Source organism: Castor canadensis, chromosome 5 (assembly GCF_047511655.1).
Source record: "Castor canadensis chromosome 5, mCasCan1.hap1v2, whole genome shotgun sequence".
Classification (NCBI taxonomy): Eukaryota; Metazoa; Chordata; class Mammalia; order Rodentia; family Castoridae; genus Castor; species Castor canadensis.
The window spans coordinates 70,269,556-70,341,644 of record NC_133390.1 but is presented as its reverse complement, the minus strand read 5'-3'; the positions used below and the strand labels follow the sequence as shown (position 1 = coordinate 70,341,644).

The 72,089-nt window shown below is 38.9% G+C and overlaps 1 protein-coding gene across 5 annotated transcripts; it reads right to left on the bottom strand.

Annotated features, from left to right (window-relative positions):
• Positions 1 to 21,934: 21,934 nt before the first annotated feature.
• On the bottom strand, positions 21,935 to 65,129 carry Parp15 (poly(ADP-ribose) polymerase family member 15). 5 transcript variants are annotated; one of them, XM_074073276.1, is made up of 15 exons: positions 64,858 to 65,128; positions 60,915 to 61,028; positions 56,658 to 56,759; positions 48,004 to 48,302; positions 44,106 to 44,342; positions 43,331 to 43,552; positions 40,286 to 40,361; positions 39,890 to 39,967; positions 36,476 to 36,625; positions 35,397 to 35,459; positions 34,684 to 34,851; positions 30,817 to 31,023; positions 30,145 to 30,278; positions 24,764 to 24,938; positions 21,935 to 24,461 (listed from the first exon to the last, which is right to left on the bottom strand). In XM_074073276.1, the coding sequence occupies exons 1-15, from the start codon at positions 65,039 to 65,041 to the stop codon at positions 24,172 to 24,174; spliced, it is 2,499 nt and encodes an 832-aa protein (XP_073929377.1). In that variant the 5' UTR covers positions 65,042 to 65,128; the 3' UTR covers positions 21,935 to 24,171. The 5 variants fall into 5 exon arrangements, with proteins under 5 accessions (XP_073929377.1, XP_073929379.1, XP_073929380.1 ...); XM_074073278.1 differs by lacking the exon at positions 64,858 to 65,128 and adding an exon at positions 64,354 to 64,519; XM_074073279.1 differs by lacking the exon at positions 64,858 to 65,128 and adding an exon at positions 64,119 to 64,335.
• Between the last annotated feature and the right edge of the window lie 6,960 nt (positions 65,130 to 72,089).

The window sequence follows — 72,089 nt, the reverse complement described above, 5'->3', positions numbered from 1 at the left end:
CGGGAAAGCTTGTAAAAGTGGCAGAGGGAGGAAAACTCCACAGGAGAGGGGGAAAGACCCACTTCCCATGTGAGCTGTAAACAAACACGCCAGCCTGAGAAAGTGGGTGCAGTGTCACCTCCCCCAGGGTGCTTGGAAAGGGGAAAGCTTGTAGCAGCGGCTCGCGCACAGGAGAACTCTGAGTAAACAAAGCCTGTGGGGCCAGGAGAGTGTTAAGCTCACTCCTGAGATCTGCATAAATAACGCCTCCAGCAACAGCAGGCTGACAGCAGTGGGCAGGCAACCCACAGCCGCAGATAGCCATTCACAGAACTGTCTCCAGACTCTTTTTTTTCCTCTCTCCCTACCTTTGATGAGACAACAATTGAACTACACCTCCATGCTGAAAAACTTACTGAAACTGTATTGCATTTGAACTTGGACACTTTGTGGGGTTTTTTTTGTTTTGTGCAGTTTTGTTTTATTTTATTTTTCCCCTTTCATGAGACAACTACAGAACAACATATGAGGCAAGATCTCCAGGATTGGAGGCTGCGGGACGAACACCAAAATTATTAAGACTGAAACTTTATTGCATTTGAACTTGGAGATTTATATATATATATATATATATATATATATAATTTATATATTATATAAATTATATATATATAAATTATATATTATATAAATTATATATATATATTATTTATTTATTTATTTATTTTTAATTAATTAATTAATTGATTTTATTTTTTATTTTCAATCCTCTCTCTGTCTCTCTAATGCCTTTTCAGCTTACAGTTGATTAGTACACTGTCTCTCCCTGTTTATTATCTTTGAAACTTTTTTTGTTTGTTCTTTGTTTTGTTTTCTTCTACTTGTTTATTTGCTTTTCCCTTTTCCTTTAACTTCTTTGCTTTCCATCTCCTCTCACCCTTCCATTCTAAATATCACTAGGGCTATTGTTACAAGCCAGAAAATACTTAATTGCACACAGTACAGGGACAATAACAACACCAAGGGCAATGATGGGAAGACAGAAAAAACAGGGAAACCAGTTTCCCTACAGCAAAAAGTTAGTACAGGAACTAGAGGGAAATGAAGAAAACAGATACTCAGACTCATAATCCAACAAAATGAAGATAAACTATGCCAAAGAACCCAATGAAGCCCACAAAAATAATCTAAAAGAAGAAATACTACAGATATTCAATGAGAATTTTATAGAGATGATACTGGATATGGTCAACTAAAATGTACAGTAGACACTCAAGAAATTCCAAGACAACAAAAATAGAGAATTTGAAAAAGCAAAAGAAAACATAAAAGAAGCCATAGAAGTACTGTATAAACACTAAAGTGAAACAAAGAATACAATTAATAAAAAGATAAATGAACTCAGAACAAAAATAGACAAATTAAAGAGGAAATGACCCAGGATATGGAAAACCTCAGAAAAAAGAACGAAACAAAATTGCAAAAGAAAATGGAAGGCCAATCCAGCAGAATAGAACAAACAGAAGACAGAATCTCAGAACTCGAAGATGAAGTGGTAATTAAAGGAAAAATTGAAGAACTATCAGTTAAACAACTGAAGACCTGTGAAAAGAAAATACAAGAACTCACTGACTCCATCAAAAGACTGAACCTGAGAATCCTGGGCATCAAAGAAGGAGAAGAGGTGCAAGCAAAGGGAATTCATAATATATTCAACAAGATAATAACAGAAAATTTCCCAAATCTAGACAAAGCTATTCCCATAGAGATCCAAGAGGCCTCCAGAACACCAAACAGACCAGATCAAAATAGAACTACCCCATGACATATCATCATTAAAACAACAAGTTCAGAAACTAGGGAAAGAATATTGAAGGCTGTAAGAGAGAAAAAACAAGTAACATACAAAGGTAAACCCATCAAAATCACAGCAGACTTCTCAACAGAAACATTAAAAGCAAGAAGATCTTGGGGAGAGATCTTCTGGGCACTGAATGAAAATAACTTCAACCCCAGGATACTCTACCCAGCAAAACTATCATTCAAAATATATGGAGCAATAAAAATCTTCCATGATAAGCAGAAACTAAAACAATATGTGACCACAAAGTCACCAAAAAAAGATTCTTCAAGGGATTCTGCACACAGAAAGTGAAACCCAACATAACCATGAAAGGACAGGCAGCACCAAACCACAGGAAAAGAAAAAGCAAGACAGTAGAGAGTAACCTCAACTTAGGTACACACGATCAAACCTTCAAACAACTAAGACAACTAAATGACAGGAATCACGACATACCTATCAATACTAACACTTAATGTTAATGGACTTAATTCCCCCATCAAAAAGGCCCTATTTGATGAAATGGATTAAAAAGGAAGATCTAAGAATTTGTTGCTTACAGGAGACCCATCTCACTGACAGAAATAAGCATAGGCTTAGGATGAAAAGCTGGAAGATTTACCAAGCCAGTGGTCCCCCAAAACAGGCAGGAGTAGCAATACTTATCTCTGACAAAGTAGACTTCAAACCTACATTGATCAAATGAGATAAAGAAGGACATTCCATACCAATAAAAGGGGAAATAGACCAAAAGGAAATAATAATCATCAACCTATATGCACCCAATGTCAAAGCACCCAATTTCATCAAACATACCCTGAAAGACCTAAAAGCATATATTAACTCCAACACAGTGGTTGTAGGAGACTTCAACACCCCATTATCATCAAAGGGGACCAGGAACTAGAGAAAAGGTTAGATCAAGAAGAATTAACCTAGAAGGTAACACACATGCACAGGAAATTAATGTGAGTCAACTCCCTGTATAGCTATCCTTATCTCAACTAGCAAAAACCCTTGTTCCTTCCTATTATGGCTTATATTCTTCCTTCAACAAAATTAGAGATAAGGGCAAAATAATTTCTGCTGGGTATCGAGGGGGTGGGGGGGAGAGGGAGGGTGAAGAGTGGGTGGTAAGGGAGGGGTTGGGGGCAGGGGGGAAAAATAACCCAAGCATTGTATGCACATATGAATAAAAAAAAATAAAAAAAGAGAGATATAGCCATGCACCATTGGCTCATACCTTTTAATCTTAGTTTCTCAGGAGGCAGAGATCAGGAGGATCGCAGTTCAAAGCCAGCCCAGGAAAATGATTTGAGAGACCCTATCTTGAAAAACCCTTCACAAAAAACTAGGCCTGTGGAGTGGCTCAAGGTGAAGACCCCAAGTTCAAGCCCTAGTACAGAAAAAAGAGAGAAAGCGATGAAATAAAGAAGACAACATAAGCTATGAAAGAGACATTTAACAAAGATATGGAAAACCTCACAAAAAATAATAAAACAGAAACCCTGGAAATAAAAATTTCCTTAAATCAAATTTTAAAATGCAGGGGAAAGCCACTTTAGCAGAAGAAGTGGAAGACAGAATCTCAGGACTTGAAGACAAAATACATATTAAAGAAAACAACAGAAGAACTCTTAGACAAAAGACTCAAGAGCTGCAAAAGGAATACACATGAACTCAGTGACTCCATCAAAACACCTAACCTGCAAATTATAAGCATTGAAAAAGGAGAAGAGATGCAAGCCAAAGGGATACATAATATATTGAACAAAATAATAACAGAAAATTTCCCAAATCTCAAGAAAGTTGTCCTTTCAAGTACAGGAAGCCTCCAGGATACCAAAAAAGACTTGACCAAAATAGAACCTATCTATGGCATATTGTCATTAAAACAACTAGCAAAGAAAACAGAGAATAAATACTGAAGACTGTAAGAGAGAAAAAACAAATAACATATGAAGGTAAACCCATCAAAATCACAGCAGACTTTAAAACAGAAACCTTAAAAGCAAGAATAACATAGAGTGAGGTATTTCAAGCACTAAAAGAGAACAATTTGAGTCATAGGATACTCTACCCAGCAAAATATCATTCAATATTGATGGGTAAATAAAAGTCTTCTGTGATAAGCAGAAACTAAAACAATATATGACCACAAAGCCACCACTACAGAAGATTCTGAAAGGAATCCTATACACAGAAGACAAAAACAAGCATAACCACAAAAGGACAGGAAGTAAACCTCATGAGAAGAACAGATAAGTACTTAGAGAATAGCATTGAGTCAGCTGCACACACTCAAATCCTTAAACAACAAAAACAACCAAATGGCAGGAGTCACCACATACTTCCCAATATTAACACTGAATGTTAATGGACTCAACTCCCCCATTAAAAGACACTGTTTGGCAAACTGGATTAAAAGACCCAACAACCTGTTGTTTATAAGAAACCCAACTTATTGACAGAAACAAAGTCTGGCTTAGGGTGAGAGGCTGGAAGGATTTTACCAAGCTAATGGCTCCCAAAAACAGGCAGGAGTAACAATACTTATATCAGATAAAGTGGACTTCAAACTTAAATTAGTCAAAAGAGACAAAGAAGATCACTTCATACTAACAAAAGGAGCAATACCTTAAGAGGACATAACAATTATCAACTTATATGCAGCCAATGTCAGTGAATCCAACTTCATTAACATATCCTAAAGGACTTAAAACCACCTATAGATCCCAACATAGTGATAGTGTGAGACTTTAATACTCCTCTATCACCAATAGAGAGGACAGCCAAACAAAAAAATCAACAAAGAAATCCTAAGACTAAATGACACCATAGATCTAATGGAACTGACAAATGTCTACATAGTATTCCTTTATGGGACAGCATAATATACACTCTTCTCAGCAACCCATGGAACTTTCTCTAAAATTGACCATATTTTAGAGCACATAGCAAGTCTCAACAAATGTAAGAAAATTGAAATACCTCTGCATACTATCTGATCACAATGCAAAAAGACTAGACCTCAACAACAAAAGCGGCAGCTAAAAGTATGCAAACAATTGGAGACTGAACAACACATTGCTCAATGATCAGTGAGTCACAGAAGAAATAAGGGAGGAAATCAAAAAGTTCTTGGAATTTAAAGAAAATGAAAATAAAACTATCAGAACCTATGGGATGCAACAAGGCACTCCTAAGAGGAAAATGTATAGCCATGAGTGCATTTATTAAAAACACAGAAAGATCTAAAATAAATGACCTAATGCTACATCTCAAACTCAAGCTAAACCCAAAACAAACAGATGGAGAGAAATAATAAAAATAAGGGCCCAAATCAACAAAATAGAGACCAAAACACCATACAAAGAATCAATGAAACAAAAAGCTTGTACTTTGAAAAACTAAACAGGATTGGCAAATGACTGGCAAATCTGACTCAAATGAGGAGGGAAAAGACCCCAAAACAGAATATCAGACCTTGAAGACAAAATAGATGAATAGAACATTCTGACAATGATTTCAAAAATAAGAAAGTATGAATGGTACATATAAGATCTCTGGGGGACTGGGCATTGTGGCTCATTTTTTTGGTCAGTACTAGGGTTTGAACTTAGGGCTTCATCTTGCTAGGCGGGTGCTCTACAAGAAGAGAAAAATAAAATAAGCATGAAAATATTGTAAATAATAAATCTCAAGAGAAGAGTGTCCTCTGACTAATTTTGCTTTGAAGCATGCTTCTACACTATATTTCCTTGGAAGATCTTTTCTGTCTTGTTACCTTAAGCCTGCATTTGTCATTTCCAGTGCAGTGTATTTCTTGTAGGCAACATATAGTTGGTTCTTGTTTTTTAATCCAACCTGCCAGTCTGTGTTTTTCATTGGATAATTGAGACCATTAATATTCAAAGTTATTATTGAAAAGTATATACTTATTCCTGTCATTTTATTCATTATAATGTTTGATTCTTGCCTAATTCTCAAGAGAAAAGTAGATAAGCAAATGAGTCAAAGAAGGTCACTTAACATTATAAAGAAGATATAATAATTGTAACTGCTTATGTGTGGAATATTAGTATACCTGATTTCATAAAACAAACACTCCTGGACATAAAGCACAGATAGACTCCATCACAATTATTGTGATGAAAATTTAATACCTAATTTTCATCAATAGATACATGTTCAGATAAAATATCAACACAAACTTCAAAATTAAACTGCACCATAGATCAAATGGGATTAACATACATGTAGAGAATAGTCTACACAACAACTTCAGGATACATATTATTCTCAGCAGCTCATGTAACTACCTACAAACTTGATAATATTTTAGGGCATAAAGAAAGCCTTCACAAATATAAAAAATGAAATAATTTTGTATAGTTTATAAGATCACAATTTAATAAAACTAGCTATATTATCAAAAGAAACTACAGAATACATACAAATACATGCACTCCCTCCAAAATAAGGGAGAAATAAAAAATTACTATAGGCAAATGAAAATGAACAAACAATTTATTAGAATTTGTGGGATCCAGCAAAGTCAGTGTTAACAGAAAAGTTGTACTACTAGTGCTTACATTAAAAAAAACAGACATATCTTTTTTTTTTTTTTCCCCAGTGGTAAACAAGTTGGTCTTTTTTTTTTTTTTTTTCATTTTTCTTTTATTATTCATATGTGCATACAAGGCTTGGTTCATTTCTCCCCACTGCCCCCACCCCCTCCCTTACCACCCACTCTGCCCCCTCCCTCTCCCCCCCCTCAATACCCAGCAGAAACTATTTTGCCCTTATCTCTAATTTTGTTGTAGAGAGAGTATAAGCAATAATAGGAAGGAACAAGGGGTTTTGCTGGTTGAGATAAGGATAGCTATACAGGGCATTGACTCACATTGATTTCCTGTGAGTGTGTGTTACCTTCTAGGTTAATTCTTTTTTATCTAACCTTTTCTCTAGTACCTGGTCCCCTTTTCCTATTGGCCTCAGTTGCTTTTAAGGTATCTGCTTTAGTTTCTCTGCATTAAGGGCAACAAATGCTAGCTAGTTTTTTAGGTGTCTTACCTATCCTCACCCCTCCCTTGTGTGCTCTCGCTTTTATCATGTGCTCATAGTCCAATCCCCTTGTTGTGTTTGCCCTTGATCTAATGTCCACATATGAGGGAGAACATACGATTTTTGGTCTTTTGGGCCAGGCTAACCTCACTCAGAATGATGTTCTCCAATTCCATCCATTTACCAGCGAATGATAACATTTCGTTCTTCTTCATGGCTGCATAAAATTCCATTGAAAACAGACATATCTTAAATAAACTTTCTAAAACCTCAAGGTCTTAGAAAAACAAAAACAAATAAAACCCTAAATAAACAGATGAAAGAAATAATAAAAATTAGGAAGGAAGTCAATAAAAATGATATGAAAAAAATAATATAAAGAATCAAAGGAACAAAGTGTTGCTTCTTTAAAAAGGTAACAAGATTGAAAAACTCTTAACAAAACCAACCAAAAGAAAGTAGAAGACACAAATTAATAAAATTAGAGATGAAAAAGGGGATATCACAATGAATAACAATAAAATTCAGAGGATCATTAGTAAATTTTTTGAAAACATATTCTAAACAACTGCAAAATCTGGGAGAAATGAATGAATATGTAGATACATACAACCTACCAAAATTGAAGCATAAACAGCTTATACAGATCTAAACAGAGCAATGAAATTGAAGCAGTACTAAAGAGTCTCCCAACAAAGAAAAGCCCAGGACTGGAAGAATTCACAGCCAAATTCTACCAGATCTTTATAAAAAAACTTGTACCAATACTTCTCAAACTATTTAATAAAATAAAAAGGAAGTAACACTACTAGCCTCACTTCTATAAAGTAAGTACTTTCATATCCTGCATTTTCTTCCTTATTCCATTCAGCTCTTTATTTGTATTCTCTTAGAATTTATCCAAGCATTTACTCATGACATTCATTACTTCTGTTAATGATTCTTAGATGCATTCTTTGGAATTATTTGAAATTTAATCCACCTCATTATCATTGGTGTCCATTACAGGGGAGTTACTGACTTTTGGAAAAATCATGTTTCTGGGTTTTATTTTTCATATTTCTTGCTTTTCTGTGTTGAGAATTGCTCAAATGAGGCCAAGTCATTAATCAGTCATTAATGTAGTCTTTCAGTGGAAGTGTTTTCCATGTTCACACAGGACTTAGTAATGGCATGGTTAAGGTGGAGTTTCTCACCACTGGACATGGGTGGGGTAGCTCAGTAGACAAACTTGCTCCCATGTACTCAAGGCACGATGCCTGGTCCACAGTACAACGAGGGGAAAACTAGTTAAGTCCCTTGAAGTTACTAGTGTGTGGGTTGAAGGTTAAGCTGATTTAAGGTATGTTGCCTGCTTTTGGGCTCAGTTCACCTTAGAAGCTTCCTTTCCATGTTAACTGGAAGCCACTGATGGTCACAAGGACCTTTGTAGTCTGTGTCACAGGCTAGTTCCAACTTGCTACATGCACCCCAAGTTTGTGCACTCATGGGCAGCAAGCATACAAGCTTAAAGGTGTCCCCCAAATGCATGGAATAGTGGGGAGAAAAAAAAACAACATCGAGTTATGCGCTGGTCATGGAGAACAGAGGAACTCAGACACTCATATACAGGTCTTAGTGTTTTCAGACCATGCCCAGCATTTCACCACTCAGTGGGAGGCAAGAGACTAGGGAAAGTCTCATGATCCCCAGGTCTTACAGAGATCTCAGCTCCACCAGGCAGCAAACACCCACAACTGGCAGACAGCTCCTGGAGGCTGAGTACGCCACTTTTGCAGTGATCTTCAACAGGACTGGTTCTCATCAGGGAGGATGGGGCACTGACCACCACACCCTTCACTAACTTTAGTTCCCTGATGCTTAAACTTCTCAGTGAGTCCATAGAAGCCCCTATCCTTCTCCATGACCACTTTTTGTGGCCATCTTCCATCCAGACCATGTGGCAGGCTGTCCCAAGACTCCTCAACCATGATTGTTTCTTGGTTTTCAAGTTCCCAGAAAAGCTCAGTCTCACACCCTGCCTATAAGCAACCACCTGTGACTGGCCTGGCAGCTTCTGGAACGCAAACCCTCTACCAGCCACAGGGTCTGTGCTGTTTCTTTTGCTGTGATCTTCAGGCAATGGAACTTCCTCTTGCCAGGATTAGTGGGGCCACTTATCACTGTGCCCTTTACTGCCTTAACTTCCAGCTGTTTAAGCCTCTAAGTGGGTCCATGTCAGACCCTATTCTTCTCAATAACTGCCTTTCCATGGCTGTCTTCCTCCAAAACACTGTTTCAGCTGTGCCAAGACTTCCAGAGTCTTGATTGTCACTTGTCTTCTAGTCCTCCAAGTAGCTCAGTCTTGAGTAGTAGACCTTCTCTAAAGACGGTGCCTCATTATAACTCTCCAACATATGGGGAGTGAAAAATGATCTTTCTTGTCCAATGACAGCATGTTATGCAGGGAAATTCACTATGCAACCAAATCCTCGTACTAGGTTTAAGGCTTTTGGGAGGCCTAGGCTAGACTTGCAGATAGGTCTGCTAGTCTTCACATTGGCTGCTTATTTTGCAGTGGAGGCTTCAGATTCCCCTCTCCCCCAGCAAACTAGGCATGGATCTGCAGACTATTTCCTAATTTTTCTGTTACCTTTCTTTTCCTCCATGATTTTCAGCTTCCTGTCCTCTTTCACAGTTCTTGGTGCTTTTCTCTGTCTCTCTTGCAAATATATCTTCTCTTTTGTTAACTTGATTCTTTTCATTCAGAGTCAAATAGAGAAAGCTTCTACTCTGGCATGTTGCCCCACTCTTCGATTTGTCCATTCTTGCTCTTATTTTCTGAACTATTGCAGTCTTATTCAGAAAGGCTTTGCTTATTCCTGTATTTCGAAGTGTTTCCACTATGTTTTCCTCTAGTCGTTTCAGTGTCAGGTCTTAAATTAGGGTCTTTGATCCATTTTGATTGGCTTTTTGAACAGTATGAGAGAAAGGATCTTGTTCCAATCGTCTACATGTGGCTATCTAGTTTTCCCAGAACCGCTTGTTAGCGATTGTATTTTTTCCAAGGTATGACTTTGGTGCCTTTGTCAAGGATCAGATGGTAATACCTGCTTGGGCTTATTTCTGGATTTTCTGTTCTATTCCATTGGTCTGAGTGGGAGTTTTTGTTCTTGTACTATGTTGTTTTTGTTATTTTGACTCTGTAGTAGTTTGAACTCCAGTATTGTGATACAGCCAGCATTGCTTTTTGCTCAGGATTGCTTTAGTTCTTTGGGGTTCTTTGTGTTTCCATATGAATTTTAGGATTTTTTTTTTCTATTTCTGCAAAGAATTTCTTTGGAATTTTGATAAATAGTATATTTAATTTATGTATCCCTTTCTGTAGTATGGCCATTTTTAACAATATTTATTGTGTCATTATTGTTCCTGGACATTACTGTTCCTCAAAACTATGCTATTTCAGTCTAAATTAATATACAAAAATGAGACAAGGGAAGGAGATTGGGACACAATATATTCTGTGGAGTTTTATCCCTCTATATATACTGTTTCTTTGTCACCAAAACAATAAAAGTTGTAATTAAATGACAAAAAGCAATATTTATTCTGACAATCCATGAACATGAGAGGTATTTCCATCTTCTAGTGTCTCCTACAAGTTCTTTCTTTATGTTTTATTGTTATGATCTTAGAGATCTTTAACATCTTTGGTTAAATTTATGCCTAGGTAGTTTATTTTTTGAGGCTCTTGTGAATGAGATTGATTTCTGCACTTTTTTTTTTTAGCATGTTCCTTGTTGGTGTATAAAAAAGCTACTGATATTTATATGTTGATTTTGTGTCCTGCTACTTTGCTGAAAGTTTGTATCAGATCTAAGAATCTTCAAGTAGAGTCTTTAGGGTCTTTTAAGTATAGGATTATGTCATCTACAAACAGGGATAGTTTAATTTCATCTTTTCCTATTTTTATCACTTTTGTTTATTGCTCTTGCCCCATGGCTCTGGCCATGGGTTTGAGCACTATATTGAAGAGTGGTGAGAATGGACATCTTTGTCTCATTCTTGATTTTAAAGGAAATGTTTTAGTTTTTACCAATTTAGTATAATGTTGGTATAGGTTTGTCACATATAGCCTTTATTGTGTTGAGGTATGAAAGTTCTGCTCTTAGTTTCTTCAGGCCTTTTGTCATGAAGGAATGTGATATTTTGTCAAAGGCCTTTTTTGCATATATTCAGATGAATGGGTGAGTCTCATCTTTACTCTGTTTATATGCTCTTACATTTATTGATTTGTGCAGATGTCACCATCCTTACATTTGTGGAAAGAAGCCAACTTGATTATAATGTTAGATCTTTTTTTAATGTTTTGTTGAATTTGATCTGCAAATATTTTATTGAAGATTTTTGTATCATTTTCATCAATGTAATTGAGCCTATAGTTTTTGTGTGTCTTTATTCAGTTTTGGTATCAGGGTAATTCTGGCTGCATAGAATAATTATGGAAATGTTTCTTCTCTTTGTATTTTGTGGAATAGTTTGTGGAGGACTGGTGTTAGTACTTTTTCTTCATTTTGGTTAGTTTGGCTGAAGACTTGTCATATTTATTCTGTCAAAGGACCAACTTGTTCACTGATGCTTTACATTGTTCCTTTAGTTTTTATTTCATTAATTTCACCTATCATCTTTGTTTTTTATTTCTTTATACTAATTTGGGGACTGGCTTGTTCTTGTTTTTCTAAGATCTTGAGTTGCATCATGAGGTTATCCACTTGAGATGACTCTGATTTTTTATAGCCTTTGTAGCTGTAAACATCCCTCTTAGAACAGCTTTCTCAGTATCCTATATGTTCTTGGATGTTGTGTTTTCATTTTCATGTGATTTTAGAATTTTTGTGGAATTTTGTTGTTGCCATCGTTTTGGTTTGAACTCAGGGCTTGGCACTTGCTAGGCAGGCATTCTATCAGTTGAGTCATGCCCCCAGCACTTTTTTTGCTTTAGTTGTTTTTCTAACAGGGTTTTATGTGTTTTGCCTGGAAATGGCCTCAGGATACAATCCTTCTACTTCCTCATAGCTGGTATTTTAGACATGAGCCACACTGTTCAGCTCATTTATTGAGATGAGGGTCTTGTTAACTTTTTGTGGAGCTTGCTTCATACTCATGACCCTCCTGATCTCCACTTCCCAAGTAACTGGGATAACATGTGTGAACCACTGTGACTGTCCTTAGAATTTTTTGATTCCCCCCTTATTTTTTTGATGACCCAGTGTCACTCAAAAGTGTATTGTTCAATCTCTTGTTGGATTGTTCACTTTATGAACATAATGTGACTGTCTTTGTGTTGTCCAATTAATTTTGATTTGAAGATTGTTTTATCACATGTTAGTATGGCTACTCCTACGTGTTTTCAGGTTCCGTTTGTTTGGACTACCATATAAAGGATGACTTTCCATCCTTTCACTTTAAACCCTTCAAGTGTTTTGTCTTTGCCAGTGAGTTACATTTCTTTTAGGCAATAAATGGTGGTGTCTTGTTTTTTATTTAATCCACAAATCTCTGTCTTTTGACTGGATAATGGAAACCAATAGCATTCTGAGTTATTATTGACCAACTGATCTTTCTGTCTGTGGGCAGGCAGGTTCCCACTCACTTCACAGACCCCTACCCCCTATTTGTGCTCCCAGTGGCAGCAAGTTTCCAACCTTATGGTGTCTCCTGAATGCATCAGAGACTGGAGGAAGCAAACAGAGCACTGTGTCTTATGCTTGATGGGGAGAGTCAACACTCTGCCTGCAGACCCCACCCACCAATTTATCACACTGTGGGAGAGAGTAGACTTAAGGGAATTTGATTGATCCATCAGAACTGGACTCAGAGCACTCAACCCACCAGAAAGCAAACCAAATGGAACAGAGATACAGCCCTCAAGGCATCCATGGGCTCAAACTGTGTCTTCAGAGAGCTTCAGGGTCACATACCTTGCCACAGTGAGTGAGGTCACTGACTGCCCAAGTTCTCTGATGCTTAAGGTTCTCAGCAAATCCATCTTGACAGGTTCCATCTTTTGTGGCTGTCTTCAGCAAGACACTGTTGCAGGGAGTCTCCAGGCTCCCTGATCTGTGATTGTTTCTTGTTTTCTGGTCCCCAGAGTAGCTCAGTCTCAAACGATAGGGTACTTCTCAAAATGGTGCCTGGTTCCAGAGCTCTAAGATATGAGAAGTGACAAAGTGGCTTCTTTCTCCAATGTTAGCCTACCACTCAGGAGGTTCAGAATTATATCAGGTCTCTGCACTAATTTAAAGTTTTTAAAAACTATGAGTTTGGGGTGGCAGAATGGCTCAAGCGGTAGAGTGCCTGCCTAGCAAGTACAAGGCCTTGAGTTCAGTACCTGGTACTACCAAAAAAAAACCAAAAAACAAAAAACCAAAAACTGTGGGGTTATTGTGTGGCTAGTACTGCCAGTCTGTTCCTCCAAGGTAATCTGGCTTACTTTGTTGTAGCTTTGGCTTCTCCTGCCCCCTGGGAAGCTGAGGGTGGAGCTACATACTGTTTCCTACATTTCCCTATCTCCTTTATGTTTGCCCATGACTTTTTAGCTGCCCTTTCACCTCTTCTGTGATTCCCAATTGTTACCATGTCTCTTTTCATTCACAAAGTCAAATTAAGGAAGCATGTATTCTGCTATTGCTATTTTACTCCAAAAAGTTCTTCATATATGCAGGATATTGCTCTGCATCAATCAATATCAATTATGTATGTTACAGGCATAATAACTTGGGTTTTATTCCCTTACTGTACTTTTTATGAGTAGAAATTATTGATTTTAATGTCAATTATCAATAAGGCTACAGTGTATACTTATTGTATCTTAAGAAAGCTATGTTTAGCTAGATGCTGGTGGCTCACTCCTATAATCCTAGCTACTTGGGAGGCTGAGAAAGGGAGAGTTTCAGTTTGAAGCCAGCCCAGGCAAATAGTTTAAGAGACACCATCTCCAAAATAATAGGAGCAAAATGGACCAAGGTGTAGCTCAAGTGGTACAGTGTCTGCTTTGCAAACATGAAGACCTGAGTTCAAACTCCTGCCATACCCACAAACTTATACATAGTAGGCAAGTGCTATACCACTTAGATATCCCCTTCCCCGCCCACCCTGGCCAACTCATTCTTTTTAGTGATATTGCAGTTTGAACTCAGGGCTTCATGCTTGCAAAGCAGGTATTCTACCACTTGAACCACTCCTCCAGTCCATTTTGCTCTGATTATTTTGGAGACAGGGTCTCATGAACTATTTGTCCAGACTGATCTCAAACCATAATCCTCCTGATCTCAGCCTCTCATGTAGCTAGGATTACAAATGTGAGCCACTGGCAACTGGCTCAGCTCCTTCTTATAGCAGAGCATGTTTACTATAATTTTTCTCCCATCCTTTCAATAATTTGCTTTTCATACCCCATGGAAGATTATTCCTGTGCACATATAATAGTTTTGGAAAGCTTTAAACATGTCAAAAATGAGACAGATATGAAAAAAACATCATCCTTTTCACAAGACAGCAAAATTCTGGGCAGAATCTGAAAGAACTGAGATCTGTAAGCAGAGCACCTGAGTCCCTCAGTTCTCCACCAAAAGAGCAGTGTTCAGTGCAACTATTTGTTACTCCCACTACTAGGTACTTTTTAAAGAGGGACATCCTGAGGGTTGCATGTGTATTGTCCCAGGAAGCACAAACGGGGGACCTATGTAGCAAGTGTGAACTTACATGGTCTATAGATCAAAAAGCACTATGTGATCAACAGTGCCTTCCAGTACAGAAAGAACAGAGGCAGCCTCTAAGGTCAAAACAGCATAGAACTGGACAAGTGGCCCTTGACCAGTCCTACCCTCAACCCACATATAACAACTTCTCATACAAAAGGAAACACAAGAGACTTCAGCTCCTTCTCCTATATCTGAATGGTGCTGGGGACCAGGCCTGGTGCTTTGGATATATGGGAAAAAGTCTATCTATGGAGCTATTCCCCAATCCAATGGTGAGAAGCTACACTGCAAACTTCCTGCTACACAGTGCTGCCTAAACACTGAGAATACTTCAACTGCAGAACTCTGGTGATTAAAACCTCCAACCAATGAATTTGGCCCCAGATAAATAAATCTCAATGCAGAAACAAAAGAAACATGAAAACAATGCAACATGACACCGCCAAAGATAAACACTCCACAATAACAGACACTAAGGATAGTGAAGAGGAAGAAAGCCCTGACAAAGAACTCAAAATGTGATAAGAATGCTCAATGAATTGAAGAGGTTATGTATAAAAAGAAAAATAAATTCAAAGAAATGAGAGAAGACATATATAAAAAGACAAATGAATTCAAAGAGAATACAAACAAATGGCTGAATTTAAAAAAAAAACAGTATAGGATATGAAAGAGGAAATCAAAAATGATGCAGAAACCCTGAGAAAGAATCAGGCTGAAAGTCTGGAAATAAAAAGCTCAAAAAGTCACATAAAAAACTCAGAGGAAATTGTCTCAGTGAAGTGGATCAAATTGAAGACAGAATATCAGGAATTGAAAATAAGGTAGATGTATTAAAATAGATGAAGGAAAAGGGTGGAAAATATGAATGAAAGAGGCAAGAACTCTGCAACTCCATTAAAAGACAAAATCTATGAATCATAGACATTGAAGAAGGAGAAGAGATGTATGCTCAAGGCATAGGAAACATATTTTTTAAAAATGATAGCAGAAATCTTCCCAAATTTTGAGAAAGAGATGCCCATCCAGGTACATGAAACTTCTAGGACTCCAAACCAGACACAACCAAAACAGAACCTCTCCACATCATATTATAGTTAAAACATGAAGTACAGAGATCAAGGAAAGAATATTGAAATCTACAAGTGAGAAACACCAAATCATCTATAAAGGCAAACCCATCATAATAACGTATTTCTCAACAGAAACCTTAAAAGCAAGGAGGACATTTTGAATGAGGTATTTCAAGCACTGAAAGAAAATAAGTACAACATAAATTATGCTTTACCCAGTAAAACAATTATTCATAATTGAAGGAAAAATAAAAATCTTCCACTATAAAAAAAACTAAAGCTATTTATGACTACTAAACCAGTATTGCAGAAAATACTCAAAGGAATCCCACACACAGAAGAATGACCATGAAAATAGGAGAAAAAATACTTTACCAGATGAGTACATAAGCAAATAAAGAATAGAAAAGACTTAAACACTACAAAAATAATGAGATAGCAGAATTAACACGTATCTTTCAATATTAATGCTAAATGTTAATGGTCTCAATTCTCCAATCACAAGACATAGAGCAGTGTATTGGATCAAAAAGCAAGACATGATTATTTGTTGCCTGTAAGAAATGCATCTCACTGACAAAAAATAAACAAAGGGTAAAAGGGTAGAAAATAATCTTCTAAGAAAATGCATCCGAAAAGGAGGTAGGACTAGCTATACTTATATCCATTGAAGTAGACTTCAAGCCAAAATTAGAAGAGACAAAGAAGGTCACTTCAGATTAATGAAGGGAACAGCCAATCAAGAGGAAATAACAATTATTAACATATATGAACCAGATATTAGCACACCCAACTTTATTTTAAAAAAAAAAACTAGATTTAAAAACACAGATAGCCAGGTACAAGTGGCTCATGCCTGTAATCTTAGCTACTTGGAGGCTGAGATCAGGAGGATCATGGTTCAAAGCCAGCCAGGGAAAATAGTTTGTAAGACCGCAATCTCCAAAATAACCAGAGCAAAAAATGGACTGAAGGTATGGCTCATGTGGTAGAACAACTGCTTTGCAAGCGCCTACTTCACAAGCACAAAGCCCTAAGTCTTACAAAAAAATGCACAATAATATTGGAAGACTTCAGTATCTCACTTTCATCAACAGATAGGATAAAAAAAGTCAACAGAGAATGACACTCTACACCAAATGGTCTTTACAGACATCTACAGCATTTTTCATCCAGCAGCTGCACAATATGCTTTCTTCTCAGTAGCCCGTGGAACTTTCCCCAAAATAAATGGTACCTTAGCAAATATTAAAAAATTGAAAAAACTCCCCATATCCTAAAAGACAATAATGGAACAAAACTAGAACTTAACAGAAAAAAAAACCTAGAGAAAATATGCAAAAACATGGAGCTAAACAACACATTGTTCAATAAACAGTGGAACATAGAAGAAATAAAGGAGGAAATATGAAAGTTTCTAGAATCTAATGAAAATGAAAGCACAATGTACCAAAATCATTGGGATATAGCAAAGTAAATGCTAAAAGGAAAGTTTATAGCTATGAATGCATTAAGTATTTATTTGAGAGAGATCTCAAATAAATATCGTAATGATGCACATCAAGCTCCTAGAAAAACGAGAACATACCAAACCCAAAATTAGCAGATGGAAGAAACAATTAAAATTAGGTCAGAAACTAATAAAATAGAGACCAAAACTATGCAAAGAACCAATGAAACAAAAAGTTGATTCTTTGGAAGCATTAGTAAAATTGATAAACCTTTAGTTAATCTCACTAAAAGGAGAAGGGGAATTACCCAAATTAATAACATTAGAGATGAAAAGGGGGTTATTGCAACAAATATCATTGAAATTTAGAAGATCATGAAGGAATACTTTGAAAACTTATATTTAAACAATCTGGAAAATCTAGGAGAAATAGATAAATTTCTAGATGCATTTGATGTAACAAATTGAACCAAGAGGATATAAACCTCTTAAATAGAATTATAACAAGCAATGAGATTGAAACAGTGAGAGTCTCTTAGCAAAGAAAAGCCTACGACCTGATGGATTTACTGCTGAATTCTACCAGACCTTTAAAGAAGAATTAACACCAAGATTCTTCAAAGTTTTCCATGAAATAAAAAGGGAAAGAACACCACCAAACTCATTCTATGAAGCCAGTATTACACTCATCTCAAAAGTAGACAAGGACACAACAACAAAAAAAGAGAAGTATAGACCAATCTCTTTAAGTAATAAAGACATAAAAATTCTCAGTAAAATACTTGTGAACCAAATTCAAAGCACATTAAAAAGATTATACACTACAATCCACTTGGCTTCATCCTAGCGATGCAAGGATGGTTCAACATACGTAAATCAATAAATGAAATACAGCACATAAACAGAATCAAGGACAAGAGTCCATGATCATCTCAATTGATGCAGAAAAAGCCTTTGACAAAATTCAACGTCCTTTCATGATGAAAGTTCTGAAGAAACTAGAAATAGAAGGAACATAGCTCAACATAATAAAGGCTATAAATGACAAAACTATAGCCAACCTTACGCTAACTAGGAGAAAAACTGAAACTATTTTCTCTAAAGTCAGGAACAAGACAAGAGTGTATATTCTCCTGATCCTTATTTAAACAGTAATAAAATTCCTAGTCAGAGCAATAAAGCAAGAGAAAGAAATAAAATGGATTCAAATATGGAAGGAAGAAGTCAAATTATCCATATTCATAGATGAGGTGGTTCTGTACCTAACAAACCCCAAAGCTTTCACCTAGATCCAATAAATACTTTTGGCAATGTAGCAGAACATAAAATTAACACATCAAAATCAGTAGCTTTTTTACATATCAGTAATGAACAGGCTGAGAAAGCAATCAGGAAAACAATTCCATTCATAGTGGCTTCTAAAAAATAAAATATCTAGGTATAAACTTAACCAAAGAGGTAAAAGACCTCTATAATGAAAACTATAAAACTTTGAAGAAAGAAATTTTAAAAAGACACCAGAAGAGGGAAAAGCTCCCATGTTTATGAATTGACAGACAAAATTAATATCATGAAAATGGCTATATTACCAAATGCAATCTATAGATTCAATGCAATGCCCATCAAAACCTCAATGTCATTCTTCACAGAAATAGAAAATAAATCCTAGAATAAAAGACCCTGAATATCAAAAGCAATTTTGAGCAAAAAGAACAATGCTTGGAGGTATCACAATATGACTTCAAATTATACTATAGAGCCAAAGTAACAAAAACAGCACAGTACTGGCAGAAGACAGACATGTAGACTGATGAAACAGAATAGAAGACCAAAAATGTTAAAAAAAAAACTGTGGGGAGTGGATTATGAGAAGCTTATGAGAACTTGTCATAAGTGCAGTTGTGTTCAACAACAGGCTGAGTTTGGCATGGCCCCAGCCACAGAACAGAGTGATACAGAATGCAGCTCAGCTGTTTTTCTTAAGTTGTTTACATTCAGAGAAGTAGGAACACAGGTTTCTCTTGTTACAATGTCATGCCCCTCCCAGAGAACTGTTGCTCCACCTCCTTGTTTACTACTGGGTATAAAAGACTTGCTGAAGGAGGATGCAAGGCTGTTTGATTGGCTGCCACTGACACTGGCTGGTGTGTCTCCACCAGAGCAGCTTTCTGCACTGAGAACTATATACATAAGCTTTAGAAAAGCTAAGCAAAAGAAAAGCTAAAGAGAACATGGGACAGTGTAAGTCTAAGGACTGAGACTTTAAGAGTTATGCTAATGCAGTTTTTAGATGCAGCTGCTGTTGTTTGTCTGCAAATCTGTGGGCAAAGTCTTTAAGAGAGATTAAAGGGAACATGGAAGAGTGCAAGTCTGAGCACCAAGACTTTAAGAGAGATTAAAGAAAACATGGGACAGAGCAAGTCTAAGGAAAGAGACTTTAAAGAATGCAAAAAAAGCAAGGTTTTAAAAAAAAGACCTTAGAGACAAGGTTTTAAAGAATTGTAAAGGAGTAAGGCCTTAAAAAATGAAGATAGAGAAAAGAAGCAGAGTAAAGAGAAGTAAAGGAGCAATGAGGCTGTTGTGCGTCACCATCTGAGCATCCAATACACCTGATCCTAACTTTCTGCATGTCTGCATGTCCTTTGTCCTTTCTGCATCTCCCATCGCTCCCAGTTAAGGTTCAGTACTAGGAAAACTAGTTATCTAATCCAGAAGACTGAAACTAGACCATTATCTCTCATTTTGTACAAAAATCAACCCTAAATGGATTGAAGACCTTAATGTAAGATCTGAAACATTGAAACTACTACAGGAAAAAATAGGGAAGAATCTGGAAGATACAGGCCTACATTACTTTCTGAATAGAACACCAATTGCCAATGAAATAAGAGCAAGAAGTAACAAGTGGGACTGAATTGAAGTAAAAAGTTTCTACAAGTCAAAAAAAAAACCAGTTACCAGAATCAAGAGACAACCCACAGAATGGGAGAAAGTCAACAGGTAAGGGATTAATATCCAGAATATACAAAGAGCTCAAAAAACTAAACAGCATAAGAGCAAATTATCCATTTAATAAATGAGCAAATGAAATGAACAGATAATTCTCAGAAGAAGAAATACAAATGGCTAATAAATCATGAAGCAATGTTCAAAATCCTTAGTGGTAAAGGAAATACTAATAAAGACTCTACCAAGATTCATCTCACCCCAGACAGATTGGCAATCATCAAAGGAAACAAACAGCAAATGGTAGTTAGGATGCAGGAAAAAGGAACCCTAGACTTAAAATGATGGTGGTGATGATGGTGGTGATGGTGACAATACATGAATACATACAGGGAACTGTCTAGGGAAATCAGCAGAGGTGGAAGAGGGAAAGAAAAGGATATTAAGGGTGAAGAGGATGAAGTAAGCTGGATGCATAATGAAGACGACATAAACTCACCAAACACAGTTTGGAAGTGGGGAGAAAATGGTGAGGGGGAATGGAAATACAATGGAGTATAGTGGAGGGGGTGATCGTGTTCAAGGTATACTATGCTCATGTATGAAATCATCACAATGAAATCCCCTCATATTAATGTACTAGAAATCAAAAATAAAATGAATTTTTAAAGTTATGGTTCTGCCAATGATATACTCATTGCTTCTATGACTGAGCTTGTTATTAATGACAGAAGAGAATATATAATGAAAAAAGACTTTATTCTCCCTTTTAAGCCAACAGGCACAGAGCCAAATGCTAAAAATTTGCTTTTTTTTAAATCTCAATTTATTTGATCATGGTCTATATTTCCCAATAGAAATGTAACTTCATGAGGATTTTTATGTGATTCACTGCTACATTCACAGAGCTTTGATCAGTGCTCAATACATCACAGATGCTCATTAAATATTTGAGTAAGCAGATGAAAAGGATACTTTGTTGGAAATACTCCATTAAGTGCATTGGAGCCGAGTATGTTGTGGCCAAAGGGATTATTGCTTGCTGTGTGTGAATAATTAGTGAATCGTATAATCAATTTAGTGAGCAAGATCAGCATGGAATAGAATGGAAAAGAACAAATAACCTCAAAATTCTTCAAATATTCAAAACCACCTACATAATTTCCATTGATTACAATAGTAAAAGTAAGCATGATTTCCTGAAAATTTTCAGGAAAATATTATTTTGGTCTAAGTACATTTATCATAAGGCTTTTTAAAAATTTTGCCTATGTACTGGAACTGATATAAAATGTACTTAGTGTAGCTGCAGGTCAGAAAAATGAATGCTCTTCTAAGAGAAAGCCTTCGGTTAGAGGTAATGGTCTGACATGCAGAGACCTGGGAAGAAAGTTAAAACGTTGGTGAAAATGGATATCTAGTATAAATGGGTGATGGGAGATAATTTCCTGATTTCGCAGAGATGGAAGTGATTATGAGACAGCAGGAAGTCCTGGCTGTCTTCAATAAGGCATAGTGAGTATGAGAACAAGACAGGGAAGGGAAGGCTGTTGCTTACCACACCAGCTGGTTCCCACTTCACACTGCATCTCACCAATGAGTATGCCTAAGTGGTAAATGAATGCATTGATCCTCCAGAGGCCAAAGGAGTTAAAGAATACAAGCTCAACCAGGGGCCTAATGTCACAGTGTCAAGGTGGCAGTCAGCAGGGCTGTCATTTCCATTTGGTCAGTAGACACAATGGCCCCAGTCTGTGATGCTTTTAGGGGTTCACAAAAATATTTTCATTTCTTTTAAAATAAAAAAATATTATCCACCCTATATTGCATTCAAGTTGGTAAAAATGCCATTGCAAGGTACAGTTTTATTGTTCATGCACTAAGTGGCCTACAAAGTCAGAAGTGCCTAGGGCCAATGAACATCCTGGGGGACCCTGGTGTCAGGGCCATCAGAATCATTTGAGGTGCTTACTGAAGTGCAGATTCGTGGGCACCACTTCAGTGCTGAAGATTCTGCTTCCCTTGGGATGGGCCACAGCTGGCAACTTCAGTAAACGCTTCAGGAAAGTCAAATGCTGAAAAGGTTTAAAGATCTCTGTCTCTGTAGTAAGCCATGAGGACCTATCACAGGCTTAAAATGGGATTGCTTTGAGCAGGGACACTTGCTGGGGTCAGTATTCCTTCCAGACTGACTGAGCCACACTGGATCAGGCTCTTCCTATAATTTCCAACCTCATATCAGTATTCTACATGTCTCTTGAGTATGCCATGTTTAGTTGTGGCTTTTTCTCAGTTGTGGCCACTATTTACTATTAAACTCTCCTGTTTTTGCCCTTTAGAAGGAAGATGTTTTTACCAAGTGACATATGTGAAGTAATTTTACTAAAAAAGGAGGAAAATGACATATTTGACATTTATTTAGACTGAGGATAATTGTAATATTTACTGACTATATCACTTTTCTTCAGTATACACACCCTGCTATTCGGACTTGCTCTGAGTTAACAAACCACTGGAGAACAGAAGCAAATAATAACAAGGCTCTCATTTTCATTCCAGTTTCTTACATCACTATTAATGCTGAGTTCAGATGGCCAATGGCTAGCAAGCCACTTGTAAGTCATAAGTCTTTGCCAATCCACTTGTAAACAAACAGCAGTAGCAGGAGAAGTTTCAAGACCTCTGTGTCAGTGAAGCAGCAAAGTGGTCCCCTTGCTCTCCTCCACTTGAAGGTACGGTGCCCTAATCCTCCTAGCACCCTCTAGTGACAGAATGTGTCATCTGTGCTTGTTCAACAGCAGCATCAATTCTGGCTTCTTAGCCTACAGAATTCCTAGTGAGGAGAGGCATGGAAACCAAAGCCGAAGGAAAAAACAAAAACAAATAAGGAAATGTGGAGAGTTTTACAGATCATCTGAGGTGATACCAATTTGGAGACCATGTTCTGTAGGGGAACAGCAAAGGGCTTGACATCACAGGCATGAAGACTCAGTTGTTGGCTATGAGGGGTCCCTGCCTAGGTGACCTCAGGCAAGGAAGCTTCCTGCATTCTGAGCATTTCTCCTCAGCCTTAAAATGTAGCTATAGTTCCTGCCTATAGCTGCCTATAGGAGTGTTTGGGAATAAAATAATGCATGTAAAAGCACCTTTTTATGACCTGGCACAATCTAGGTGCTCAATAAAATGGTGTTTGAACATGAACTTTAGCTGAGGAATTAAAAAAAAGAACAACTTTGCCATCCAATACATACTGAATTAGCATATTAGTAACATGATCACTTAGTTCCTTTGCTTTTTTTATACACAAGACTTTAAAATCATCAAAAGTTTGGGTGTCAAGGGAAAAACATTATTTAATAACCACAGAGTTCATTAATTTTAACACAGTAGAAGGATTTCCATTGAAGATGTAGCAGGCATCATCCCAGTGTTTTCACAGAGATGCATGAAGACTAATGAATAGACATAAGGAGGCAAATTTGGGTTCAACATTAGAAAGAACCCTCTGGCAATTAGAGCCAGGGCTTCTGTGCTGCATGGTTCCATGGGACAATTCACCCAGACCACAAGCTGCACTTTAGGAGATGATTTGTGCAAGGGGCAAGTGCACTGTAGTCCCAGAGTCTTGGCTGGAGCTGTCCAGCCCACACACATGGGCAGTTTGTGAAGAATGAAGCTCATTGTATGGAATCTGTTCAAGCCCTACCCACATTGTGATACTGAGCTCCCCACAGTACTTTGGCACCCTGACGTGATTCCAGCTATTCCCTTCCACAAGTGGCAGCTGGTATTGCATGGCTGTGCTTTCTCTTCTTCCTGAAAATAGAAAACCGTTCTTTCCTCACAGATTTGATGGCCACATTTGTGGACACACAGTTCTAACTGTGGTGTCTGATTTAAATAATTAAATTTATTAGCTCTCAAGATTGGTTCATTTTTACTATGAAAGAGAAACTCAGGTACCTGATTTCAGCGACAAAGAAGGATCTTTTGATCTTAGAAAAAGCTATTAAGAAAGAAAAATGGTTGTCTTACAAATGAACACATCTTTTGGGAAGGAACCCCAAAATGTTAGCATCTAAAAGTAATAAGGTACTCTGGGTAGGCTTGGTAGTCATAGAATATCACAAATAATGTTGGATTAGCTTCATTATCTACAACGCTGTCATAGAGGACAGTAGGATTTTGAGGGTCCTTTGCAGGAGGCACAATGTACGACCGGTGTCCTCTTGTAAAACATCCAGTGAGCACACGTACGTAATACATATGCTTTTTCCCATTTACATCTGGTCTGGAGTATGTGTCATTGGCAGAATAATTGGCGTTTACAGCAAAATAGGTTCCCTTTCCATAACACACAGCTGTGGAGAGAAAAAAAAAACATTTTAATAAATTTCTGTGTAGTGTAACATTTGATAGGTTGACCCAATATACCAAACAATGTAAAAAGCATGTTCAGTTTAAACATTTTGTGTGTGTTTGTTTCATTTTTAAGAAGCAAATATTCCACTTCTGAGGGCCAGTCAGTGAATCCTGCCTGAAACTTGGGCTACCCACTGGCCGCCTAGTGTAGGAGAAACAGTGCATCCACACTGTCCCTAGCCAGCTTGGGTTCTCAGGGCTGACACTTCATTCACAGCAGCCAGATTACTCCCTTCCTTACCGTTCTTTCCAGCGTAGCTGCGGTTGAAGCCATTTTTATTGACATGTGGCACTGAGCCAGCATCTGTCCCATGGAAGAGTTGCTTCTCATTCATTTTGTGGCCATTCTTGGCATCCATGGTTTTTTTCTTTGCTTGGTAGCAGTTCCAGAGATCTGGATTCTGGATCCTTTCAATCTACAGATTAATAAAGAAAAATATTCTTTTAGGGCCTAGAACACTTGCAGAAGTACAGGAAACAACATGATTGCTGATTTTTGTTAAAAAAAAAAATAAAAACCTACACACAATAGCTAATTCCATAGGTTTGATTATAGCTTTCTCTATTTAGAAATCTTTTCATATCCAGTGTTTCATAAACACAGGCATTGGGGCAAATGTTGATTTAATTTTTTTAGCATCTTTCATGCAGAACACGAGAGTCCAGGATCCTAAGTAGTCATTATGTGAAGTCTGCTGAGACTGCTCCTCTTCAGTAACTACACCTGATGCTGTCTATCTCTCCCTATCACTTTACCTCTTGCCACCCCGATCCTCCTAGGATACTGCTTGAGCTGCCCATGTTTTAAGAGTGAAAGAGGTACTATAAAGTAATTAATAGAACACTAGTCTGTGGCCCAGTTGGACAAGTGGAGGTATGAATTCTGATTTGAGGGCATCTGGCTATAGACCAAATTGGTCAGGCCTGGATGAAGCTCACTGCTCTCCAGAGCAGTGGTGAAAACTGCCTGGGATCTGGATTATAGATCAGTTTTCAAATTTCTCTAATAACCAAACCAATGTAGAAATTTCACAGATCTGTTCTGAGAGGAATGAAGAGTGGATAAAACTGATTGGGTACCTCACATTAAAGGTAAAAGGTTCCATGCTATCAGAATCTTTTTCCATTCTATAGATGTCTAGGGTCTAACACTATTACCTGTCTTCATGGGGTTCTTTCTGTTGCTGCTGTTTAATTTTGAATTTTTTATTTTTTATTTAGACAAAGATGTAGTTCATAGTCTCAACATTATCACATATTTGGTGATCTTATTTATGACATTTACATTATTTTTTCCTCTTATGCTTTACTTACAGTTTTTAGTCTTTCAACTACAAAAATTTTCTTTGCATTTACCTCAAATTTTGTTTACTTAACTCAATTTTTTTTAAATTAAAGTTTTTTTTTTTTTCTGCCAGGCACTCGTGCCTGTAATCCTAGCTTCTCAGGAGGCAGAGATCTGGAGGATCACAGTTTGAGCCCAGGCAAATAGTTTGAGAGACCCTATCTTGAAAAAAACTGATCACCAAAAAGGGCTGGTAGGCCTGGAGTTCAAATCCCAGTACTGCAAAAAAAAAAAAGTTTTTTCTTAGAATTTGGAAACTGTTCTCAATTTAGTCTTATAATTCTAAAATTTAAGAAGGCTGTTTCTTGCATTTTTAAAATTTAAAACACACACACACAATATTTTTTACAGGGCTATGGGTGTAGTTCAGTGATAGGGTACATGCTTAGCATGTGTGAGGTCCTGGGTTCAATTCTCAGCCCCACAATAAAGATTATTTCAAGTAAACTTTGAACATAGTAATGTCATTCTAATCCTAATTGGATCAAAATCGAACACCAAAATACTTTGCAAATAAATCTTACACTTTGTTTAGTAGATTATGATTAGCAACAAGGTTTTGGCTTTGGTAGGTTACTTATATCAGATCAACCTTCTCACCAACAACGACTAGACAAGCTGGGGAAAAAAAAAGTCTGTTTGAAGGCAACTAGGATTTGATAAGTTAAGATTCCAGAGAGAAGTAAAGTATAAAATCAAACAATAAATTTGGAAGATAGTGGAATAACTTCCTTAAAGTACCTAACGAAAATAACTTCCAATTAAGATTTATATAGCCAGCCAAAATACCTTCCAAAGAATGAAGGTGAAAATATAAAGACATTTTTATTCAAACACTGGAGTGAATTCTCCACTCTTAGATCTGCATTAGAAGAAGTACTAAATCCAGACAGAAAATGATTCCAGAAGGAAATGCAGTGTGAAGTACAGTAGTAGGAAAGTAAAAAAATTTTTAAAGTAGTACAAAGTATAGAAGGAGGATAAATAGGGCTTAAAGCTTTCAAAGAACATTGCATTATCTAGGAAATGATAAATATACTGATTTACATTAGAGGTCAATAAGTCAAAAGTAAACATTATCATTTCTAGAGTAATCGAGAGAAGAATTATAGTAGAATATTTAACTAACAATCTAGAAGGGGGATAAAGTAGGATAATAGAAATACTTAATACAAAAGATGGAAGGAAAAGAGAAAAAGATCAAATAACAGAAGTGAGAAGTAGAAAACAAAGATTAATACAGAATATTTAAACCCAGACACATCTTTTTAAAAGATTAAAAAAACCCTCAAGTATATGGGACTACTAAGAGACACATCTTTTTTTTTTTTTATTCATATGTGCATACAAGGCTTGGGTCATTTCTCCCCTCTGCCCCCACTCCCTCCCTTACCACCCACTCCGCCCCCTCCCTCTCCCCCCTACCCCCTCGATACCCGGCAGAAACTATTTTGCTCTTATCTCTAATTTTGTTGTAGAGAGAGTATAAGCCATAATAGGAAGGAACAAGGGTTTTTGCTGGTTGAGATAAGGATAGCTATACAGGGAGTTGACTCACATTGATTTCCTGTGCGTGGGTGTTACCTTCTAGGTTAATTCTTTTTGATCTCACCTTTTCTCTAGTTCCTGGTCCCCTTTTCCTATTGGCCTCAGTTGCTTTTAAGGTATCTGCTTTAGTTTCTCTGCGTTAAGGGCAACAAATGCTAACTAATTTTTTAGGTGTCTTACCTATCCTCACCCCTCCCTTGTGTGCTAAAGCTTTTATCATGTACTCAAAGTCCAATACCCTTGTTGTGTTTGCCCTTGATCTAATGTCCACATATGAGGGAGAACATACAATTTTTGGTCTTTTGGGCCAGGCTAACCTCACTCAGAATGATGTTCTCCAATTCCATCCATTTACCAGCGAATGATAACATTTCGTTCTTCTTCGTGGCTGCATAAAATTCCATTGTGTATAGATACCACATTTTCTTAATCCATTCGTCAGTAGTGGGGCATCTTGGCTGTTTCCATAACTTGGCTATTGTGAATAGTGCTGCAATAAACATGGGTGTGCAGGTGCCTCTGGAGTAACCTGTGTCACAGTCTTTTGGGTATATCCCCAAGAGTGGTATTGCTGGATCAAATGGTAGATCGATGTCTAGCTTTTTAAGTAGCCTCCAAATTTTTTTCCAGAGTGGTTGTACTAGTTTACATCCCCACCAACAGTGTAAGAGGGTTCTTTTTTCCCCCGCATCCTCGCCAACACCTGTTGGTGGTGGTGTTGCTAATGATGGCTATTCTAACAGGGGTGAGGTGGAATCTTAGTGTGGTTTTAATTTGCATTTTCTTTATTGCTAGAGATGGTGAGCATTTTTTCATGTTTTTTGGCCATTTGAATTTCTTCTTTTGAGAAAGTTCTGTTTAGTTCACTTGCCCATTTCTTTATTGGTTCATTAGTTTTGGGAGAATTTAGTTTTTTAAGTTCCCTATATATTCTGGTTATCAGTCCTTTGTCTGATGTATAGCTGACAAATATTTTCTCCCACTCTGTGGGTGTTTAAGAGACACATCTTAAATATATAGTTATAGAAGATGAAAAAGAATGGGAAAAGACACACCATGCTCACAACAACTGAAGAAAGCTGGCGTTGCTTTTTTATTATGATATTATATTATATTATTATATTATATTATAAAATACTGGTAATAATAATTTCTGTATCAGAATTTTAAAACAATTTTATTTTAGTCTATGCTCGAACAAGTAAATTACTCTTACTAGGAACAAAAATTATAGAAAAAGAGACATACATATAGAATATGTATAGATAATAAAGATATAAGACATACATATTGAATATAAGATAGTAGAATTATCAGTTCTATAGTGCTTCTTCATAGAATTGTCTTCCCTCAATCAGGCATTAGTTTTGCTCAACTTATTTGCATTAAAGGATGTTTTTTAAAATGACATACGTTTGCTAATGAATGTATGGTGAAAATGATGTTAAGAATATTCCTCAGTACTTGATACACAGGAGCAATCTTTCATAAGTCAATCTCAGTATTGTAAAGAGCTGAGAGTCTCCTGAGCAAATGCTTTGCTTTTTTTATCATGGACATTATGAGTCTTGAAACTGAGTGTTTATTTCATTGCTTTGTCTATTAAGAAGCTCAGAGACACACGTACAACTGTTGAAGCCTTCAGATTATATCTGCTCGTTAACTGGTATCACTTCTCTATTATTGAATTCTCCTTACTTTCTTTTTCTCTCTACGCAATTTTCTTTATCCATTCACTTCATCTAAACATACATTATATATCTTTGTAGGAATCATTTTGAATCATATGTGATTAACTACAGGGAAAAACAGAGTGGTAGCTGTGCAAATAAAGAGTAAGGGCAAAAAGAAAACGAGGCCATATTGGCAGGCTTGTTGTTATGGATGGAGGGAAGGCACACAAAGATCTCAGTAAATGGTGGGGGGAAAGTCAGAAACGCATACAGCATGGAAAAGAGAATTAGAATATTTTTGGCCACTGTTAGCATGTTCTAGAAACTCAAATCAAAGATCCACATTGGTGATATTGATTTGGGAACTACCATAATTGAAATAACAGCTGAAGTCAAAAAAAGGTAAAAAACCAAAACAACAACAACAACCACAAAAAAACATTCCTTAGTGAGGCACATAGACAGAATACAAAAGTGTAAGTATTGCATGTGAAATAAGAATTTTGGGTTTAGAGGAGAAACAGATGCCAGTGATAATATAAGGAAATTAGTTTTAAAAAGATAAAAAATGTAAGTGTATTTCCATAGAAGCCAAGAAAGAACATAATTTCAAAGGGAACTCTTAATAATGTTTAAGTATGGAAAATACCAAAGTAATTGAGATGGACAAGGGAAGAGCCATTGAGCTTCCAAGACAGTAAGCACTTGTGGCCTGTGCACATGGGACCAGAGACCAGAATCCAGATTAAGGGGTCTCCATGTGTCTCTTTGTGGTGTTTGCTAGTTATCAAATCTAAGTTTGAAACCATGTCTTTGAATTTTATTAGACCACTTTACAAAGTAAATAATGTATCTCTTTAATATTCTAATGTCATATTTCTATCTTTTATTATACTATACTAATTGACACAAGAATCTTAATGTTTCAAAATTATGGTGATGCAAGTACAATTTAAAATCTAAAATCTAATTACATAGAAGTTCAAATCCTGATTTTAAAAGTGTAACAACAGACTGAAACTGAATTTGGAAACGCCATGTCAGCAGCAGGCTTACCTTCTTTATATGACAGCGTGAGCAGGTCTCATTAAACTTTCTGGCCACAGTGTTGTATTCTGGATCACCAGGGTGCAGCTGGACCACACACAAATCCTGTTGCTTCATGTCACTCCAGTGTGCAGGGATTTCAACTGCAATGTAGACATTTGAGGGCTCCCCACACATTTCAGGGATGATTTGAAAAACTAAATAGCATCTGGGTTCTGGTGTTACAATCTCCTAATTCTTTGTGTTCAAGAAGTTCCTTATCTTTTTAGGGGAATGTTTTTCAAATCATGAACCATAGACAATCCACATCAGAACCAACTGGAATGCTTATTGAAAAAAAAAAAAAGACTAGGGCATGTAGCTCAGTTGTAGATCATGCAGGTATAAGGCCCTGCATTTAGCTTCCAGTACCCCTAGAAAAGAAAAGCCCCAGATCTGTCCAATCAGGATTTCCAGAGGTAGAAACTGTGTGCCTAGATCTTAAGTTTTGACTGTGCTAAAATGTGAGAACTCCTGGCTCTCATCTGCATTTTCCGTCAGCCTCTGCTCTGCCAGAATTTAATAAGCTTCAGTGAGAGATGACCTGAAAGTCCAAAGAGGCTAAAGAGAAAGGGACGGTTACCTATTTCTCATGAAAGAGCAATGTTAGGAATAAGCATTTCATAAAAATAAGCAACTCACGTTTAATGCTAGACATCACAGATGGCTGGGGAGACACCTGAAACTTTTCTCTTTTTTTCATGCTGGCACAAAACATGGTCAGTACTTGTGGCAGAATGATAACAACTTTAACTTTTTTAACAGACTGGACTGACCCTTTTTGGCTAAATTCTTTAATGGCATCAATTATGGCTTCAGCAATCTTCTCTGCGCCTTGTCTGGCATTTCCTGCAAAAGCAAATAATAAAAATGATTGGAGAAAAGAAAAAAGATCCAACTGGAAAAGTCTCAGGAATAAATTAGGGATTCCTCCTGTAAATAAATAACAGTCCCCTATTCTTTCCTCAAATGTAAACTTTCTAACAATTAATCAGCACACTGCAGTGGGGAGTTTTTGTTCCAGGATGTCCACAACCAACATTGCAGCACAGGACCCTGGAACCTAACTTCTGGTTTATGACATTCACGTTGTCCTGTACAGCTGATTCCACCTCTCTGTGTTCCATCCCTCCTTTTATAGAGTGCAGGTAACTTTTCTTCTTGACTCACTAGTCTCCTCAAAAGATACGTAAAAAGAAGAAGATGCTAAAGTATGTTGAAACAAGAATCTTGGGGGAAAAAAGGGTTTGGCTCCATTATCACTTGATTTTATGCATGTATATCCATATTTTCCAGATATATTTGGGGACCTGATTTAAACTAAGGTAATTTTGTAAGACACCCAGTACTGTAAGTTACTTCCTATAATCTATAATTCTTTGTTATCTTAACCCTTCAGCAAGTTTCTCTTCCATACGCAGTGAGATTTTAACTTACTCCAAGGCCCAAGATAACCAATGACCAGATCCACTTTCAGCTCCAGCATGCTTCATATCATATTTCTCAAGCCTTGGAAGCCACTGCCTAGGTATGATCACAAAAAGATCTTTTCCAAAAGTCAGGGGAGTGGTCCCACACGAACTGCAGCTGCCAAAGTCACATGGTAGGGAATATAAAAGTCCCCTGGCCAACCTGGTTTGATAGACTATATTCCCACTTGGATTATTGTGTTGATTGTGTTCACCTCTATTGCAATAAATGAAAGTAGACTTCTTTGACTTGGCTACATAGACAATTGTGGGAATGTAGACAATCACCATATAAAGTTAATCAAGAGAGTTTGTTCAGTTTTTTTCTTAATTAGATGATCAAAGAAAGAGGGAAATTCTCCTTTGCAAGGCTGTAGTTTTCCCATGGTATTTGGAAGAGTTTAAATGGAAGCATTCAGATACATGGATCCACTTTCAACAAATATCTGCGATGTCCCATCTTGGGCTGGATACTCACCTATCCACAAAGGATGTGATGTATGGGAATGAACATGTGTTCAATAGGTCAAGTATGGAAAATCTAGGGAAAGACTATTCCATATAGAATAATGAAGCAGGCACAATATGTTCAGCCTGGCATAGACAGGGGATCAGACCATATTTTGAGAAAGAGAAATATGGAGGCGTTGAGGAGCACCATAGTGGGGAATCCAAGTCTAGTTGAGAAGTAATAGAAATTTAGGCAAAAAGACAAATGTTAAAGAAAGAAGACCAAAATGGAGAGTCAGCTATAGAGACTCAGGAGACATTTAGGAAGTAAAGTCAAAGAACCTAGTGACCAACAGGGTTTATCCTTGACTCTTCCCTCCCCCTTTTTCATGACTTATATACCTCATTATATCATGTGTGTGCTATGTCACAGTCGTTAATGTGCATGCCTAAATCTTCCCATGAGGCTAGGATGTGGACTGAATTTGTTTCTAGGTCATCTTTTCTTTTTCTTTTTTCTTTTGGGGGGATGAAGCAGTGCTGGGGTTTGGACTCAGGGCATTAGGCTGCAAGGTAGGTGCTCTACCACCTGTGCCATGCCACCAGCTGTACCTCATCTTTTTGTTGCCCACGCCTAAGCATGTAAATATTTAATAATGCTAAGTAATGAGCTAACAAACACAAAAGTGATAGACAGGATAGAGCCAAGGGTTCCAGATGGAAAGTGATGCTTTCTAGATGTTTGGGGGTATAAGAGAAAAGGAAGTTATGGAGGGGGTAGTGAATGGGAGTTTGGTGTTTGGGTTGAGCTTGAGTTATTTGTAGGTATTGTTGATCTTAAGTTCCCTCCCTATCTGCAAATGAAGAGAGGTTTTCTTTATTGTCACATGCTGCCTTATTCACTGTCCCAATTCAACTCACTACTAAGAGATGGTCTAAAGACCTGCTAAGATGGTAATGAAGATAGCTAAAGTAACAAACAAGGAGAATCTGATAATTCTGATTTCTTTGTGCAGACCAGCAGTACACCCAGGTTTGTGGAAAATAAAACAGACTGGGCAGTAACCCAGAAATACTGAAATAAGTGTACATATTTATACAAAATGAAAACTGTCTCCTTTCCTTGCTTCTTCTTTTGACTCTGCCCAGGAACTACCTTAGGACAATAAATGCTACCCCTGGGTTGCTGCTTTCTTGGACCAAAGAAGTTTAAGGAGGAAACACAAGATTAGATTTCATAGAAAAAGACAGATGGAATCAGAGACTGAGAAGCCATTGGTGGGTGTCCACAAAAGATTAATACGTAGATAAATGGATGAGAATGAAAGAAAGAAAGAAAGAAAGAAAGAAAGAAAGAAAGAAAGAAAGAAAGAAAGAAAGAAAGAAAGAAAGAAAGAAGGAAGGAAGGAAGGAAGGAAGGAAGGAAGGAAGGAAGGAAGGAAGGAAGGAAGGAAGGAAAGGAAGGAAGGAAGGAAGGAAAGGAAGGAAGGAAGGAAGGAAGGAAGGAAGGAAGAAAGGAAGAAAGGAAGGAGGAAAGAAAGAGAAGGAAGGAAGGAAGGAAGGAAGGAAGGAGACCCAGAAAGGGACAAGGATGACTCTCTTGGAGAGCGTGAATGCCAGTCTAAGACAGTCAAAGTATGACTTTTGAAGAGCAGGCTGAGAGCTCAGCGCTGGGTGCGCTCTTGCTTGGCCAGTCCCCTTTTATCCTAAGAGAGCACACCTCTCCTGATCAGTCCCCTTTACTGGAAACCAAGCAAAAATCTGTCATCAATGCATGTGACCCTGATTCATGGGGCAGAACTTGAAGGGGAACCCCTAATTAATGGTGAACCCAAACCATTATAATTCTATGTGAAAAGTCACACAATCAGCATAGTTTGATTAAAAACAAGAAACAAGAAACTCAAATGAAGTAAATGGGCTGAAAGGAGGAAGGTGGAGAGTTGATTCACTAGGTTCTAGAGACTTTTACACAGAGAAGTCAAAAGGCCAACAGACAGGGCTAATTATGGAGCTGAGGGTTGGAACTGTTCATGTGGGATTTAGCGAAGACCAAGTGAAAGATGCACTGATATTCTCTATGGGGAGTGGATAGAGGAGCAAGTTAGGATTCATTGTAAAATATGTAGGGGAGTAAAAGGAGGAAGGAAAAGATGAATGAGCATGAGGGATGGCCTTTTTTTCCCCACTGTCTTCCTACTCATCTCTCCCCTTACTTTCCCTTCCTTTCTTTCTGTCTAATATATCAATATTCTTCAGTTTTCTCCTTTTATTTTTTTGAGATGGGGCATCCCTCTGTCAACCAAGGTGGCCTTGATTGCCCGGGTTCAAGCCATCCTCTTGCACAGTAACTGGAACTGCAGGCACTTCGTCACTTTACCCATTCAAATTTTCCCTTTTTACTTAAAGCAGCCACAGGCTTTACTCATTCTAGCAGGGGTGCCTTGGCGTAAGGAAGCTATCCCACTCCTAAATCAATTGTCACTGTCTTCACTCAGACTTGTTGTGTATCCACCAATTAACATTCAGCACAGATCCATAGGAAAATGGACACCTTGGGATTTAGCCTTGACAGCCAGAGGCTACAAACCTGTTCCAATGGCTGGGAGGCAAATGGATGAGTATTTCCGCTTTTCACACTCTTGCAACACACTGAAAACAGATCTCTTGACATCATTTCCACCAATAACATGAATAATTTTCTTGCACTTCAATGATCCACCTTCAGTAACTATATACCCATTGTTGATCTGTTGAGCTGAAAACACAGACAAAAAGATACAAAATTATATGTTGAACCTTCTCTTTCATTAAGAAACAAAATGTCTGCCAGGTACTGGTGGCTCACGCCTATAATCCTAACTACTCAGGAGGCAGAGATCAGGAGGATCATGGTTCAAAGCCAGCCCAGACAAATAGTTTATGAGACCCTATCTTGAAAATATCTAACACAAAAAGGGCTGTTGGAGTGGCTCAAAGTGTAGGCCCTGAGTTCAAGCCCCAGTACAGCAAAAAAAAAAAAAAAGGAAGAAGAAAAGAAACAAAATGTCTGATTTGACAAGGAAGCATTTTATGAATAAGAAACTTTGAAAGACTATCTTTCATGAAATTTCATGTCTTAATTTCTCTTTTTAACTAAGGTTTCTTTTCAATTCTAATCTCTGCAATTAGAATTCTGAGGTAAAATGTATGATTGTAAGACAAATGTATTGTGTTCTCAATCCCAAATTTCTTTTTCTTTACGGCCTCCCATTTTCAGTCTCCCACTTATAATTTGGGACCAAAACTACCATTGTGCCTTACCTCTCAAATAACATTCCATTTCCACTTTATGTCCTGCACCTTCTAAAATTGCTTTGGAGACCCCTATATGAGAAAATCAAGATGGTAACAAACATAAACAAAAATCACTGCAATGCTTGGATCAGAAAGATTGCATCATTGTCTAAACACATTCCCAGTCAACAAAGGAGTATTACAGCTTGGTATTACTGATAACAAAGGAAAAATTATAAAATAACAGCTGCCAATTTTAAGAAGCCCTGTCAAAATAATTTTAAAGTTATTAAGTAATATTAAAAATCCAAAGTTAAAAGACAAGTTTGGTCATAAAACTCTCCTTCACAGAGAGGCAGTTTATCAAAGGGATTAAAGTAAGCCAAAATTAAGTGAATTTAAAAATCAAACATTATGCTGGATAATCTTCTAAGAAAAACATATTAGTTATTTTTTTCCCAGCATTGAATTACAAGGTATAGCCAAAATAATTTCTCTAGAGGAATAATGCACCAAGAATTAAGATTTTCTGACATAGCAATTCTTCCTGTTAGAAGAATACTCATAAAAATTGCAAAAAATAGGCAATATGTCAAACCAATGATGTAAGATTTAGGCAGGGAGTTAGGAAACCTGATGATTGAAAATATAGCTTGGCTGTTGATCAGAAAAAAAATCACATCCAGGCACCCGATTTAATGGAATGACCCATGACAACAATATGTCTGTTGTTGAAGCTCCTGCAACACAAAAAAGTAAAAAGCCACTCAGTCTATCCAAGACCAGAACTATCCACCTGACATAGAGTAGGAGAAGTTAATGACACATTAACCCAGTTTTTAAGGACTAATCCCCCCATATCTGCAGACCCCAATAAATGTGTGAGGTCTTAGGACCCTGGGGGAGTGTTTCTTCTTGAACTTGCCCACTCTCCCCATGTGGAGGGTATATGTTCACTTTGTTTTTATTTTGTTTTGCATTAATAAACCCTTTTCCTGCATAAGCTTCATTTCTGTCTGTCCTTGAATTCTTTCTCTGATGAGACCAAGAATCTTTTGGCCTTAGAACCTGGTACCCTAAATCTGGTAATCATTCAAGTGAAGTACCTGATTTGAGGTTAAATGTATTTGATGTAGAATTTACAATCACATCTGCTGCTTCTTTGGTGATGTCTCCAGAGGCCACCTGGAAGAGGATGGGTCCAATCTCCATTTCATGCACCTCTAAAGCAGGGTTGGAAACAGCCCTATAGAGACCTGCCAAGAAAAAAAGTGGAGCTAATTGCCAAGTCAACAAGTGCAAGAATGACTCACACATGCCCCTGTACAAGGACTTCCCTCTATTTGTGTGACCTTTAGCCTTTACCCTGACCCTGTGCCTGAGGCCCAGTAATAGTCTGTTTCCAAAAAAGATTGGAAGATACAGTTTATATCAAACATGGTGTCTGGGTTGGCCAATGTTAGAGGCTGTCTCTACCAGAATTACAACTAAAAACTGGGGACAAGCAAGATGGCACCACATGAGAACTCTGAAAAGTAAATAGCAACAGGCAGGTTAGGGCAAAGAGTCAAAACTTAAAGAAGCAACCTGTATTTCTAAATTGAAGAGGCTGCCCACAGAATGGGAGAAAAATCTTTGCCAGCTATACATCAGACAAGGGACTAATAACCAGAATATACAAGGAGCTCAAAAAACTAAACTCCCAAAAAATCATTGACCCGATGAAGAAATGGTCAGATAAATTGAACAGAGCCTTTTTAAAGGAAGAGGTCCAAATGGCTAAAATAACAAATGAAAAAATGCTCACCATCCCTGACCATAAAAGAAATGCAAATCAAAACCACACTAAGATTCTACCTCACCCCATTAGGATAGCTACCATCAAGAATACAAACAACAACAAACATTGGTGAGGATGTGTGGAAAAAGGAACCTTCATACACTGCTGCTAGGAATGTAAATTAGTACAATCACTATGGAAAACAGTATAGAGGCTCCTCAAAAACTAAAAATAGAACTTCCATATGATCCAGCAATAGCACTCACTGACAGCGATATACTCAAAGGAATGTAGGTCAGGTTAGAACAAAGGCACTTGTATACCCATGTTTATTGCAGCATTATTCATAATAGCTCAGTTATGGAAACAGCCAAGATGCCCATTACTGATGGATGGATTAAGAAAATGTGGTATTTACATACAATGAAATTTTACTCAGCTACAAAGAAAAATGAAATTTTGTCATTTGCAGGTAAATGTATAGAACTGGAGAACATCATCTTAAGTGAAGTTAGCCAGGCTTAAAAGGCTAAAGCTGAATGTTTCCTCTCATATGTGGAATATAGACCTAATACAAACAGAGTAATATTCTGGTCATACTAAGAGAATGTCACATACGAGATGGGTAGAATAAAAAAAGGAAACTAAGAAGATGAATATAGTTGATATACTCTCTGTATAAGAATGAATATAGAATTCTTAAACCAGCAGAAACCTCCATAAGAAAGGGACTAAGGTAAAAATGAAGAAAAATTCAAATGAATCTATTGGGGTCATAATACAGATACACATGGAAATATCATGAGGAAACTCCCTTTGTAGCTACTTTCATCTCAAATAAGCTAATATGTTATTTTTTTTTCTTTTTTCTTTTTTCCTTCTACAAAATCAGAGAACAGGAGGGCAGAGCAGGTAGTGCAGTGGGAAGGGAGAGGTGGAGGAAAAAGGGGGTAGGAGGGTGAATATGGTGCAAATAATATGTACACATGTACGTAAATGAAAACAATATTACCTGTTGAAACTGTTCCAGGAATGGAGGGCTATAAAGGAGAGTGTTGGAGGGAGTGAATCTAAGTATGATATATTTGATACATTGTAAGAACTTTTGTAAATGTCACAGTGTACCCCCCATCCAGCACAACAATTAAAGAAAAGAGAAAATACACCTCAAAAAGAAGAAGAAGAAGAAGAAACTTGTAGAGGAGAAATTTCCCATTTGGTTTAGTTATCCCCCTAGTTTTGACTTCAGGGTGGCCCCTAGACAAACCCTGACTTGGAGAGAGTCCATATCATTGAAGACTGTGAGAGGGAATCCTTAGTTTTGCGTGTGCCACGCACACACACACACACACACACACACACACACACACACACACACACACTCATGCACACACAAAACAATCGTTTTGTTTTATTTTGGTGGTAGTGGGAATTGAATCCAGGGCCTTGCACTTCCTATACAAGTGCTCTACTGACTGAGCCACAGTTCCAGTTCTTTTGTTTTTATTTTATTTTTGAGATAGGATCTCTATAACTTTGCCTGGGCTGGCTTTGAATTCCCAGTCCTCTTGCCTCCACCTCTCTAAAACCAGGGATTAGAGGCCTGTACCACCACACACACACACTTTTAATCCAGGTCTTTGCCCAAGTGACCCCAGTTGCAGAACTCTGCATTGACACCACAAAGAACTAAAACTCTGAAACACATTCTGTATTTCCAGTCAGAAGAAGCAGGGGAAAGGGCCTGTGGTCTGAACAGTACATGTGTATCTGTATGGAACATTCTTATTTCTTCTTTCTCACTTCCTTTCTCTCTTTACTTCACCCAAAGACAACACTGGTGATTGATGTAAGGATGAGGCAATATACAGGCAGCTTGAACTCTGACAGATCCATGACTCTTTAGCTAGAGGTCTGGAAATGGGCTCTGCAAGCCAGAGTTGAGGGGACTCAATTAGGGAGAAGAGGAGACCCTAATTCTACATGTGAACTGGAGTAAGTCCCGAACACCCCCAGAACTGCCCATTTGCAGGGCAGGCCTAAAGCAGCACAGCTATGTCTCTGACAACTGAAATAACATTATTCCTCTGCCCACTTAAAAGGTGAGATAGCATTGCAGAATGAACTTAAATGTGTGCCTGCTAAACAAGAGAAACCACAAGCATTCTCCAGAGAGTTTTCATAGGACCCAAGTCTCACAGTGTAATATTCAAAATGCCCAGCCTACACTCCAAAATTGCTTGTCACAAAAAGAACCAACTTCTGAGCACAAAGACAACAATAGATCTGTAGCCTCAAATTGATCCAGATGTTGAAATTTTTAGACTTTAAAGCATCTACTGTAACGATGGCCTATGAAGTCAGAGTAAACACATTAAAATGAATGGAAATGATTTGGAATGAAAGGAAGGACAGGAGCTCTTTACAGAGAAATGGAATCTATACAAACAGGCCAAAATGGATATTTTAGAACTCACAAGTCATTAAATGAAATGAAAATATTCACTGGATTAATTCAACAGCATAGTGGACAGAGAAAAGACTCAGTGAACCTGAGGGTAGATCAATATAGATTATCCAATCTGAAGAAAAGAGAGGAAAAAAAGATTGTGGACAAAGGAAAAACAGCTCCTCAGACACCTATTTGAAGAAATAATAATCAAAAGTTCTCAAGTTTGATGGAAGACATACATTTTTTAAATCAAGAAGCCTCAGTGAAGCTGGGCATTGTAGTACGCACCTGCAGTCCCAGCTACTTGGAAAGCTGAGGGAGGAAGAACATTTGAGCCTAAAAGTTCAGGGCCATAGTGAAGCTGTCCTAAAAAAAAAAAAAAGTCTCAATAAATCTGAAACAGGATAAACTCAAACTGAAAAGTATCTACTTCAGAAAATGTCACATTTTCCCTTGAAAGTGTCCTCACTACATAAAAACCCATTTATGGACTATACAACTTGGTCCACCTTCCCTTTTGCCCGAGATTACATAAACATGGCTGTGTCTTGTCTCAGCTTTAGGGAACATAATTTAGTATGTTTTTCTATCATCAATTTTTTCAGAAAAATTATTACTTTTTTTGTCACTGAATAGTTACTTAGCAACTAAAAATCATTTGTAAATTTAAAAGCTTTACTGAACCTTGTATATCTTCAGTCTTGGGAATTTTGTCACTAAGATTTACAATATTCTTCCTGGCCAATTCATCTGAAAATGCCTGAAAATACAAACAGTTTTTACCATTATAGCTCTCAGGTGATGAATGAATTTCATTCATTAGGGCTTTTGATCCTCCATGCACATATATACATTTAGAAAGCACAAGTCTCAAAAAGTATTATTTACTTTACATACTTAAAGTTACAAAAATAATAAGTGTGATTCCATTTCTACAAATGTATCTTATGATAATTATCAAAGATGTGAACAAAGATATAAATACAATGATACTCATTACAGTGCCACTTACAATAGAAAAAAAATAAAACAGTTAATCTGGGCCCTGGTGGCTCATGCCTGTAATCCTAGCTACTTGAGAGGCTGAGATCAGGAGAATCTCAGTTTGACACCAACTTGGGCAAATAGTTCATGAGCTATTGAAAAAAAAATAAGCAGAACAAAATGGAGTGGAAGTGTGGCTCAAGCAGTAGAGTAACTGTTTTGCAGGTGCAAAGCCCTAAATTCAAACCCCACTCCCACCAAAAATACTACTACTAATATAATAATATAATAAGACAGTTATAATCCAATGGGGAAATAATTCAATAAGTTTTGATGTATCCATGAATTAGAATATTTAGCAGCCATTAATATCATATTTTCAAAGAATACTTAGTGGAATAGAGAAATGTTCATTCTATACTATTAAATGAAAAATGATACTAACTTACATACTATATAATCCCACATTAAAGAGTATACTTGTAGCAAAGAAGACTGGGATGAAAGACAACAAAAGAATTTATACATTCTGTATTGTTCAAAGTTTCTACAATGAAAATGTATTGGCTTTATAATCAGGAAAAGCAAATGACTTGCCAATTTATAAAATATAGTATTAAAAGATAATCCCAAGGTTCTAAGCATTTGAGTTAACTTCTTAATTGTGTCAAGAGAATGGGAAGGAAGTAGTGAGTTGAGGAGCAAGAGGGTAGTGTATATATTCAATCAACAATGAATCTGAATTTCTTTTTTTGGCCTGGTAGTAAAACTGAAAAATCATCACTATCTTTGTCTTTATAAACAAGCAACAGATAATTTTCTGAGATGAGAGCAGGCAACATGTAGCTGAAAACTGACACAGTGGAGGGGAAGGGATGGGAAGAGACTGCTGAGTGAGAATCTCAGACTCACAGGCCTCAAGGACCAGGTAGGTGAAGTACGCAGGTAAAAAGAGGACTAATTTAAGTCTAGAGAACATTAGAGCACCTGCCACTCAGCCACAGCAAACTCTTCCTGGCAGGAATCCCTGTCCAGCATTCCAGAACTTTTCAAGTTTTAGGTCACATTATGTTTGGACACCTGGAGTTTCATGTGAAAATTTTATATATAGCCCTGTTCTGACACAGGGATGCGGTCTGCAATTTGTGTTGCAGTCTTCAGGTAAAAACACCTCAGTGTTTCTCTCCCTGTGAAACTACAATCAAAGTTGAACTGTCTTTAAAAATCTTAAGGAAAAAAATATAATAGTCATGTGTAGAGAATAGATAGCATTTAGAATACCATTAAAGCCATCTGCAGAGACTAATCCTTTTTACAAAATATTTACAGAGTATTCAACATTTTTAAGAAAGAAAATAAAGCTTGGTCTGCTCACAAAACAGTGAGATTTGAAGGCTCAGGTCTGTGTACAGACTCATTCCCCTAGCCACTTAGCCATTCTTCAAATGCCTTGGATTTAGTTTGCTTTGTGTATATAAGTCAAAGCTCCCAAACCAATTCTGATTTATAGGAGGGAAAGTATATGCAACATACTGTGTTCCATGACCCACATCTTTTCGTGCAACGTTACATCAGAAGGAGGTTGGTAAAAGCTCCTTCACTGAGTAGAAGTAACTGTAGTTACACGGGCTAAATAAATGGAACACATACTTTAACCAGGCTGCCTGGTTGGGAAGTAGTTTAGATGTGCTTGCCTCCAAAGAATTTATATGTCTTGCTCCAGAAAAAAATAAAGTATGACTAAAAATTCAGGTGGTCCAGTAATCCACAGACATCTCTTAGGATGTTGGCTTAAATTTGTTTGCTAAATTCCTGCAATGTCAAGGAACTTATCAAATATTTAATATTATCTACTCTCCTGGGGTATAACGACATGGAGGGTGGGAAGAAGGGCTTAAACACCTCTAGTTCTCCCATAATGCCAAGTCTAGTGGCTCATCCACAGCTGATGTTCGGTAAACCTGAGCTGATTGGCAGACTATGACTACAATGATTCTGGTATTTCTGGTCCCAGCTTTTCTACTCACATAGGATATGCTGCTGAATTCTAACCACACCCTTCACTTGTAATTAGTTGAATTATTTGCATTCCGTCCTGAAACTGACATTTTCTTATTGATAAGGCCATAACTGTGCTTTTATGTTACATATTTCTAATTCTATGTGGAAGAGAATCCTATAGGTTGAAAAAGTCCTAAGAAACATGTCACATCCATTATAATATGTGGGCCTTAATTAACTCTAATTCAAATGCAAGCTGTAAAGAAAAAATAAGACATTTGAGCATTAACTTTATAATTGATCAAGTAAGAGGAATTGTTGCCAAATTTATTTTACATATGATAAAGTAGTATTTTAGTATTTACTTTAAAAATACAGATAAAATTATATATCTGGGATTTGCTTCAAAATCACATGAGAGGAAGGAAAATGAGAGAAAGTAGAGATAAGAGATCAAATGTTATGGTCATAGTTGATAATGTTTAAACTAAGTAATAAATACCAGGTTGTTCATTGGACAATTTAATCAACATTTGTATGTCTTTAACATTTTTCTGAATAAAAAGTTAATTTTTTCAATATCCATACTTTTTCTTGAAACTTGTCGTACTAGAACTAGTCAACAACACTCTCTTACTTTCCTAGATGGGAAAGGAAACATCCTATTAGACCAAGATGATATTGGAGAACTGTAGGTTCCAAACTGAGGTTTCTAAAATAATCAGAAATGAGTCAAGATTGTACCTGAATATTTTCGTGATCTTTTGGGTGCAACAGAAATTGAACCTCTTGTAAAGATTTCAGTTGATTCATGCTGCTAAATTTCAACACTTCTGAAATGATTAATTCAGCAAATAAAGGTTTAGGAAATCCCAAATTTCCTGTTCCTATTGCTGGAAATCCAATTGATTGTAAAGATAATTTCTCAGTGATCTCCAAACAGCCTCTGATTATGTCTTCCATGATCTGAAAAGCACAAAGCACATTCGTATACGTCTTGCCTAGAAATGGGAGTTAGAACCAAGGGAACAAGAATTAACAAACTTTGTGAACTCTGATCTCTGTCCATCCATTTTTTTTTTTTTACTATCCACAGGGGTTACAAATGCTCAGAAGAAAAAAGAAAAACCCAAAAAACAGGAAAGGGAAAAGAAAATGTGGGAGATCCTCTATGATGATTCAAACTCACTCTGCCATGAAGGAAGGAAGAGATGCACCAACTCTACTTGTCCTTCATTTTCTCCATCTTTAGCCCCTTGCCTCACTTTACTGTCTAAAGTGAGATAAACTTCAATACCTTTCTCAGACTCCCAGTATTTACTGATCACAATAATCAATTTATATTTTAATTAATCCTTACAGGATATCAGTCATAAGTAAAAGAAACGGACATAATGATGGAACCTGCCCAAAATGTGGAATTATTATAGAGAGAAGGAGATAGGGTCTAACCTATGGTATTCTAAAAGAAGAGTCCAAAGATGACACCAGTTCCTGGAGTATTTAAACCAGGCCCTACCTTGTGTGAAAGTGTGCTGTTAATTCTCCAGTCTGGAGTCACCACATGAAGCACACAGTGACAGTGCAGGTTACAACCACTGGTTTGGAGAATTGTGCCCAAGCGTACAGTGACCCTTTGTCCAGCGGCGTCCAGCTCCTCCTGGAACTTTGGTCCAGCTTTTTCCAAGAGGGCCTGAGAAAGGGGCCCTCTATTGAGCCTAAGATCCGAGGGAACGGAATTGACAATGACCTGGGTCTTAAAGACAAAACCAAAGATTTGTTTAAAATGCTCACATCAGGTATTCATCATCCATGACTCCATTGGAGCCACTGGGCTTGGCACAAGGGAGACAATGAAGATGATTAAGGTTTTGGATAATGAAATGCCAATCCAAGACAAAGCATTTTTAAGCAAATCTCCAGGACGAGAGACAGCTTTCAAAACAGAACCTATAAATGGCATGGGATGACTTGAGGAGTTCAGAAGAAGGCCCTTCAATGCCTGGTGAAGATGCCATGGGCAATGTGGGGCCTGAGAAATGGGAATAGTTGCAGCAGGCAGAGAGCACCAGGGAATGGCTAGCATTACTCATGGTGGATTGGGAGCTGTGAGCACGTTGGTCTGAGCTGATGGAGAGCTTCTGCCAGCCAGGGTAGACATGGTGCCCTGGAGTAGACTGCAGATGGCCCACCTTGTGTGCCAAGCCACAACCTTGGAAGCTTTTCCATCGGAGTACATGTGAGCAGATAATCAGGCTGGATTAGAGAGGCGGAGAAGAGAGAGGAGAAGAAATGTGTCCCTCTGCGTGGGTCTCTGAGGAGTAAGCACAGCAGTTACTGTGGCAGTGGAAGCCACACACCTTGGGAGGAAAAGGAATGTAAAGAACATCTTCATGTTCATGTCAGGGGGACCAGGAACAGAACTCATTCCCATTCCTCTTGGGCAAAAGAGCATGATCTTTATTTGTTTGGTTTTTATAATGAGAAACAAAATTATTTTCAAGATATTGAATGTTGCAATAGTTAAGAATCTGGACAAATTTCAATCCTTGCTCTACCTGTTTGCTAGCTGTGGGACTTGCGCAAATTACTCAACCCCTCTAAATGTCATCATTTAAGTGAGAATAATGCCCCTAGAATAATGGCATTGAATGAGAAAATGCATGCCAAGTACATAACACAGTGTTCAACACACAGTAACAATCAAGGTTAGCTGTGATTTTGTAATTACTACTTTAGCTTATGTACCAAAGTACGTACCATATGTAGAAATCTAATTAATCTTCTAGTTCATTATTTTCAACTAAAACAAAAAGTATTAAAAAAGGAACAACTTGAACTAAAGAATAGGAGAAAACTTATCACACAGAATAGGAGAAAATATTTGCAAATCACAAATCTGATAATGAACACTTAAACTCAATAATAAAAAGAAGATCCAATGTAAAAGTGGGAGAAGGATCTAAATAGACATTCCTCCCAAGAGGATGCATAGATGGCAAAGAGGTACATGAAGAGATGTTAAACATCATTAGTCATTAGGGAAATGCAAGTCAAAACCACAGTTTATAATCCTAGAGTGGCTGTAAGACGGGTAATAAGTTTTGGCAGGACATGGAGAAATTGGACATTGCTGACAGGAATAAAAAATGATACAGCTCCTTTGGGAAATAGGCTGGCAGTTCCTTAAAGTCAAGCATGGAGTTACAATGTGACCCAGCCACACCACTCCCCAATATGTAGTAAAGAATGAAAAATTGTCATTCATGCATGTTCTGTAAACAAATGTTCACAAGTAAAGTACCCATAAAAGTTAAAGAGTAGAAGCCTGGAGTTGTGATGCATGCCTGTAATCTCAGCTTCTAAGAAGGCCAAGGCAGGAGATCACAAGCTCAAGACCTATTTTAGAAATAAAATACAAAAGAAAAAGGGTGTGGGCTCAAGAGGTAGAGTATTTGCCTAGCAAGGTCCTGGTATAATTCCCTTAGCACACACACAAAGTCAAAGCATAGAAGCAGTATAAATGTTTATCAGTTGATACATAGCTAAAAAAAAGTGTGTCCCTACAAAAAGCAGTGAAATACTGATATGTGCTACAGCATGGATGAACCTTGAAAACATTCTTCTCAGTAAAATAAGCCAGTCACAGAGGACCACAAATTGTATGGTTTCATTTGTATGAAATTTCCAGAATAGGTGAACCTATAGCAAAATAAAAAGAAGGTTAGAGGTTCCCCAGGGCTAATGTGGGTGGTGGAAAAATGGGAATGACTGCTGATGGGCACAAAGTTTCTTTCTGGAGTGATGAGAGTATTCTAAAATTAGATAGCACTGATAGTTGCATACATCTATGAGTATGCTAAATACCATTGAATTGCACAGTATGGGCAAGGTATGTGAATTATATTTCAGTAAACTTGATCAAGATACATTATATGCATGCAAGGAAATATCACAACCAAATCCCTTTCACAATTAATATACAGTAATAAAAAGAAGGGAAAGAAGAAATAAATGCAATAAAAGCTTTTTTAAGCAAAAAGGATGATGACTGATTTTGACTATTACATTATTTTCAGCTTTTCTTCTTTAAGACTGTGAGAGCATGCTAAGATAATAAACACGTTTAGATTGAAATTGTTTCAATTGTGTCCCTATCACATTACATTGGACTGTTTTTGTTGGATATTTTTTTTTGTAATTTATTCAAAGCTAAACATTTCACAGTTTACAAAATCTGCTCATTTCATCTAATATCATATAAAGCATATCCAACTGGGTGTTGTTTAAAAATAATGAGGACAAATGACACCCAATGGTGACAATTTGGAACTTTGGTCTTGGTCTTTGAATAAAACATTCAAACTTGATTAAAATTGATGTCTGGTTTCTTTTAAGTATATTGTGCTAATAAATCTTTTTAGAAAGTGGCACAAAAAATAAAAAGAGCTCAGAACTGTCTGGGAGACAGGAAGGCACTCACTCAGCCTGGTGCCCCAGACTCTCTTTGGCAGCCTGAGAACTTCCCCAATCCCTCTGAAGCCAGCAGAGGAAGGCTGGGGCTAATGTTCACTGGAAGACACAGCTATGACAAAGCTAACTTATAACCCAGAGAAATGTGGTTTTTGGTTGGTAAATAGATGCTACCCTGCCCTGCCCCTGGTGCTCCCACCGATCCTTCCGCACCCAACAAGGAATCCCTTCCCCAGGACTTCCTATTATCCTCCAGTTGAAGACATGCAGCTTGATTCAGTAGGAGGGGTTCAGATCCTCCTCCAGATGGATATTGTTCTGATTGTTTAGAGCCCGTGTTGGAAAGGTGTTAAATATCTTTTAAAAATCATGTTAATCCCCTAGTATCCTCCCCACACATACACCACCAGCCTACAAGAGTTGTTCCTACCTGAAACCTGATACCTGGACTTCAGGTCCACTTACCCACCTCCACATACAAACAACAAATTGGTGTGGGTGCTATTTGCTCCTCACATTCTGGCCCCAAGCTCACCCTTGTTCAGCTCCATTGACAAAATTCCTGTCCCCTGCATCCTAAATCCTCTTTTCTGTGTCTACAATCAGGAAATCTCACCAACCTTAGATTTACCAAAATACCTCAGGTGTAAAGGCAATGAAAATGTATCAGGAGCCGTCTAAATATATGACATCATTATGGATTTTTATATTTACTGGCAATCTATGATCTGATTTCAATACCCTTTCAATTTTCACAATAATGGGCCAATTAGTAAGTAGCCCAATTATCTAAGGAAACCTGTTTCAACGAAGGATGGAGGGTATGGGATTATATCCTTGGTTCACCTCCTACATCCCTATCTTCCTTTGGTTCTTGATGAGAAAGACACAGACTAAGAGGCATCACAGCACCTTTGTGGTGTTCTGTAAATGGTGAAACTCACCTTAGCATTCTGCACATCTCCTTTCACCAACAGCATCCTTAGGCCTCCTGTCTGTTTCTGTGATATTTGTACAGATTGGACTGCTGCTGTTAAATCGCTCATGAAGGGTGCTTGGGGAAGGAATTTTTTCTTGGGCTGGTAAACTACATCGGGCCAGGTGTTTTTGAATGTAGTTTCCATAGGTTCAACAAAGGTCTCATTAATCTCAAATGGGTCCACAGGATAAAATTCCTTCAAGGTGTGTCCTTTCTCCTCATGCTGAAAGTCATCCTTCAGGGTCCAGTCCATGGTCTCCACACCTAACACAAAGAAACCACTTATCTGAAGGAACCTACTTTTGCTAACATGAATAACTCTAAGGAAAGAGCCACAAATTACATTTTTTTGCCCATGTTCCAATCTCTTAGAGTACATTCCCCTTTTTTCTTGTTGTTACTGTTTTGTCATACTTGCCTAATAAAGTCTTTTCTCACCTTCTACCTTGTGAATCATCACAAAGTTCTTCCCTACAAATTGAAGAGCCTGGAGACTGGGGACTGGATAATTAGTTAAGACTTTCTTTTCTATTGACAGCCTCCTCAACCCCTCCAGTGACAGAAGCTTTGAAGAGCCAGCCAGGAAGTGGTGCTTTTCCACCATCATGAAGCAAGATCACCTCCTAAAAGCTTGCTTTAGTTTTTTCTCTTCCCTGTTTCTCTAAGTCTTCCTCTCTCCCTTCTCCTGTCTCATAAAGGGATATCTGTTTTAAGGATTCACCCATTCATCATTCCCTTTTCAAATTTCACCTTTTAGAAAATGAGACCATCATACAAAAGCTCCAGAAATAAAATAAGCCCCATTAGATCCCACACACCTCATCTGCATGTGAGACAAACAAAGGCAACTGACAGGACAGAACATATGCGGTTGATCAACCAAGTTGCCACCGCTGCAGGTCTTTCCTCTTGTAAAGGAAAGATTTCCATCAGAGATTGAATGAAAAGGATGCAGCCCTCATGTGACTCCTGGGAATAAGCTTTCAAAAGCAGCACTTTTGTTCTGCTACTGTCTATCAGACTCTGGAGCATATACCCCCAGCTTCTGTGTGGGAAAGAACAACTGTGGCTTATCCAGGAGGTGTGGGTAAGGGACTGCTCTCCTCATACCTGTGTCACTCAGCATGTAATAGGGGACAATTGGATCATTGGTGATTCAAAACTAATCCCCATAATGCGGCACACATACAGACCCCAAACAATTTAACTCCCAAGGCAGAAATTCTCTTTGCTAAGACTGTGTTTACCTCTAGTGTCTGCCCCATTGCCGGTGTCAATGCAGCACACCCTCCCTCTCCTTCTCTCCTTCACCATTCTTCTGAGAGATGGCAATAGGTGAGGGAGTGGGTAGCAGGGAGGGGTCCCAGGGCAGAAGGGAGGAGTCCTAGCCCTTGTTGATATCCAGGCAGGGATCTAGCCCTGGCTAGTTCACCAGGTTGGTCCTCCAAGACCCAGGAGCAATTGGTGCCAGAGATGTAGAATTCTCCTGCTTTAACTCTGGATACTACCACCAACAAGAAGCTGAGATACTGACAGTTTGCCTGTCTCTGCTTCTCTCACTCTGTGCTCTCACTTCTATCAAACACTCTTTTTTTCTTTTTTTTTAATTAATTAATTAATTTATTTATTTTTCATTTTTCTTTTATTATTCATATGTGCATACAAGGCTTGGTTCATTTCTCCCCTCTGCACCCACCCCCTCCCTAACCACCCCCTCTGCCCCCTCCCTCTCCCCCCAATACCCAGCAGAAACTATTTTGCCCTTATTTCTAATTTTGTTGTAGAGAGAGTATAAGCAATAAATGGAAGGAACAAGGGTTTTTGCTGGTTGAGATAAGGATAGCTATACAGGGCATTGACTCACATTGATTTCCTATGTGTGGGTGTTACCTTCTAGGTTAATTCTTTTTGATCTAACCTTTTCTCTAGTACCTGTTCCCCTTTTCCTATTGGCCTCAGTTGCTTTAAGGTATCTGCTTTAGTTTCTCTGCATTAAGGGCAACAAATGCTAGCTAATTTTTTAGGTGTCTTACCTATCCTCACCCCTCCCTTGAGTGCTCTCGCTTTTATCATGTACTCAAAGTCCAATCCCCTTGTTGTGTTTGCCCTTGATCTAATGTCCACATATGAGGGAGAACATACAATTTTTGCTCTTTTGGGCCAGGCTAACCTCACTCAGAATGATGTTCTCCAATTCCATCCATTTACCAGCGAATGATAACATTTCGTTCTTCTTCGTGGCTGCATAAAATTCCATTGTGTATAGATACCACATTTTCTTAATCCATTCGTCAGTAGTGGGGCATCTTGGCTGTTTCCATAACTTGGCTATTGTGAATAGTGCCGCAATAAACATGGGTGTGCAGGTGCCTCTGGAGTAACCCTGTGTCACAGTCTTTTGGGTATATCCCCAAGAGTGGTATTGCTGGATCAAATGGTAGATCGATGTCCAGCTTTTTAAGTAGCCTCCAAATTTTTTTCCAGAGTGGTTGTACTAGTCTACATTCCCACCAATAGTGTAGGAGGGTTCCTTTTTCCCCGCATCCTCGCCAACACCTGTTGTTGGTGGTGTTGCTGATGATGGCTATTCTAACAGGGGTGAGGTGGAATCTTAGCGTGGTTTTAATTTGCATTTCCTTTATTGCTAGAGATGGTGAGCATTTTTTCATGTGTTTTCTGGCCATTTGAATTTCTTCTTTTGAGAAAGTTCTGTTTAGTTCTCGTGCCCATTTCTTTATTGGTTCATTAGTTTTGGGAGAATTTAGTTTTTTAAGTTCCCTATATATTCTGGTTATCAGTCCTTTGTCTGATGTATAGTTGGCAAATATTTTCTCCCACTCTGTGGGTGTTCTCTTCAGTTTAGAGACCATTTCTTTTGATGAACAGAAGCTTTTTAGTTTTATGAGGTCCCATTTATCTATGCTATCTCTTAGTTGCTGTGCTGCTGGGGTTTCATTGAGAAAGTTCTTACCTATGCCTACTAACTCCAGAGTATTTCCTACTCTTTCTTGTATCAACTTAAGAGTTTGGGGTCTGATATTAAGATCCTTGATCCATTTTGAGTTAATCTTGGTATAGGGTGATATACATGGATCTAGTTTCAGTTTTTTGCAGACTGCTAACCAGTTTTCCCAGCAGTTTTTGTTGAAGAGGCTGCTATTTCTCCATTGTATATTTTTAGCTCCTTTGTCAAAGATAAGTTGGTTATAGTTGTGTGGCTTCATATCTGGGTCCTCTATTCTGTTCCACTGGTCTTCATGTCTGTTTTTGTGCCAGTACCATGTTGTTTTTATTGTTATTGCTTTGTAATATAGTTTGAAGTCAGGTATTGTGATACCTCCTGCATTGTTCTTTTGACTGAGTATTGCCTTGGCTATTCGTGGCCTCTTGTGTTTCCATATAAATTTAACAGTAAATTTTTCAATCTCTTTAATGAATGTCATTGGAATTTTGATGGGAATTGCATTAAACACGTAGATTACTTTTGGGAGTATAGACATTTTTACTATGTTGATTCTACCAACCATGAGCATGGGAGATCTCTCCACTTTTTATAGTCTTCTTCAATCTCTTTCTTCAGAAGTGTATAGTTTTCCTTGTAGAGGTCTTTCACTTCTTTTGTTAGGTTTACACCTAGGTATTTGATTTTTTTTGAGGCTATTGTAAATGGAATTGTTTTCATTTATTGTTTTTCAGTTTGCTCATTGTTAGTGTATAGAAATGCTAATGATTTTTCTATGTTGATTTTATATCCTGCTACCTTGCTATAGCTATTGATGATGTCTAGAAGCTTCCGAGTAGAGTTTTTTGGGTCTTTGAGGTATAGGATCATGTCGTCTGCAAATAGGGATATTTTGACAGTTTCTTTACCTATTTGTATTCCTTTTATTCCTTCTTCTTGCCTAATTGCTCTGGCTAGGAATTCCAGTACTATGTTGAATAGGAGTGGAGATAGTGGGCATCCTTGTCTGGTTCCTGACTTTAGAGGGAATGGTTTTAGTTTTTCTCCGTTAAGTATAATGCTGGCTGTAGGTTTGTCATATATAGCTTTTATAATGTTGAGGAACTTTCCTTCTATTCCTAGTTTTCTTAGAGCTTTTATCATGAAATGATGTTGGATCTTATCAAAGGCTTTTTCTGCATCTATTAAGATGATCAAGTGGTTTTTGTCTTTGCTTCTGTTAATGTGGTTTATTACGTTTATTGATTTTCGTATGTTGAACCACCCCTGCATCCTGGGATGAAGCCTACTTGGTCGTGGTGAATAATCTTTTTGATGTGTTGCTGAATTCGGTTTGCCATTATTTCGTTGAGGATTTTTGCATCAATGTTCATTAAGGAGATTGGCCTATAGTTCTCCTTTTTGGAGGTGAATTTGCCTGGTTTTGGGATAAGTGTAATAGTGGCTTCATAAAATGTGTCAGGCAGTTTTCCTTCCCTTTCTATTTCATGGAACAGTTTAAGGAGGGTTGGTATCAGTTCTTCTTTAAAGGTCTGATAGAATTCAGCAGAGAATCCATCAGGTCCTGGACTTCTCTTTTTGGGGAGACACTTGATTGCTGCTTCAATTTCATTTTGTGTTATAGGTCTATTCAGGTGATTAATTTCCTCTTGGTTCAGTTTTGGATGATCATATATATCTAGAAATCTGTCCATTTCTTTTAGATTTTCAAATTTATTTGAATATAGGTTCTCAAAGTAGTCTCTGATGATTTCCTGGACTTCCATGGTGTTTGTTGTTATCTCCCCTTTTGCATTCCTAATTCTACTAATTTGGGTTTTTTCTCTCCTCATTTTAGTCACGTTTGCCAGGGGTCTATCGATCTTGTTTATTTTTTCAAAGAACCAACTTTTTGTTTCATTAATTCTTTGTATGGTTTTTTTGGTTTCTATTTCATTGATTTCAGCTCTTATTTTTGTTATTTCTCTCCTATTTGTTTTGGGATTTGCTTGTTCTTGTTTTTCTAGGAGTTTGAGATGTATCATTAGGTCATTGATTTGGGATCTTTCAATCTTTTTAATATACGCACTCATGGCTATAAACTTTCCTCTCAAGACTGCCTTAGCTGTGTCCCATAGGTTCCGGTAGGTTGTGTTTTCATTTTCATTGACTTCCAGGAACTTTTTAATTTCCTCTTTTATTGCATCGATGATCCATTCTTCATTAAGTAATGAGTTATTTAGTTTCCAGCTGTTTGTGTGTTTTTTGTCTTTACTTTTGTTGTTGAGTTCTACTTTTACTGCATTGTGTCAGATAGTATGCACAGTATTATTTCTATTTTCTTATATTTGCTGAGGCTTGCTTTGTGCCCTAGGATATGATCTATTTTGGAGAAGGTTCCATGGGCTGCTGAGAAGACTGTGTATTGTGTAGAGGTTGGATGAAATGTTCTGTAGACATCTACTAGGTCCACTTGATCTATTGCATATTTTAGATCTTGGATTTCTTTATTGAGTTTTTGTTTGGATGACCTATCTATTGATGATAATGGGGTGTTAAAGTCTCCCACAACCACTGTGTTGGCGTTTATATACGCTTTTAGGTCTTTCAGGGTATGTTTGATGAAATTGGGTGTGTTGACATTGGGTGCGTACAGATTGATGATTATTATTTCCTTTTGGTCTATTTCCCCTTTTATTAGTATGGAATGTCCTTCTTTATCTCGTTTGATCAATGTAGGTTTGAAGTCTACTTTGTCAGAGATAAGTATTGCTACTCCTGCCTGTTTTGGGGGCCATTGGCTTGGTAAATCTTCCAGACTTTCATCCTAAGCATATGCTTATTTCTGTCGGTGAGATAAGTCTCCTGTAAGCAACAAATTGTTGGATCTTCTTTTTTAATCCATTTTGTCAAATGGTGTCTTTTGATGGGTGAATTAAGTCCATTAACATTAAGTGTTAGTACTGATAGGTATGTGGTGATTCCTGCCATTTAGATGTCTTAGTTGTTTGAAGGTTTGATTATGTGTACCTAACTTGATGTTACTCTCTACTGTCTTGCTTTTTCTTATCCTGTGGTTTGGTGCTGCCTGCCTTTCATGGTTAAGGTGGGTGTCACTTTCTGTGTGCAGGATCCCTTGCAGAATCTTTTGTAATGGTGGCTTTGTGGTCACATATTGTTTTAGTTTCTGCTTATCATGGAAGACTTTTATTGCTCCATTTATTTTGAATGATAGCTTTGCTGGGTAGAGTATCCTGGGGTTGAAGTTATTTTCATTCAGTGCCCGGAAGATCTCACCCCACGCTCTTCTTGCTTTTAATGTTTCTGTTGAGAAGTCTGCTGTGATTTTGATGGGTTTACCTTTGTATGTTACTTGTTTTTTCTCTCTTACAGCCTTCAATATTCTTTCCTTAGTTTCTGAACTTGTTGTTTTAATGATGATATGTCGTGGAGTAGTTCTATTTTGATCTGGTCTGTTTGGTGTCCTGGAGGCCTCTTGCATTTGTATGGGAATATCTTTCTCTAGATTTGGGAAATTTTCCATTATTATTTTGTTGAATATATTACGCATTCCCTTCGCTTGCACCTCTTCTCCTTCTTCAATGCCCATGATTCTCAAGTTTGGTCTTTTGATGGAGTCGGTGAGTTCTTGCATTTTCTTTTCACAGGTCTTGAGTTGTTTAATTAGTAGTTCTTCAGTTTTTCCTTTAATTACCATTTCATCTTCAAGTTCTGAGATTCTGTCTTCTGTTTGTTCTATTCTGCTGGATTGGCCTTCCGTTTTGTTTTGCAGTTCTGTTTCGTTCTTTTTTCTGAGGTTTTCCATATCCTGGCTGTTTTCTTCTTTAATGTTGTCTCTTTTTGTCTTGAGTTCATTTATCCATTTATTCATTGTGTTCTCTCTTTCACTTTGGTGTTTATACAGTGCTTCTATGGTTTCCTTTATTTCTTCTTTTGCTTTTTCAAATTCTCTATTTTTGTTGCCTTGGAATTTCTTGAGTGTCTCCTGTACATTTTGGTTGACCCTATCCAGTATCATCTCTATAAAATTCTCATTGAGTACTTGTAGTATGTCTTCTTTTAAATTATTCTTGTGGGCTTCATTGGGTCCTTTGGCATAGTTTATCTTCATTTTGTTGGAGTCTGGATCTGAGTTTCTGTTCTCTTCATTCCCCTCTGGTTCCTGTACTAATTTTTTGCTGTGGGGAAACTGGTTTCCCTGTTTTTTCTGTCTTCCCGTCATTTTCCTTGGTGTTGTTACTGTCCCTGTACTGTGTGCAATTAAGTATTTTCTAGCTTGTAATAATAACAATGGTAATATTTAGAATGGAAGAGTGAGCTGAGATGGAAAGCAAGAAGTTAAAGAAAAGGGGAAAACAAATATACAGACAAGAGGGAGAAAGCAGAACAAGGTATCAGACAAGAGAGTTTCAAAGGTATAAACAGGGAGTGTTAGTGTACTAATTGACAGTAAGCTGAACAGACATTAGAGAGACAGAGAGAGGATTGAAAATCAAAGATAAAAAAATAAAAAATGAGTAAATGCAAGAAATATCTATATATAAAAATGAATTAAAATGAAATGGAAAATAGAAAATTAAAAAAAAAAAACCAAAAAACTTCCAAGTTTATATGCAATGCAGTTTCAATCTTAATAATTTGGGTGTCTGTCTCAATCTCCAGTCCTGGAGTTGGTGCCTCAGATGTTGTTCTATAGTTGTCTCATCAAAGGGGATGCATAAAGTAGAACAAAACTACACACTCACACATACACACACACACACACATACATAAAGTAGAACAAAAGTACACACACACACACACACACACACACACACACACACACACACAAAAAGCCCCACCAAGTGTCCCAAGTTCAAATGCAATACAGTTTCAGTAAGTTTTTCGGCTTGCAGGTGTAATTCGGTTGTTCTCTCATCAAAGGTAGGGAGAAAAAGAAAAAAAGCATCTGGAGACAGTTCTGAGAGTGATATCTGCAACTGTGGCTTGCCTGCCTGCTGCTCTCAGCCTGTAGCTGGCAGCATTATTTATGCAGATCTCTGGGGTGAGCTAGCACTCACCTGGTCCCACAGGCTTTGTTTGCTCAGAGTTCTCCTGTGCAGGAGCCTCTGCTACAGGCTTTCCCCTTTCCAAGCACTGGGAAAGGTGACACTGCCCCCGTGTTGTCAGGCCTGTGTGTTTATTTACAGTTCATGTGGGAGGTGGGTCTTCCCCCCTCTCCTCTGAAGTTTTCCTCCCACTGCCACTTTCAGAAGCTTTCCTGCTCCTGCTTACTGGGCGGTGCTGCTGCTCCTGCTGGCCGCCTTGTTTATTTACAGTTCACGTGGGAAGTGGGTCTTCCCTCCTTTCCTGTGGAGTTTTCCTCCCTCCTCCACTCTCACAAGCTTCCCCGCTCCTGGTTGCTGGGTGCGCGCCCCGCTCCCACCAGAGCCTCTCTGGCCCTCCTGGCTTGTTTATTTACAGTCCCGGGAAGGGTTCCCTTCCCCCAATCTTCAGCGCTCAGGGCGCCCCACCCTCTTTCCAGCGTGTCTTAACTGTTCTTATTGCTTATTACTCAGTTTCTCTTTTTTTCCCGGGTGGAGGTCTGTCTGTCCAGGGGGCTATGCTGCTCTGGCCCAGGCTTGTCTGTGGGGGTACCGCGGTATCATGAAGCTCACCTGGTCCGTGTCTTCCCAAGCCGTATGGGCTCCAGCCACTGGCGGCCCCGGGGGCCCTCCTCGTTTCTCCGTTTAACATGAGGTGGAGATTCTCTGCACCGGCTGGAGATGTGGAGGGGTCAAAGTTATGCCTTTTCTCAGTGATTATGCCTGCAAAGTGTGTCTCCAGCGTCTCTCCAAGATTTCACTATAGGGGGGTCGCTTTCTGCTTCCTACCTCTAGCCGCCATCTTGTTATTCTCCCTATCAAACACTCTTAATAAAAAGCCTCTACATCTGCCAAAACTCTTGCTGCTAACACCATTCTTCCTTCTTACTGCGTGTAAGGACTCCCAAGTATATTTTCACTTTCTCTTTAAGGACTTCTTAAGGAAAGAAATCATAAAAGACCTATCCAAATTTTTCTTTATCTCATACAAATATTTCCCAAGGGGACTCGATATGCACACTGGTTGCAGGACATGAGAACAGCTCATCCTCTGGGCTCTGCTATGACTTTGATAAGACATTCACTTCTTCCTGATTTTATTAAGGTACCAAACCCCAAAACAGTCTCTTGTTGGACCTCATTTCTCTATTTTTAGGGGAATAGGTTTTGATAGGAAAGTAATGGACCTTCAATTCTATTTAAGGAAAATTAAGTATTCTAGGAAAACATCTCACCATCTAGGATTAACATTTGAAAGGTTATGCATTTATGTAATCCTCTCCACTGTAGCAAAGACAGCTAACTACCACCAATTTAAATGAGGACAAATGCTTATCATTGTGAGAAGCAGAATGGCCCACCTTCTCTCATTTAACTGGAGAAGGAGGCAGAATACCAACTCTCCACCCCAATATCAGACTCCCTAAAAATAAACTATTAAAATACAAAAGATTGCTATCACCCAGTGTATACTGCTATTGAAAATTATTCTAAAATCAAAGGAAAAACACTCTCTCTTATTGGTAATACCTAAGATCTCTATTTTGATATCTAAAGAGGCTACTTGTCAGAAAGCGAGATTCTGTTCCCTCTTAATCCTAGCTGTTGGTCTCAATGTGCCTAATAACTGAACTCTTAGCAAGCAAGGACTTCCAAGAGGCCCCAGAAATAGGAATAGGCTGGGGAATCACTGCTCTAGGAGGGAGGGTACCCCCTTTCCATGGTTTCATAAGGTTGCTGTACTCTGATGTCCCCTTGTCAGAGTACAGCAGTCTTTGGCTCCTAATTAAAGCAGGTGTGGTGGGATCTTAAATATAGAGGAGTTCCAATAAGAAATTAGAGTGGCCATACTCATCCCTTTTCCTCACTTCCTTCTCCCTATTTCCTCTTGGCACAGAGTGAGACTAAATTAGATTGGTCCTTTCTGATCATTAAAGAATTGGGGAGCTGGAGGTGTTGTTCAAGTGGTAAAACACCTGCCCAGCAAGCACAAGGCGTTGAGTTTAAACCCCAGTACTGTCTCCCCCACCAAAAAAAAAGAAGAAAAAAAATTGGGGATTTTAAAGAAGAGGGAATAAGAAAAAAGGAGTTAATGTTCTTCTACAATAGAGCATGGCCTCAGTATAAATTAGAAAATGGACAGACTTGGCCTATAAATAGGAATCTGAGATTTAATAATATTCCTCAATTAGGCCTATTTTGAAAAAGACAAGGAAAATGGTCTGAAACTCCACATGTTCAACTTTTTATGGCTTTGCACCAGAACCGTAAATACAGAGAGCAATTTAAAATTTATTATGCTCCTGTATCCACATTGAAAGATTCATTAGGGGGTTGGCGGAGTGGCTCAAGTGGTAGAGCACCTGTCTAGCAAGCGTGAAGCCCTGAGTTCATAAACCCCAGTACTGCCAAAAAAATATCCACTGGAAGACAGTTTTTTAGAGCCCTCAGCAGACCCTCTCTTTCAGGTTCCCTTGCTATTGCAGAGGGAAAGGAGGAGCCTCAGGCACCAGCCAGTCCTATTACTTCTACTACACCCACCACCCTGAGGTCTTCAGCTACTCTATTCAGAACTTCTAGCTTGTCCCCTACTTCTGCCGTATCATTCCCTGTCCCATCTCTGTCTTATTAGCTGCAGTCTATTTACCCTTTCATAGCAGAATTGAGAGCTTCTGGAACAATGTACAACGGAGCCTCATATCATTCAGAGGCAAATAAAATGTGCCCCCTGAGGGAAATAGCAGGGATAAATGCAGGAATAATACAAATACATGTTCCTTTTTCTATGGCAAATGTGTCTCAATACAAAGCCAGACTCAAATGGTTCTCCAAGAGCCCTGAAATTTTTATATATGAATTCAAAGTTTTAACTGCTACTTTTGACCTGACCTGGGCAGATGCCATATTTTCAGTTTACTGTTCTACTGAAAAGAAACTTGAAATTTGGACAATGGCTCAGAATTATGCTGATGATATTCATGTATGGGAACCAAATAAGTCAGTAGGGACTGCTGTAGTACCTAATACTGATTTGGAATTATCAAATCAGGAGTGAAAATTTAAACGTAAAAAAATTAAGATTACTTGTTTAATTAAAAGAATGAAAAAAATCAATACATAAGACCATCAACTATGAAAAATTAAAAGAAGAAAAGGATGCTCTGTTTCTAACTTGACTAACAGAAACCTTAAGGAGATATACTAACATCAACCCTGATTCAGCAGAAGGATACGTACTTAGGACTGACTTTTATTAGCCAGTCAGCACCAGATAGCCATCAAAAATTACAAAAAACCAAACCAAACTAAAAAAAAAAAAAAATGAATGAATCTTCAAACTCCACTTAGAGAACTAGCAATTTTGGCCTTTGGGATTTTCACCAACCAAGATATAATGGAAAAACAACAACAAAGGTTAGGAGTTGTCAGTTGCAGCAGAAAAATAAGATCAATTATTTGCAGAAAAAAAAAGAGGAAGTATTGGCTATGGTTATGAAATTTCCCTCAAGAGGCAAGCCCCGTTGGTGAAAGACCCAGTGAAACTCAACAAAACAAGTTGACTCTGATTACCCAAAAGGGAACACTCTTATGGATGTGGAGAGCCAGAGCACTGGAAAACTTAATTGCCCCAAGAAGGAGGGGGGTCACAAAAACCAGGGATATGACCCCTTTGCCATGAGGGAAAACAGTGGATTAAGGACTTTCTCTGTCTCCACAGAGAGGGGGCCGGGAACTGTTTCCAAGATGGCAGCCCTTGAAGACTACAGATACTTTTCTCCCTCCAATTGAGCCTCAACCTGAACCTGTTGAGTTGTTCTCAACATATGGCAAAAATAATGGTAAACTTCCTTTTGACTGGTGGGACTCTATATTCTGCCTTAACTGAATTCTCTGGACCCCTTTTAAAAAAGAGCTGCACAAGAACCAGTGTTAAGGACTTCTTGGATCAAAAGATTCAATTCTCTCCTGACCTCAGGCATGAAAATATGATTTTTCTCTCAAAGATTTCTTGTGCTATTAGGCAAAGATACTTTATTTTAGGGTCACAATACATGTAGATATCAGCTGCTGTGTACCATTCCTGGGAGCTCTGCTGTACCCCCACCAAAAGAAAATGATAATGTTCCTAAGGAGTTCTTGTAGCAATATATCCTCAAATTTGGGACACAGAAACACCCAACAAAGAAGTAAGCATTCAGCCTGTTCGTATTCACTTAAAAATCTCTTCTCACTTCCATCATAAGAAACAATATCCAAGCTGGGCGCTGGTGGCTCACACCTGTAATCCTAGCTACTCAGGAGGCAGAGATCAGGAGGATGGTGGTTCAAAGCCAGCCTGGGCAAATAGTTTGCAAGACCCTATCTCAGAAAAAAAAAAATCACAAAAAGGACTGGCAGAGTGGCTCAAGGTGAAGGCCCTGAGTTCAAGCCCCAATAAAGCAAAAAAAGAAAAGACAAGAAAGAAACAATATCCTATTTAGCCCAAAGCTAGGCATAGACTATAACCTTTAGTTTACAAAACTTGTAGTTTGGATTATTGGTGCCGTGCCAATATCCTTATAAATCTCCTACTCTCACTGAGTTTTATTGTTGTTGGTTTGTTTTTTTGTTTTGTGATACTGGGGTTTGAACTCAGAGCCTTACATTTGCCTCACAGGTGCCCTACCACTTGAGCCACATCCCCAGAGCTTGCACTGTTTTAAAATCAGAGAATATAGACTTGTACAGGACTTAAGAAAAACAAGTGAAGCTGTGGTGGTGATCTACACCATAGTCCCAAATCCTTATAATATTTGGCTCTTGATTTAAAGGATGCTTTCTTCTGCATACCTCTTGACACTGGAGCTTCATCAAAGTCAGTGGGCAACCAGACAGTTAACTTGAATCTTCCTATTCCAGACCATAGGAACTCATGATCTTCTTCCTCCAGAACTTTCAGCCAAACTAAAATGTCAAAATCAATAAACAAATAAATAGGCCAATACACAAACAATGTTCAGTTATATAATTAATCAATAATTCCTATGGACTTCATTATCAATTAATAGCTGTGCCAGTTTCTCAAGAGAGGCTCTGTGTAGTAAAAGAGGAAAAGTTTAATAAGCAAACATATTTGATTTTCATCTTTAAACATACTTTATACTCTTTAATGGTACGGTTTGGAATTGGAGTGTCCTCGAAGGACCCTCCAGCTGAGGAGGGTCTTTGCCATCCCATGGTGCTAATGTAGGTGGTAGAACCTTTAAGAGTTGAAGCCTAATTCAAGGAAATTAGGAAATTGGGGGTGTGCTTTTGCAGGGGATATTGGGCCCCAGTCCCTTCCTCTTCTTCGCCTTTGTACTTTTGACCATGAGGTGAAGTTTTTTTCTGCTAAGCGCTTACACCTTGATGACCTACCTTACTTTAGGCCCAAAAGCAATAGGCCAACTGATCTTAGAAGGAAACCTCCAAAATTGTTTGAGCCAAAATAAACCTTTCCTTTCTTTAAGTTGATTATCTCACGTATTTTATCATAGAAATGGAAACCTGACTAACATATTTAGCACGTTCTTTAAAAAGTAGTTCTAACAAAGCTGTAGTCTTCTTACATATTCATGAGGTTAATGGAGAGTGTTCTGTGCCAGTGCTGGGTGTATTAAATTGAAGAAACATTATAAAGAACTTAGTAAAGTACCTGACACTCAGTAGGTACTCAAAAAGCAGCAATATCCATTCTACACTGTAGTGAAGGAATGAAAGCGTTCCTCATGGAGAGCCAGGGAACACTGGTTACTGGAAAATGAGAAAATGAAAGCTACATTTTAGGGAGATGACTCGGGTAGCTATGAGCAGATGGCCAGGAGCCTGGTGAGAAAGCTATTTCAACCAACTCTTTAGCTTGTAATGATAAGGGCCTCCCATCTAGTAGTAAACAGAGTAGAAAAGAAGAAGCAGGAACCAGAGAGAGAAAAGGGAAATCGGCGTGTCTCAGAACATGGAGAACAAGGAAGGAGTGAGTTTAAAGGAGGGGGTGTGGCCAACACAGTGAGATGGTGCCAGGAAGTCAGGGAAAAAGGGACCTTCAAATGTCCTGCTGTTTGATCTGTGGCTCTGGGAAGACGTGGCTAGGGTGAGGGACTCAGAGGGAGGCACGATAGCTTTCCCACTTGGGCCAGCCATGTAGGAGATGGGCCATGCAGGGCCTTCCCTGGGTGCCCTCTCAGAAACAGAATCTACCTTAGAATCTACCTGAGAACAAGTGCCAGACCCTAACTCCACTCTTCATGGAAGGGAAGATGTTTCCACTCAGACTCATGAGGGTCTGTACGGAGCTGGAGCGAGGACTGAGGACCGGATGGGACTCCTGAAGGCTGAGAGCAAGCTGTTTGTAAGCCACATTCTCTGATGTCATGTACCTCTGTGTTGCATTCCTATCAGTATTTCCTGGATATTGATAAAGTCCATCCAAGCATCTGAACTGCCAGCCTCTTTGAAATAAGTATGGACGTGGGCATTCCAGTAGAATAACGATAGTTATCAGTATGCAATCCCCAACAAGGAGAAGTTGATCCTGGGAGAAAGAAGAGTGGAAAATCTGTGCCCAGCCTTCCTTATTCACATGAACAGTCTCCCTCCTGCACCAGCCTCAGGTCATCCACATCTAATTTCATGTAAGAAGATGGGTTCCCTTACTCCCAGGATCCTTGGGATCCTAGGCAATAATCAGGAGCCAAATTATGACTAGGAAATATAGCACAATGTACACATCTCAAATGTCATCAAATATCTCAAACATCATCAAAATGTTATATTGGGGACTCAGGTTACAGCTCGGTGCTGTAATGCTTGCCTAATATGCACAGGGCACTGGGTAATCCCTAGTACAGGACAAAACAAAACAAAAAAAATGGCTATAAAACAAATTGAACTCAACTATTCAGAAATCCAATTAACTATTATTAAGGTGAGATTTGGTTTCCTATTTCTTCCTATTTGCCATAAACTAATTTCTTCAGGCAAGTACTGGTAGGCCACTCAGACTATCTGTCAATTACAGATTTGTATGAATAAAGCCATGTTACACTGTGATCAGTGCCTGTTGAGGCCACTTCATGTTGTGCAGGGTGTCTACAGGAAAAGAACACATTGCTTATGACTACAAGGGAAAGCCACCCATTGCTAGCAAATTGCTGATGGCTTGCTTCTGAGAAAATCATTCCTCAAGTAGGAAACTGAAACTAATGGGGATTTCCATGCCCTAAGAACTCTGACCATAAATAGTTTTGAGTTTTAGTAAGTGTTGAATCATCTGTGCTGGGAGGTAAGACAAGAGTGACCACTTGACCAGCCTGGGGGTGGAGGACAGAGGTAGTGGACTGGAAGCTGGGAAGGATCAGAGAGGCTGAAATCATCATTACTTCTTTGAGGCTAGAACTGAGTTCTTTATCATTACAAAAATTGTATTTTGTGCTGTTTGTACTTCTATGCTGTACTTCATTTCTATTTTTGTTCAGAGATTCAAAGAAGTCAGAGACTCTCGGACCTTAGCCATCAGGGTCGCACGGGGGAGGGGTAAACACTGCACTGAATCTCTAGCACAGAGGTGGCAGTCCTCCAGGTGACCAAGATGCAGGTGTCCTGTGCCCCTAATGTCAGAGCTACTCCTGAAGACAGTGGGATTCCAGAGAAGAAAGAAACCCCTGAAGGCCACTTCCATAGGGATGATGATGGCTGGAATCAAAATGGGGAACACTCTAGGAGAAGAGAAAGCCAGAGGGGAATGACTGCCTCTAAGCAACTGCCCTTCTCAGCCCTCCCTGGTGAAGTTAATCCCCAGACAACACTGCACTCTGATTTTCGTAAGGGGTCTGAGCCAAGCAGGTCTCCTGTCCCAGTCCATCCTCTTGCTCTCAATCTGTCTCTCTCTTTTGTGTTTTCCTTTCTGGAATGCTGGGGCATTCCACTGCTCCACTGCATCTCTTCCAGAGCCCCCTTGCCTCTCCTCTGGCCCACATGCTTCCCCAAGTCCAAGGATAGGAAGGTGGCATTGCTTACATCCTGAGGATCACCACCAGTGTATGAAATCCCAGAGGAATAGGTGGCCTTCTGGGAGTCCCAGGTCTCTGAGTCCCCTGGATCTTCCCATTGCAGATCTGAGAAAGCAGGTAACAGGTGGGTCTTGACCTGCCTTCCTGAACAGGGACAGGGTGGGGAACAGAGGAGTCCTCAGCCGCTCAGAGTTCTGTAGGAGTGACCTTTTCCCATGCTCAAAGCTCTCAACCCACGTCACCTCAGAATTATCAGGGGTCCTCCCAAAGTGCGGCCACCGTGAGACCCACAGGAGACACGAGCAGGCCCTGGATAGAGGTACACAGCAGTGTTCTATCTTTCTCCTCAGGATATCACACCAAAAAGGGCAACAGTACCTCTGTCTTCCTTCCAAGTGACCTCAGTACCACTGAATCTCCTTGACCTATGAGCAATCCCCGTGACTCCCCCACGTTACTTATTACCTTTTCTTCCCCCACTTAAATAATCATAACAGGGAATGACAAGGATCACAGGTAATAGACTGACGCGCACAGTTCAGCTGCCACCTCCAGGCGGCGCCCGGGAGCAGAGGAGCCGCAGCAGCCGGGTGCGCTCTGAGTCCATTCTGCCGCACTCCACCCTGCGATCTCCGTGGGAGGAGACAGTACATCTTCCCGTGAGGGAGCCTCGTGTGCCCCACCACCAGTTTCCCCTGAAGAACATGCCGGTGGCTCCCTCCTCACCCCTTCCCTTGCTCTCTCACCATCCTCCCGATCGAAGAGCACCATGAAGTGCGGCGGGCTCCCGGGCTGCTGGTAGACCTCACACTTGCAGCTTGGCGTACTCCGTCTCTGGAAGTACATCTGCAGCCCTGTGCTCAAGTTCATCGGAGGATTCCAGCCCCAAGACCCCTCGACCAGCAGACGGTAGGAGCCGGATGCAGCCATCCTAGACTCTTCTAGTCAGCCAGGACAGACTGCCCAGGCTGCCTGACTCGGGAAAGTTCACTTTGCCTCTTCCGTTTTCAGTTCCTACTAACCCCTCCCATCGCTAAGTTTCTGTCTTCAGCTCAGCTGCCCCAGCATTGGAATAGTGTTCCCCACCCCAACATTCCCAATCCTCCACCTTCTTCCTTCACCCATAGCAAAGACTAATCAATAATTAAGCCTTTTCAATGCGAGTCAACTCCCTGTATAGCTATCCTTATCTCAACGAGCAAAAACCCTTGTTCCTTCCTATTATTGCTTATACTCTCTCTACAACAAAATTAGAAATAAGGGCAAGTAGTTTCTGCTGGGTATTGAGGGGGTGGGGGTGAGAGGGAGGGAGCAGGGTAGGTTAGGGAGGGGGCGGGGGGAAGGGGGGAGAAATGACCCAAACATTGTATGCACATATGAATAAAATAAAAATACTACTGAGAAAAAAAAGAAATAAAATTTAAAAAATAATAATTAAGCCTTTTTATGCCAACTCCAGGCACCTGGTCTCCCTCCGCCTGCACAGAGGTATTTCCAACACCGCCTACCACTCACCCAAGCCACGCCTGAATCTTGAAAAACCACAAAGACACTTTCTTCTTATGCCACAGGTCGACCTTTGATAACAGAAGAAAATTGGTCCCAAACTGTGACCCTCTTATGACATTCGCTGGGACTTTCAATAATCAATGCACTTATCAAAAGTTTGCTTTCTTCCATGCTTACCTTCTTTTAAGTTTTGTCTCCTGGGCTATGAACACTACATATCAACAAACATGGGAGAAACGGTACATTTCCCTTTTTTGTGTAGTGCCATGCAACTCAGGATGGATTCAGCCAAGAGACACACAGTCCCCAACCCCACTGAGCTCTTGCAGCTGCAGGGAGCACAGGAGTTAGTACAGTGGATAAGACCTGTGGAAAGGAAAATACAGGTAAATGAAGAAGAGTTCCTAGCCCAGTGTGAGGGAGTTTGGGAGAGGTTATGGTATACCTCAGGCCTAAGGATGATTAAGAACTGACTTTAGAGGTCTGGCAAGTGGGGGAGGACTTCATGGCTGATTTCCTTGTTCAGGATCATTCCAGTTGTAGCAAGATGGCTACAGTGGAGTCTGAGAGGCCAGCCAAGTGACTGTCCAAGTATCCCAGGTGAATGGAGGCTGGCTGAGACCAAAGTACAGAGGAAGAGGGAGAAAGAGTGATTTAAATTTGTATTGAAGACATGTGAGTCAGGAAAGAAGGAAAAAATCAAGATGACTCCATGGTCATCCATGGGTGGCCGAAGCAAGTGGCTGAAGAGTAATTGCACTAGGACATGGGAGGACCCTAAGGCAACTGGAGATGGGGAGAGAGGCTGGGGATGCGCGTGTACTTCACCCATGATAGAAGTGTTTCCAATCATAGGGGGTGGGGCATCGTATTTACAGTGCCAAGAGTACGTCAGTTGGGGCAGTGTCTGTTGGTCTGCTGGGGGCCCAGCATCCCTGACTTCTGGGGAGAAGGGCTAAGAGAAAGGGGTAGTGGCCTGAGGACTGACAGAAGGAGGAAGCAGCAGCAGCAAGTCCAGCAGGCTCTTCTCAGAAATGTAGCCGTGTAAGGGAAGGAGACAGGCAGCAGCTAGGGGGTTATCAGGGAGTTGTTATTTTTGTTTCCTGGATTTAAACATTTTTTTTATCATAGAAAGTCTTAGGCATGTTTAAATTTTTGGTAGAAAGAAGGAACAGTGGAAGACACTAGTCATGGGAGAAGATGGGAGGGCTTCCTGGTGTCATCAACCTTAGGGGAAGGACAGTCCCCAGGTCCCAGCAGCAAGGCAGGCAGAGATGGAGCACAGCAGCAGGTCATTCTGAATGAGCACTGGTGGGAAGGTCTGGGAGTTCTCACACTATGTTCTCTTTGAAAGAGAGATGAGGACTCTTAGACCCTGCTGAAATTGGAGCTGCTTTCCCCTGCAGGGCTGGACCTTGCATATTATCTCTTAATCATAATGAAGTCAAATTTCAGGATGGTGAGAAACAGAAATGGTCCAAAGAGAGTTTCCTAGGCTTTTATTCCTTATCTATAATAAAGCTGAACAGTGTCCAGATATTTTTCTCCAGACTTCACCTTTCTACCTGCAGGTGGCACTGGGGATCTGACCTAAACAGCCCTAGACCCCAGGAAGGAAAGTGCACAAGATTCAGCAGGGTGCAGCATAGCCCTCAATCAAACTACGCTAACTCTCCCAGGATCTGCTCTATCTCACCCCAAACCACAATGAAAATCAGCAATCCCATCCTCCAGCATTTGGAGACCCAGAACTGAGAAATGGGTTCTGTTTTCCTCATACTATCTGTTTAGAAGAAATAAAGTCAGAGCAAAGTTTTTATTTATACTAGAAGGTTTAGCTGGCTGTTTGAGAATGCCTTTCAAGGATTTAGTTTTCAGCAATGTGACTTGCCACTCAAGGACTGATTACAACTTCTGGATGGATTGGAAAGGAGCCACTGGGGATCAGAATAGCAGGTCTTGAAAGCCACATAAAGAAAGTATAAAAGGAGAAAAGTGTAGAGCATCATTAGCCCATGCAGTACTGTGTTCTCGAAGTTATTTCTACCCTAGTCGCTTGAACTCTCCCTCTTTCAGCATCACAAACATCCTCTCTTACTTCTGTCTCCTATGATATCTGCCTCTTGAGACTTCCTTCCTTCCTTGGAAGCAAGTGTCCCCTCAAGGCCTGGGCAGTATGAAGGCGCTGAAAGGCAGATGAATGTCATTCCAATATAGAAGGGAGGGCCATGTTCACATCCCTGTTCCTTGGTTCTTCTTCCATCTCACTGCCACAGGTAATATCAGTACAATAACCTATAACAGTATTTTAGGGTTGAAATTCCCTTGCCTATTTCATCTATGTTTCTTCTTTTGGCTTCTCTATAGTCTTCAATAGGCTAGCATCAGGCTCCTCTCAAAGCCTCTACAAATTACCATTAGGCTCTCAATTTCTCCCTTGCAGTGTATATTGAGGAAAGGGCTCCTTTCCCATCTCTCCTGAATTAGTGAGTTGGGAGTGCCTCACACTCTCCTCTCCACCACACCATGTTTCTGAAACTCTTGGCCCAGTCTCCTCAAAATAGTATATGGCCAAAGGCCAAGGAAGAAATCCTCCAAGAAGTTCCACCTTCAGAGGGAGTTACTTGATGTCTTACTTCTTATGTGTAAATTTCTTTTAGGAGCCTTATCTTCTTCAAGCTTCTCTGGGGCAAGTCTCCAATACCTCTCAGTCAGCCAGTACAGGAATCCCCAATGGTGCATTTTACTAATAGGAATAATATGGGTTCACTAGTACTACAGAAGGACAGAAGTGCAGGGTGGCTTCTAAAGAAGTCCAGAATAGACTTGATCTTTCCAAGTTTGGAAAGTTAAGAGTAAGGTACAGTAAAACTTTTCTATATGTCCAGTTAGTTGATCATTGAGCCAGACACACATCTCTCTTAAGACAAGCATTGATTCTCACAGAGAACAATCTTATTAACATATATCATGCACAATCTCCACCAGGGATATGCTGTGAAATATTGAACAGTCATCTCTCTGAGAAAAATTTCTGCATATGTATGCATGTTTATTATCAGTTTTCTTGATATAATTACTGCATAGCACATAATTTATAAATAATAAAATATACAATACTCTATTGTAATTCCCAATAACCAAGCAATTCTCAAAGCATGTTCCAAAGACATTTACCAAGCCCATCTGTAACCAATCTATGCTTGCAATTGATGAATAAGTGTAGTCTGGCAAAAATACAGATTGACACTTTTGTTTACACTAACAAGGAAGATGAAAATGAAATGATGAAGACATATATTAGAACTTTTGTCAGTGACATGGCTTCTTCACTATTGAAATTGGATGTTAGTTTTCAAATACTGGAGGAATATTTTCTCAATTATGCTTTTTTCCCAAAGCAATGGCAACACAAATGATGCATTTGTAAACAATCTGCCTTATGAACATAGTACTTCAGAAGTATTATGGTGTAGTGCTTCTATACTCAGTAGAGAAGGCATGCTGCCTCTGAAGTCTAAATAATGACAAAGTTACACCCAATTTGTAGTGTTTTCCAATTCTATGGCTCAAATATTCCCACCATGGCTGATTATGTCCCCAATATGATATCACTGAACACAGGGCTGGGAAGAGATGAACCTAGCAAGAAAATACAATGTTTTTACCGTGCAGATACAGCAAGCATAAATAACACAAGAGTGATAATAGTAAGATGGAGTCAAATAATTAGGAAGTGATGAATTTTCAGTACTTATTCCTTTTAAAATATAAATATATTTACATATAAATTGATGTAATCCCAAATAATGGCGGTTATCAACTGGCTCACGTAATTTCTGAAAATTTGAGAATCAACACTGGTAAGCTATTATGAGCCAGATCCATCAAAAAGTATGCTCAGCTCCCAACAAAGGTAGTATTGTTAGAGAGTGCAGTATTAGCACACCCTACACCTTAGAAAAACTGTACTAACATCCTCTAAGTCACATAAATTTTAAGACTGATTTCTGCCCTTCATCCCTACTGTCAGTTTAACTAGTCATTAAGACAACCTTTCATTAATCTGTTTGTTATTTTGGGGTAACCTGCTCTGGAAGAAATAAAAATAGTTATGAAAATAGTATCACAAAGACAAATATAGTAAAAAATTAAGTTCAGCCACATAGCTACAAAATTTAGAACAATTCACAAGTCCATAAAGTCATGCCTAAAACTCCAGGCAGTCTATGTCATTTTCTTGAGTCCCCTTTACTCACAGTTCACTCAGTTGCACATGAAACTGGTCATCCTCTTTGGAATCCTGAGGTGTGTTCTCCTTAAGTCTTTTTTTAAAAACCAAATGGATGATCTGTATGCAGTCAAAAGTTTAATCTTTTTTGAAGGATCCAGCACAGTGATGCACCATGCAGAGTCCCCTTTTTGGAAAGTCTTGACTCAATTGCTGACAGTGCTGTCTGCTCAGCCTCATCAGGGATTGCCCCTGCTGCAAAGCCACCTTGCCCAAGGTCATGCCCTTCCTAGAGCAGCCCCCATCCAATGACAGATTCTGGTGTGAGCAAAAAGGTTCAGTCTTTCCCGCTGAACATGACACAACTCCGATGGGTTATTTTATCCTGCATGCTCTCTGCTGGATCTTCTGAGGCTGTTGTCAGGCCCGCATTGCAGCTTGATCACTTTGCCCAATTATTTTACCTCTATTTCCCTCCTACAGGTGTCAGCCCCAGGGTTACTTCCTAGTACATATCCTGCTTATTGCATTTCATGTTAGGGCCAATTCCTGGAGAAGCCACCCTGTGACTTACCTGGGTGTGCCATTGTAAAGCATCTTCTATGTCCATGGGATGAGGACAGGCCAATGACCTGTAACATTGCCATGTGCTCAATCTGTGTACCTTTCCCAGTCCAACCCTGAGCACCTCCCTGAAGAAATCAGCAGTGTTTTCTACCTTGCAGTCTCAAGTGCAGGTTATTTGATGTTATATCTATTGTCAGTCAGAAATTACATTTTAAAAATCTTTGCTCTTATAGAGGAAATTACAGCTAATTGTTGAAAAATTTCACATGATAAAAATGGAAAACTCTCTATGTCAAAAAAAAAAATCTCTGCTCTAAGGAAGATTTTAGAAATATTTTCTGCTTCCATAAGTCAGTGATATATCTGAACTAAAATAAATTAAGTCTCCATCCTACATATCAAATTCTTCCCTAAATCCTATAATCTGTCAGTACCCTGTACCCCTTATTTTTGGCTCTCTGGGACATATAAAAGGGGATTAACATCTGGCCTTTTCTCACTGGAAAGGAATCCCCATACCTTACTGATCCAAAACACTTCCCTACTATTGACTCTTCCTCAGTCATCAAGATTGTTGGAAATGTAGGCCCAAGGTGACCACGTGGAGAGAAGTGAACTGGCCAAGAGATTCTTTATTGCCGGGTGGGAGAGGGAGAGAGCCAAGAGAGCCAAGAGAGAGAAGCAGGAAGGGCAGGGGCTTAAATACCCCTCAGTGGGACTCAGCATGATCTGATTGGTTAGGATCTTATGGTTCATGCTGATTGAAGGTTGGGGCAGAAGGATGATTCAAGCTAGACTTGAGGCAGTGTTGGGGCCCGAAGTTGACAACCCCTCAGAGGAACAAAAGACACTGACGATAATGTAAGCCACAAAGCGAGGTTTATTTCCAGCCAGCTGGGGTCTGGGTATCTGCCCGACGCAGCGGGTTTCAACGAGGACCCCGAATACAAAATTCAGGCTGCTTTTATGTTTTTTTAGACATTAGTCACGGTCACACAGCAATTTTTATGGTCCCTGGGATCACATATTTTTGATGTCACCCACATCCTGGTGGTGGGGCAAGATTACTTGAAGATTATTTATCAGGAACTTGATAGACACCAGGTGTCTTAACTCATTGACTCACATACCATTTAGCAAGATTAACCAGAAACAGTCCCTGTTCCCAGAAACTGTCCCACCTCCCTTTGTTCCAGTAAGTGGCGGCTTGAGTCATGTTAGCCATGGCTGGTTTCAGGCTGAGTGGGCTGCAAGCCTCAAAGGTACACTAATGTTTGTACCCTAACATTCCCCACTTTAGTTGTTCATAATGAGGAATCATGCTCATCTGGGCGACGAGCATAAACATCCTCAGGGCTAGGTAACTTTTCATATTGCTGTCTTAGGACCATTAGTTGGACTGTACTAATTCAATCTTTCACGAAGGTCACTAGCTTATTCAGAATACAAGGACCAAAGGTTAAGATAAGCAGTAGTAAGACCAGAGGGCCCACCAGGGTAGAGACCAAGGTAGTGAACCAGGGGGACCTATTGAACCAAGCTTCGAACCAATTTTCTTGGGCTTCCCTTTCCCGTTTCCTTTTTGCCAGTCCTTCCCTCACTTTAGACATAGACTCCCTAACTACCCCTGAATGATCAGCATAAAAACAACATTCCTCCCCTAGGGCTGCA

Excerpts from the sequence above, each read along its gene's own strand:
- Parp15 (XM_074073276.1), bottom strand. The coding sequence starts at position 65,041 with ATGGCTGCATCCGGCTCCTACCGTCTGCTGGTCGAGGGGTCTTGGGGC. Across the intron at positions 48,303-56,657 it reads CTTGGGAAGACACGGACCAG|GTGTGGAGACCATGGACTGG; the intron begins GTGAGCTTCATG and ends TCTTTGTGTTAG. Across the intron at positions 31,024-34,683 it reads CCTCCCAGCCATTGGAACAG|GAAATGCCAGACAAGGCGCA; the intron begins GTTTGTAGCCTC and ends TTGCTTTTGCAG.